The sequence below is a fragment of the Anas platyrhynchos genome, chromosome 3, assembly GCF_047663525.1.
Source record: "Anas platyrhynchos isolate ZD024472 breed Pekin duck chromosome 3, IASCAAS_PekinDuck_T2T, whole genome shotgun sequence".
NCBI classification, from domain to species: domain Eukaryota; kingdom Metazoa; phylum Chordata; class Aves; order Anseriformes; family Anatidae; genus Anas; species Anas platyrhynchos.
Genome location: NC_092589.1, coordinates 71,433,740 through 71,505,828, shown reverse-complemented (window position 1 = coordinate 71,505,828; position 72,089 = coordinate 71,433,740). Strand labels below are relative to the sequence as shown.

General features: G+C 35.6%; 1 long non-coding RNA gene across 1 annotated transcript; it reads right to left on the bottom strand.

The window, feature by feature from the left end:
• Positions 1 to 15,425: 15,425 nt before the first annotated feature.
• Positions 15,426 to 43,454, bottom strand: LOC119716665 (uncharacterized). Its single transcript, XR_005265050.2, has 3 exons — positions 43,267 to 43,454; positions 18,022 to 18,138; positions 15,426 to 16,025 (listed from the first exon to the last, which is right to left on the bottom strand). It is a non-coding gene; the product is annotated as an uncharacterized lncRNA (long non-coding RNA).
• Positions 43,455 to 72,089: the final 28,635 nt, after the last annotated feature.

The following is a 72,089-nucleotide window of genomic DNA, read 5'->3' as shown; positions in this document are numbered from 1 at the left end:
AGATCTACCAGCTGGGAACTCAGCTGTGCTGCCTGCATGGGTCCCCTAATATCATCTCTGGTGCCAAACAGACACCTGACAGCAGATCTGAGGCGGACACCAGACTTGGGCGCAATGTTGGCACAGTGTCAGAGGCACTTCTTCCCATTTTGAGTTTCACCATTTCCTTGTACTGACCTATCTGAAACCTGTGAGTGCTAAGTTGTACTCTCTAAGTGATAGGGTTGTGAATGCTGAAGGGTGGGGGTGTCTTTTGTGTGGAACAGTTCAGCAGGGTCTAGATGGTCTAGGAACAAAGTCATAACTAGTTAGTTTGAGTGAAAGATTGACATATAGATAATGTTATGGGGAGGGCATGTAATTCTGTAAGCATGGGTGTAGTTGTGTATGGGTCTTGGGATTAATTATAGAAAGGTGTTTATAATTTTGTAGCTGTTAATTAGTATTTCCTATGTTTCTTATACTACGCTTTCCTTATTGAATCATTGTCATTGAATTTTAAATGTATAATTTCCTGATTGACAGTAATTGTGTCATTAATAAACTTTGTACAACTCAAAAATAAAATCCAAATATAATCATATGTGATCACATTTTGCTTTCTTTTCCCTTTTCTGTATCATCCTGTGTCTGTATTCCATCATTGAAACTCCTAAAAACTTGTTGCTTGAAACAAACAAACAAATAATGGGTGTTAACTATGCCTCTTAATGTGATTATTGAGAGCTGTTTGGCTGTCTAAATGCAGGTGTCCACTTTATATGGAACTTAGGAGTTCCCTAGGCTCTGTGGCCTGGGTTTACTAGATGTCCATGACTATGTAAGGAGCTTAGACATCTAGCATGTATGAAGACCTCCTTTATATGACCTGCTCTCATGTAGGTGACTGAACCTGGAGTTGAATCCCAGCTCTTACTGTCATTAAGTATTCCCTAGGACAGAGTTTATTCCTGCAGATGAGTTTTGGGGAGTCCCATCTTAATTTAACCTGTAATATTTCATTAATTACATCAATAGTGAGCATTAGGTATTCAAATGTGGTACATAGAGCTTGCATTGCAAGAATCTATTGTTTCCCATCTGTGTTCTACAAAAGAGCTGAACTGTCGTCTAGGTTTTGATCATTACCTAATTGGGCTTTATTTATTTATTTACTTACTTCCAATGGGGAATGGGTCCCTTTTGGGTGTAAATAGAACAACACTGACAGGATTTTTGTGCTCTTATTTTCTAAAGCTGTTAAAAGGCAAGCCACCACCAGTCAAATACCACTTGGCAGAAGATCAGAAAGCGGTGTGCATGCCTCTCAGTGACATTGCTACTTCACAGCCTCTGCCACGAGAACAGACTGACGAGAACCGGAGCTTGTGCTAACGCATTTTCATCTTCATGAAGCTTATTGTTGTTCAGACGTGTCCCAGAAACTTAAAGACTGCATTTTGGTCTGCCTAATCTTTTGGGGAATGCAGGTCAGCCTAAAGCAGGAGTGAAATCTATGATCTTCAATGCAGACTTGCACACAGTGCAGGAAGTTCAGGATCACAGCAGATAAATAGAGACCAACAATACTGACAGAGACACAAAAGAAAAAAAAAAAAAAAAAGAGAGAGAGAAAAAAAGAGAAAAGAAGAGAGAAAAAGAGAAAAAAAAAAGTCAGACATGCATGACAGAAAAGCTTCTCTGATGACTGACATACAGTGGCTCACATTTTCTTTTCTGCGGATGTCTGAGATGTGATGGATAGTTGCTATAAAGGTAAACTGTAAGAGTTGTATAGCAAATTGGCACTTTTGCTTTTAAATTATTGTTGTTTTTCAGACTCTCAGGAGCATTTTGATATGATGAGTGATGTACTTTGTAAAGACAAAGGAGTGGAGGATATCTTCATCTGAACACTGCCTGCATTTGCAAGTTTGCCTGACATGTTGCTTGATGGACTCCTGTTATCTCTGGTACTCTTTGGAGATGCAGCAATAGTTGGAAATGTGTATCAACAAAAACTAGTTTTATTGTAAGTTCAGCCAGAAAGCAGTGGCTGTATAGTTTCATGACAGACGTCCCCAGAAATGCTGCCTAGCAACACCACTCCATCATACCAAACATGGTGCTCGTCGGTAGGGAGAGCAAGGGGGCATGAATGGGAGGAACCTTTATCTCTTCAGATTACTGAGACAAAATGGAATTCTATGAAGTGGAAACAGTGTAAAAAGTATCTGGCCTTTCAGAGTATTTCCCTCGCTAATTAGTGAATTAAAATGTTAGCAATAACAAGCATTAGCTAAGAGGATGTGCAAATAATATGAGATGTTAATATAAGGAGGGCTGCTCTTGGGAAGAAGGCTTATGATTTCCATACTGTCTCTTGCTTCCTCCATTTTTTCCAGTCCTCTGGGGTGACTCTGGAGGCTGTGGAGAATCAGCCTCTTTTCTAAGGCATGATTGTATGGCCACTTACACAAATATACTGACATTATTCAAGCTAGGCGTGCAAGTGGCAAAGAGACTTCCATTTGAGGGTGGACTCCTTAAAAACTCTGTGGTGTCATAGCACCTGAGGTGAAGTGGTTTCACTGCCTTAATTGAGCGTGGGTAAATAGAGTACGGGTATAAAGTGTTCTCACTCTCCTGTCTCTTGGAGGAGTGCCAGACATCCATCAGGCTCTACTGTGACTAATGACATGGACTAAACCTACTGAATTGTGGTATCCACTTATAAGTTAATGTCAACAATGTATATGAAAGATGGAAAAATAAGTTTTGTTCTATCTCACATTCTTGACAGTTTTCCCAATTGTCGTTTTGGTGGCTTATAGGAATTTTACTATGTACTTGGCAAAGTCAGTAGTTGAAAGACATTATTAGACTGAATTCTCATCTCACATTGGTCTGCATTTGTTTCCTCTCCTAGATAAGGACTTCCATTAGATGTGAATCCAACAGCTTTACATTAAAGTGTGTGAAGCAGTGATTGTAACTGACTCTACAAACTGATACTGTACTTAGACATTTCAGATAAACATCAAACATTTTAATATATCACCAGAAATTAAATAAATGTGTATATCCATGCAGAATTAAATGTGCAATTGTGGAAAACATTATGCTATTGACATAAATACAAATATTATTCAAAAAGTCTTAATGTACTGTTCAACTTTGTAAGACAGTGCTTCTTAAGGGATCTTGAAAAAGCCATCTGTAAGATGAAATGCATCATGTCTGGGAGAAGATCAGAAGCTGAACAAACTGAAACTGTTTATAGTCATAAAATCACAGAAGTTAAAAAAAAAAAAAAGTGAATGTTGTTGGGATTTACATATCTCTTTCATGCTCAATTTAACAGATAAACTTTTCTAATACCATTATTAAAGAAAAAAAAAAGAAAAAAAAACCTTTTCTAATACCATTATTAATGAAAAATGAATTTAAGTGATGATTCTGTGAATACCGCCAGATTCTAAACATACACTTCCCTGCCCATGAAAAGCTTTTAAACTGTAGCAGAGTTAATTACAATTAATTACCTCATAGTGCTCAGGAGTACCAATACATTCTTTTATTTGTGCCGTATTTATGCAGGACAGACTTTTATTTCAGATCTATAATAAACCAAAGCTTTCTGCAACTCCACCTAAATGTTCGTGTGATAATATAGGTGATTTTGTAAGGCTCTTGGTTCTGCCCATTTTGTGTAGGAGGGACATATTTCTCTATTAAATACAATCTTTACTGACTACCAGTACGGTTTGAGACGCTAATTTTCTCTGAAAACACTATATAGTCTGAAGCCTGCAAATATTTCCTCAAAGCCTGAACCAGAAGATATGCTTATTTTTCTTAGTGACACTTCATGTCATGAAAAGAAAAGAGATTTCACTGAAGAGTTCCAAGTTTTGAGCTTTGTCTCTTACCTGAAACATTACCTTAATGTGTGACTCCTGAATCTGTTGAAAGTATCAGCTAGAAGGTATGACACATAACCTGTAGGATACCCACTGCCTTCTGAAGTGGCAGCTAGAACAAGGTTTCCTAAAATGTCTAAAATCCTGCTGATCAGTTATATTAACCCACCCAGCTTGCTCCCTGTCATTGTGGACTATCTCTTCAAGCTGAAGTGTTCCTTCTGTGAAGCCTGTGTTTGGCTTTACCTGAATTTGGTGATAGTGCAGGTGAGGGAACAGGGACTATAACTCAAGAAGTTGCAAGGGTTACTAGATCCTGTGACTTGGTTTTACTGCTTTAATTCATGCTCCCTACTTGTAGGACACACATTTTTAACTGCAAAGCAAAAACACAGTGAAGAAATAATAGAATATACAACTGAATCAAAGGATTATAATTTTTCCTTATCACTGGCTTCAGCAAGTTTGCACAGTTTTAGGATTGGATCTGTACCATTAATCAGACAGATTCAAACAGCTTATGCAGAGAGTTCATGCCCAAGGCCCTGTGGCAAGGCACCAGCCCGTGACAAACATTTGGCTTCTTCTGCTTGGATCCTAAGGAGATTTCTGCTCAGTTGTGTTACTGTCCTCTTGGCTAGAATTGGGAAACTCCATCTTCTTCCTTGAGATCAAAAAGTATACTCCTTAAAATTCAAACTGTGTTTAAAGTTGTTGCTGTCAGACTAAAACCAAAAAAGGCTGTTTCCTTACCTACCCACATGTCTCTTTTCACGTGGATTTATTTTTTGCTTGACTTACTGTAAACCTCATTTTTCCTGAGTAAGCACTTTCCATAAAAATGTTTCCAGATGATTTGTTATTTCTTTCCTATTCATTCCCAGATGTGCATATACCAGTGATTACTATTATGTGCCTGACTTTCTAGAATACTTATGAATTGTGGTTTTGTAGTTTTGTCATCTATTATTCCTGGACCAATTTTTCAGTCAGCATAGCTTCATTGATTTCACTGGTGCTGTTTGACAATTTGAACCATTAGAATATATTTCATTTGAGGAGCTGATTCTCTATAGAAATCGTCAACAACAGGCTGCTGTAAAGTGTAGTTATATGTATTTGAAACTGAATTAAGGTGCTGATACAACAAAACAAGTTACAGAAACACTTAAGTTTTATAAGGCTTCAAATGTGGCCATATAGGCAATGCTACTTAACATTAAGTAGGTGTTTTAGTGTTCTGCAGGGCATGATCCAGATATCTTTGATAAAAAGTCCATAAACCTTACTAGGATCTTCCAACCGAACAGTAAATACAACATGCAAAGCACAAGTACTAACATAAACAGAGAAGGTGTCATTAAAAAGATCTGCTTAAAAGAGGATAATACAAAAGTGCTTTGCCATTCTGACTCTCCCTTCCTGCAAATGAGGATCTTGAATTTTGAGTGAATGGAGAAATGTCTTAAAACAAGGCAAATTTTATTTTTTTTATTTTTATTTATGTGTCCTCTGGAAATGAAAACATCCTAAAAGTGACATTGTAAAGGTCAATAGAGCTCCAAACCTTTACACCAAACTTAAAAGTGAAGCTGACAGACTTGCTGGATACTTGTGCTGGTCTAATAGGTCTAGAAGATGTAAATTGTGGGAGAAGCAGTCCCAAGTCTAACTAAAGTGAGAACAGGATATGAGCCAGAGTCTGGATGGAAAGTGCAAGACTCTGTGGTAACACTAAGAATAAAATATCAGCTGGACATTAAGTTCTTCAAGATGCCCATTTTTTTCCCTCCATTTTATTTGTTTGTTTGTTTGTTTGTTTGTCTTGCATAACCTGGACTCCAGTTAATTACATAATTTACATAGGGAAGAAAAAAGTGCAGTTATCTAAAAATGTCCCATGAAAATAAGTAAACAGTATTTCTGATCAACTCTTCAGATTGTTTTGTACTTTGGGTCAATGTAAGCGTTTTGATCACTGATTACTCCAGCAGTAGTTTAATGAGGCCAAATAATGGGTTGATTTTAGATATAATAATGAATTCTTTTCGAAGCTGTGAAGTCTGAACCAGTGAGATAAGGATTAAACTAGGTTTCATCTAACACTTCTAGTTCTTAATTATAAGACTTACAGGGAAATGGAGTGTTATTAATTCAAGTTTTACTCCATGCACTGGCAAATATTGCTTTGTTTTAGCAGATGCTATTTAATTTTATCATTGCTCAGTAAAGTTTTATACAATTTTAATTATATTTTAATATACAATTTTAATTGTCAAAAGAGAGCTCTTGTAGAAAGTCTTGTTCAGAAAACTGTTCAGGAATAGTAATATGGGTTTAAAAGAAGGACCAGTGAGGACCAGTGATATGGAAGGTGTCACATTTTCTGTACAATTTATACATGAACTATACATCCCAAGCATTTCCCTCTATCTACCTTCCAGCATTTCATGCTTGTGAAGATATTTACAGGTTAGTTACTGTTACGTTTATTAAAATTTAAATTGTTTAGTTCCTGATTCTGAGGATTAATTTTATCATACAAACATATTTTTTCAAATATGACTAAAATAATTACACTTATTATCTATATCAACTTATTTGTTAAGATGCATTTCTAGAGCACGGACAGAAAGACACTAGTGAGCAAGCTGTAACCAAGTTTTATCTTAACTTGTAGATGGCAGTGTAAGAAAAAAGTAAATTGTTTACATTATAGAAGTGTTTTTCCAAACACTCATCTTGGATGAGTTTTTATTTTCTCCACGATTCTTTTCTCCCACTACAAGCAGCATGAAATAAACTTTTTTCTTTTTTTCTTTTTTCTTTTTTCTTTTTTTTTCCTTTTTTTTTTTTTTTTTTTTTTTTTTTTTTTTTTTTAATAACCAAAGGCTCAATCATTTTAATAATGGGAAAATGTCTTGCCAACCAATTTCCAGAGATAAAGTATGGAGGAGACTAAGAAAAATAATTAACTTTATTATAGCATGCTATTTTTCTTCAGGGCTTTAAAAAATAGCTCCCAGTGTGCTGGTAGTTTGATGTGCACAAGATTACCTGTAAAAGAGCTTCAGTCTATGATCAAGGCAGTTAAAGAAGCAGAATGCACTCTGAATTCAGGTACCTAAAAACTGTATAAATCAGGGAGAACCAGATGAACTATGCAACACGGCAGACGAATGTTGATGGTATAAAAACGGAGAAAACTGCCTGTGACTTTTAAAATGTTAAAAGGTAGCTGGCTGATCCACAGTTGAGGTCATAAAAATCATTCTTCATAAAAAATTTAAATTCATAACCTTCCAAGCATGCATTCTAGAACTGGAAAGAAGACTGAAACGTGAAAATGATTATATAGTGTGATGTCTTTTATGGGTTGGACCCAGGATTCTTGCAGGCTGATGTAAATAAACGCAAGCCTTTGAACTATTTTGCTCTAGAAAATTGACTGATAATTATGTGAATGGAATACCTGACTGCTAAGTCGTGATGTGCCAGGGAAATACTACAACAATAGCTAAAAAAATATATATATTTTTGTGAACACATCTTAATAAATATTTCATAGGAACCCTTCTAACTTACTGATATTCCATGAAAACTTGTAGGAGGAAGTTGGAAGAAGGAGGAAAGAAAACTGCACTGACAACTTGGTATATTGAGCTATATTGCAGTGAAAAGTGAAAGTAGCAAGAGTGGAGATACTGAAAACAGGTTGAAAGCTGTGATAAGCATCTGTCCTATGCAAATATTCTCTCACCATATCAATATATCACAGTACTGCCACTTGTGACATAACACAGTACAGTCTGTATCCGAAAAAATTATTTGAAAGCTTCTTTCTGTCTTGGACATCTTATTAGCATCCAGATCACAGTAAAATAAAACAAATAATATATACGTATGGAAATATAAAACTCAATGTAAAATTTTCCAAGTGCTTCTGTTAGGTCCTATACAATTTACAGGAACTCACCAACAAAAAATTTAAAACTCCTTTCATCTCATGCAGGTATTTATCATGTATATGTATGTTAGGACAAGACTAACAGTCTTTAAAATTAATTGTAATAGGCCCCTTATCAATCAATTACCTTTTCATTACAGTGAGTTAATAATATATTTTTACTTCAGCCAGTAGGGAACTATTTTGGTACATAGGTATGGCAATGACATTTCATTGACTCTAAAACTTTGTGGTTTTTTGATGGAAAAACTCCTCCTTAACATTTCTTCACATAAATGTTGAAATGTTTAGCAATATCCTAGGCCATTTAAAATTAATTAAAATTAATTAATAATTTAAAAACAACAGCAACAACAACACTTCTTAAAATATTTATTACTTTTAAATGGTCTAGGATAAATATATATATATATATTTAAATCAGAAAGCAATTTTCAAAATATTTTACTAAGAAATTGTGTAAAAGAAATCGTGTGTGTCATGTACATATTTGGTTATGACAACTTAACGATTTATTACAGAATTGTAGTTTATAGTGAGGTTTCACTAATGGAGATGTATTTTCTTCCCACTTACCCCATAAAAATTGAAGGTTGTTTTTGTTTTTTGTTTTTTTTTTTCCAAAATGTCATATAATGAAGAGCAAGTTATATATGAGAGGAAGATAAGTGTAGCATAGAAAAGCTTAAACTACGGAAAATAAATAGAAATTATCACATCAAAAGTGTTCAAGAGCTCATCTTTTCTGATATCTCTCAGAAAAGGTTCTGTAACAACTGAAATGTAATTTCCAGGTTTATTATGCAAACAACACAGAATTAAAAGGAGATTTTAGCTACTTTGTCAGGTCGATATTCACTCCATTTGTGTTTTCTGTATAAAAATATTTTTTGTCCAAAGTATCCACTGCATTCAAGGGCTGAACATACCTAGAGCATTTGACCAATCTACCCCAAGAAAACTTGTTTTCTATGTCAGGTTTGACATGAATGAGTTTCAAATACGTTACAATAGCAGCATATCATATTAAATTAAGCACTTTTACTGCTATATATATATATCATTATTTTTTTCCATATTGTGATTTTTAACGGTACCATATTTGATCCTTTTATCACTTTAGACAAGAGGGAAAAGCCTCTACATTGATACATGCACTGTATTCTGCAAGGCTGGTCTAAAAGGACCATGATAAAAAGACGTGTGAATATCTACAGATGCAAGACTAAGTCTGTCATGTTTTCGTTTGAAAAGAAAACTCAATTTAGTTTTGTTTGTTTTTGTTTGTTTGTTTGTTTTCTAGTTACAATGCCAAAATCAGGGCTGATTTTGTTTTTAAACCCTTGACTTATAGGATTGAACCTCTTTTTATTGATACAACTGACCACAGAGAAGTTAAAACAACATTACTTTAAAAGACAGACATCCTAACACTCTTTTTGATATCTCAGTTGACACTTCAGTTACTTTTTCACTAAAGTGTGTGCTTTTTTTGTTAAGTCCATGGAATAGTTTATCGAGATAACTTTGAATTACACAAATGATGAAAATGTTTTTGATTCTAGTGTAAACATATCAACTATTTTCCTCATCTTGACAGAAAGCTGGTAAAATCACTGTATTCTAGTTATTTTTTTCCAAATGTTCATAAGAATTTAAACTACTTTCAATTTATTTACTTCCTTTGCATAGGTAAGATGAAATCTTCCATTGTTAGTCTCTGTTAACAGTAATTCTAGAATAGATAGATCTTTAAACTTATTTTCTAATACTGCACATGCAACAAACTATTGAAATTAAAATTCCTTCTTACAGGGTGTGCCTATGTGTCCTCCTCAGCAATTTCCAGGATTAAGAAAGGAAAAGCAAATCTGGTGTCTTTGCGGTGAAGAGTGTCATAGTATCAGAGAAGAGAGATATAAAGTGAGGAGAGATCTAAAGTGACTTAGTGTCATGGTTTTGGCTGGGACAGAGTTAATTTTATTTGTAGAGGCTCACACAATGCTGTGTTTTGGATTTGTGATGAAAACAGGGGTGATATCAAAGGGATGTTTCAGTTGTTGAAGAGCAGTTCTCACAGAACCAAAGCCTCTCCTGCTCCTGGTGCTGCCCAGCCAGTGAGGAGGCTGAGGGTGCCCAAGGAGCTGGGAGGGAACATGACCAGGACAGCTGGTCCAGGCTGCCCAAAGGGATGTCCCGCACCGTGTGGCACCGTGCTCAGCAATAGCATCTGGGAGAAAGGAGGAGGCAGGGGAGATGCTGGGGTGATGGCATTTGTCTTCTCAAGGAGCTGTGCTGCAGGATAAGCCCTGCTCTCCTGGAGGTGTCTGAACCCCTGTCTGCCGATGGGAAGCAGCAAATGGATTCCTTGTTCTGCTGTGCTTGTGTGAATCTCTTGCTTTGCCTAGTGAACTGTCTTGGTCTCAACCCATGAGACCAAGCACTTTTATCTTTCTGATTCTCTCCCACATCTCACCTAGGGGCAATGAGCAAGAAGCTGTGTGGAGCTGAGCTGCCTGCCAGGGTTAACCCACAACACTTGTGTATAGGATGACCTCATCTGATTGAAAGTAAGAACCCACAACTTGAAGCGTAGTGCAGATTTACTGCTTATCAGATATCAGTCACCAGCAGAGCAGCAAATCCTTGGCTAAATCAAAATTCCTTTAACAGTCTATTACTTCTCTCTCTGGTGATCTTCAAAGAAAGTGGTTCAGAGATGATTCAGTGTAGGCCATCATTTAACAGCAAAGGTTGGTGCTTTGTAAATTAGTCTGTTTTGATTTAGTTTTCTTACATCCTAATTATTTCTTATATCTAGCATCCTCTCTTGAAATAGAATTTTCTCTGACAGTCTTAGTCTAAACCTCTCCAGTGATCTTATATGAACACATAGACACAAAAAGATAAAATAATAATAATGTGACAAGAGGCCAAAGCAAACTATGCATATTTTGTATTTCCATGTGTACAACTCCCATCACCAGTTATTAACACTCCCTTAAAAAATACCAGTCACTGAAGGAAACTAGTGGATAGCTTGCACTATCATATAACTTGTAGAGCCGGGGTGGAAGGGCTGTTAGGTTGGAGGGGGTTTTCTGTGAGGACCAAAAGATGGCAAAATACTGGGAGCAAAGACTCCAGAGTAAGGTAAGTTTTTTTCTCTTGTAATACATGCATCTGTTCTGCTCAGTTACATTTCTTTCTAAATATGCATTCATGTTCCTTATGTAAATTATATATTTGTGAGTTCTCTGTTCCCTATGTTGTAAACAGTTTTATCATTTATTTAGATAGAAATTAAAGTTTAAATAAACTCAGAAATCTGTAAGAAGGTGTCTCAACAAATTGCATAGAATGAGTGACCATGCAGCTTTATAATCGGTAAAGGCCGAGAGACCCTCTCACTTGTAAGATGCAGGATCTGCAACCCATAAGACTCAGACTCTAATTTCAGCGAGGCACCAAAGATTGCTGACTCTGGTTTTAAATTATTCCATCATGCTTATGAGAGTGAGAAAGTGTAACTTAGCCGACCTGCATCATTAATTATGAATTGTTACATGCAACAGTTTGCAAACAAGTTTTATTCTTAATATTGTCAATAAAGATATTGAATAAGACCATCAGAACTGGCTCAGGATTAGTCTGAAAGCTAAAATAGAGGTTTAATAATAGAGACCAAAAATGTATTTCAGTCTACCTTTGATAACACTTCAGTGTCTATTAGATGCATAGTCTGATCTTCCACCATAAAACAAGAAACCGACACCTCCAACAACAAAAATAATACCTCCTCGATTTTCTCTTTTCTTCTCTCCACTCCTCCCCCTCCCTTTTTAGTTATCTTATTCTGTCTTTTGATTTTTTTTTCTCCCACTGTTATTGTCCCCCATCTGAAGATCTATGAAACACTTCCATTCTGTAAAATAGAAACTCTTGTGAAGTAACCAAAAATATTTTAATATTTAATATTTTTTATAAGTCACTAGGTCATGAAGCAATATACAACTCTCCCTCTCCCTCTCCCTCTCCCTGAAAATGCCAGAAGAAGAAAACCATCCAAACAAATAAAACAAAAATCATGTCAATAATGGTAATGTTACATGAAAACTGTTGTACTTAGTTGTATTTGATATCACTCAAAAATATAGACTTTCCATGAGTTCCCTTCTCTCTTCTCTAAAATTTATTTCGGTAAAACTTGTAAGAAAAGTTTAAGTTCTTAAAATTGTATTATTTCCACTGTGGAATAATGCATTGGTAAGGAATCAGCTGAGAAGTGATTTTATTCCTACTTCTGCATAAACAAATGTATATACCTGTGTTTTTGTTTGTTTGCTTGTTTGTTTTACTTTACTGTGTATTACCAACCTAGTCTATAATCCAAGCATTGCTTAGTCATGTTCCCTTTCTAGGCTGTTACAAAGTCCCTTTCTTGCATCAGTGAAAGCAGCCCAGACTACTGATGAACAGTGAAACTGACAGGGTGGAAGAGCAAATACCCAGCAGTTTCAGTAGTTTTTTCACATAGACACTGCTACATTTTTTTATATATTTATATATATATATATATATGAAACTGATAATCTCCCTTCAGCCTCTATTTTTTGCAAAATTAATGATTTTATGTCTTAAAATATTAAAATGTCCCACCATCCTTGTGCATTTTAAATGCCCATGCCATAATTTGTTGTCATGTAAGGACAAAGGGTAAACTAAGAATATGACATTCCTAAGTGATAGTTGCCTTCATATCACAAATCAGCATGCACAGATTGCATTGTTCTAATTTCTTTTCTCAGAGCTGGAAGGAAAAAATGCATTTCCTATGCTTCAGAAAAGTGGGACAGGTCTGTCCTTGTGTATGAAAAGACATTTAGGCCAAGAGGTTTTCTGATCAGTTGTAGTTTGGTCTTCTGTATGGAACTTTGCAGTTGTCTTACATAGAAAATGTCATTCTGACCTTAATTAGTTCCGGCATGGTGATTACATCAACAGACAACATGGCTCTGTACGAGCTGTGCAAGGTGCTGCTTTATAGTGTAAGCTCCCACAGAGTTCAGAAACTGCTCCTTAATATTATTGGGCAAAGGGAAAGACAAAACCACTTCTAGCTGCTGATGTCCTTTTTTTTTTTTTTTTTTTTTTTTTTTTTTTTTTTTAACTTAGTCTCATTAACTTAGCAGGAACTTTCAGTGTGAGTTGATGTCTTTATTGCTACACCATCAGACAGCTGATCTAGATGTAAACATGAAGAATCTATGGAACAAGCACAGCATGATTATATCAGACTCGGAGTTTACTGAATCTATTCCATTAGCCACAAAACAACCCTGAGAGTGAGAGGCAGAAGGAAAATGTTTAAGAAGCAAGAAACAGAAAATGAGACACGGAACATGGAGTTTGACTGAGGCACGCTCTCAGATTTCATACTTACTATACAACATTGACTAAAAATATACCCACTTCTCACCAATGACACCCAAAAGGTGGTGAACCACACTTTCCTCATGAGACTTATTCTCATTTTCTTTATAAATCACTTACTTTTTGTATAAATCTACACATATTGCTCATATCAACCTTGACTAGAGATACAATAGTAGGCCTGAACATTTTTTATTTTCTTTTTATCATAGAAGAAAAAATGAAGAATATTCCCATTAAGGATTATATTTATTTTAGTGTTAGGACTTCTGCCATCCCAGAATCTCAAGATATTTAAATAACTATCTGTCTGACATTTATAACAAAAACAAATAGGGAACGTAAAGAAGAGGAAAAGAAGGAAGAAAGTATGGAACATTCAGTTTTGTCCTTATGAGAAATCAGTGTTAATGTCTTTCATTTCAATATCGTTATTGCATTCTGTTGTATATTTAACCTGCTTATTTATTCTTTTCCACAGTGCAGAACAGGATTCATTTTGTGTTCATTGTAGCAAGGTAAGTTATTTACTGCTACAGCCACTACCACTACATTCACACACCACTAATATGAGAGCTGCAGAAATCTTATCTTTTTTCCTTTCTTCTTAGCTCCTCTTGGAGAAAGGTCAATGAGAAATCAACACTATCTTCTTGCAATTTAGGTCAATCATCTTTGGTGGTGTTCATTGTGTTTGTTTGTTTGTTTGTTTGTTGTTTTGTTTGTTTGTTTGTTTTCCCTTCTATATTTTAGAGAGGATAAAATATTTTATATTTTATCTAGGTTTTCTGTATGCTACTCTTGGAGGTTTTACATAGTTCTGAATATGCCTGAGGAAGTTATTCTGTTTGCTATTTACATAAGGCTACATCTTAATTTTTCTACATGCTATTTACTCAGATTTTTGAATTATATAATTTATTTTATTTCTTTATCTCTATTGAGTTCAAATCCTATGAGCAGTATAAGAAGGAATATTATAGGGCAAGTTGTCCACCTATCATGTCTTCAATGGAATGCTAAAGTTTAAAGCTGCCCTGTTTAACCTGGATCTTCTTTCCCCTTGAGTAATAGCTGACTCTTTGTAGCAAAGAAGAATTTTACTTATATTCTCAGAAAGGAAGAGCAAAAATGCTACTAAACACTCTTAAATAGTTGGGTAATAATGGTTTTCTTGTCCTAGATCATATCATCGCACATTATTTGTAGAGCATGTGTGGAAACCTATCAGTGAAAGGAGCTATACAGTAACTCTCAGGCAGGTAATGAAAGGTTTTCCAGAGAATGAAATGAGGAAAATTATGATGACCTGTTTCTAATGTGGGCTAAATTAGGGTGGGCTAGATTCCATTACCACAGTGGAAATAAGTAAAAGAATGAATTTTGGCTTGTTGTCTGTAAAAAGATGGATTAATAGCACAGTAAAATATAAAATTACTTCATGCAATACAATTACTATTGTTTACCTTACATATGTGTGCCTTACATATGTATACATGGTGCCCTTTTTTCTCCTGGACAGCAAGCTGTATAGCAAGTCTTGAAAAGGTTATGCATCTTATTCCCAAGATTAAAACACAAATGTATGTGTTAAAAGCTTGTAGAATAAAAGCACTTGGATAACAGTATATTAATATATCTTTAATTAGTATATTAAACATACTAATATTAACAACAGTATATTAATAACTAAATCCACAAAATAATAATTAAAATCAATTTAAAATTTATCTAGAAGATGAAATATGGTCTTTTTTTTTTTTCAAAAATGTATTGCAAGAAAATAGTTTTCATTTATAGATTAGCTCTAAGAGAAAAACTAGCAGTTCTGAATCAAAAGATCTTTCCTTTCATATATAAACAACTAAATAATTCAGCTTCTATTATTTCACAGAAACTTAACAAAAATATGGCAACACTGATGTCAACTCTTGTTCACTGCATTCAAAACTATGTTCCATAGTGCTTTTAACCCCATGTCTGATTCCATACAGAATTACAACAACTGTAGCCCTTATATGCATATAAGTAATGGCTCTCAGAAATCTGTTTTCTGGCCTTTAGTAACACCATCCTCTTCACACTCCTTTCACTGGCAAATGACAGGAGCCATATATGATCTCAGCTCTTTAAAGGTAAAAGACTCATAAGTGAAATCAAAACCCATCAGCAGATGTTTATTAAATAATAGAAATAAATTCAACACAACTGCATCTATAAATTTGTCATCAGCTAAATTCCCTGTAAGAAAGCAGATGAAACAATCATTATAGGAATATTTTATGATATTTCAATATTGTAATATTAAATAGTTAAATACTCAATACAAGGATTTTTCTGCTTGACTAAAATGATAGCTGTAAAGTTGAAACAGTGCATGAAGTGCAATCAAACTGGAAACTCCTGGAGGGCTAAGTCTGTACATACAATAACAGTATGCGCAGAAACACTTATGAAGGTATTCTCCCATATTTCCAACATAACGTTCCTACAAAAACTGGCTATCATTCTAAATTTTATCATGAATAAGAAATTCTTTCTGTGAATTGATTCTTTTCTCCTTTCTTCCAGTGTTAGTGTCTTGCAGACAGAGACGAGTTGTAATAGCCTTGCACCCACACAGTTTCCATGGCAGGATTGGGCTCTATATTTTTTCTCATCCTTCAGCTACTATTTTAAGAATTCATATGACTGTCATCCAGTTTTCCAAAAATCTGTCAATGCTCAAAGACATAAGAAGAAGAGTTTAATGGCAGATAGTTACAAATTGTTATTGCAGTAAACTATAAATTTCAGGCTGATAAAATGGTTTTCTTCTCTTTTTAGAGCAGTAGTGAGAGAACTACCTTCTATACCTGATGACCATAAAGACAATTATTCTCCTCTGTGTTGACTGGGAATAAAGGTTTGTATCTTGAAGAGCCATAAATAGCATGTTTTTGAATTCCTGAAATTGTAACACTTTAAATACATTATTTATATGCAGCTTCATAAACGGTTACTGGAATAACAAATCTAAAGGTTTTAGGCAATCAGGTGACAAAACGTGAAAACATCAAGCATCTAGCATAGTTTCTCTATTCATTTTTTGAATAAAATGTTTATTAAGTGACTTTCAGTACTAGGTGAATTAGTAAAAATATATTCCTTTAATTGAAATTTTATGAAAGTATAAAGGAATATATTGCTTGCTAAAAATAATTAAGCAGATTCTTTTTTATCTTGTCTTCTGACTGGATAGGAGATGTTGTTAGAAAAAGGCAGTGAACTTTCTCAGTTGTATATTCCCATTTCTCTATTGATAATAATGGAATGATAGCATTAAGCATATACTTCACCTTAGCTTCTGCTGCAAGTTTTTCTGAATATTTACAAAGTAGAAGAGAAAGCCTTCCCTGAAGTCTTCCCTGACTGAGACTAAGATTCATAATCTGAATTTCATAGAATCATATAATATCCTGAGTTGGAAGGTACCCACAAGGATCATCAAGTCCAACTCACAGCTCCACAGAGCACTACCCAAAAATCAGACCATATGTCTGAGAGCATTGTCCAAATGCTTTTTGAACTCCAGCAGGCTCTCTGCCATGACCAGTGACCTGGGGAGCCTGTTTCAGTGACATACCACCCTCTCACTGAAGAATCTTTTCCTAATATCCAGCCTGACTCTTCCCTGTCACAGCTCAATGTCAGTCCCTTGAGACCTGTCACTGTCACCAGAGAGCAGAGCTCAGTGCCTGCCCCTCCACTCACCTTGTGAGGGAGCTGCAGGCCGCCATGAGGCCTCCCCTCAGTCTGCTCTTCTCAGGGCTGAACGAAGTGACTTCAGCCAATCCTCATATGTCTTGTCTTCTAGATCTTTCTAGATCTAGATCTAGATCTTCATAACCCTTTTTTGGATGTGCTCTAGTAGCTTTTTGTCCTTATATTGTGATGCCCAATACTGTACCCAGTACGAGCTGAGGCTACAACAGTGTGGGGTAGAGCAGGACAATCCCTTCCCTTGACCACCTAGCAATACCATGCTCGATGCACCCCAGGGTACAGTTTGCCCTTTTAGTTGCCAGGGCACACTGTTGACACATATTCAACTTGCAGTCAACCAGAACTCCCCAAGTCATTTCCACAGGGCTGCTCTCCAACCTCTCATCCCCCCATCTATATGTTGCATAGATGGGGTTGCCCTATCCCAGGTGCAGAATACAACACTTGTTAAATGTCATGAAGTTGCTGATTGTCCATCCTGCTAATTTGTCAAGAACTCTTTGACAAGCCTAACCTCTTGGAGAGCCAACAGCTCTTCCCAATTTAGTCTGCAAACTTATTTAGTATGCATTTGAATCCTGCACCTAAGTAATTTATGAAAACATAAATGGAGCTCTGGGGAACCCCGCTAGAGACTGGCTGCCAACCCATTTACTATAACTCTTTGAGCCCAATAAACCATCTAATTGTTTATCCATTGTAATATTTATTTGTCTATCTGTATACTAGACATTTTGTCCAGAAGGCTATTGTAAGAAACAGTATTGAAAGCTTTTCTGAAATCCAAAAAGATTACATCAACTGGGTCAACTAGGTGGGTGACCTTGTCATAAAAGGAAATTAAGTTTGTTAAACAGGACTTTCTCCTTGTGAACCTGTCTTGGCTGTGACCAATGACCTTATTGTTCTTCAAATGTTTTTCAATAACTCCCAGAATAATCCCCATAATTTTACCAGGCACTGAAGTGCAGGCTTGTAATTACCAGAGTCTTCTTTCTTGACCTTCTTGAAAATTAGAACAATGTTTGCCAGCTTCCAGTCAACTGGGACCTCTCCAGATTCCCAAGACCACTGAAAAATAATTGAAAAGTCTTGCATCAGACAGTTCTCTGAGTACCTTGGGCTGAATACTGTTGGGCAACATAGACTTGCATGCATTCAGGTGGAGCAGCAAATCCCACACAAGTTTGGGGTTGGCTGGGAGTTTATTGTTACCACAGTCGTGGTCCTCTAACTCAGGGCTCCAGGGGTTCTAGAACCCATCATTGATGTTGAAGACAGACGTGAAGAAGGCATTCAAAATCTCTGTTTTGTCTGTGTTTTATTTGTTTGTTTGTTTGTTTTGTTTTGTTTTGTTTTTCCGGCATCTGCATTTGAGAAGGTTAATTTCATTTTTCTTTTAAAACAGAGAAAGAGGTGTTGGTAGACAAGTCATCCAAGAAATCAGGGGCCTACCTGGAAAGCACCCCAACCAAGGTCTGGTCTAGACTGAGACTGTTTTTCAGTCTGTCATGCAGAACATAATTTGGTGCAAATCAGGCTAAAATTATAAAAGTATGGGATAAGCCTTGATCTGTAATGTTTGTGTTATTAAATGGAAAGGAAGCACATATAGTTGCCTTTAAAGTAAATGCTGCAATAATTTTGTAAATGTTCTTTTCACTATTTGATTTCTTGGGATTAAAATCTCTTTTCAATGGATTTACCTGAATTTATGGAACTAAGAATTTTCCCTTTTTAGTTCCCTATGCAAGAACATGAAGTGGTAGAGAAGAGAAGGAAAGTGTGAAGAGAGGAAAGGTAGCTGAAAATCTCTGGAGATTTCCCGTGCCTTCAAAGCACAGGAAAGTATGTTTCTGAGTGGGAGAGGATTTTAAAATAATAATTATTCGACTATTATTAAGCAGACTGAGCACCAGAAAGCGGCATCCTATTTTCTAGACCAAAATGTACAAAATTAGCACAGCTGAAGAAAGCAGCTGCTAAATGCTGTTCTAGGGATTGCAGATCAGCAGTACGACCTGAGCTCATCCTCAGAAATAATTTACAAAAGGCACTACATTTTTCACATTATCATGTAATAAAACTTAAGAGAAGAGACCTGAATTTTCAGCAGCTTGATAGAAGGCTCAGTTAAGGTCCAGCATAAACAAGGTCATTTCTAACAAAGTCACATGAGCATGTATGCAGGAATGCATAAGTTATGGAATTCAGTTGTACTGAAAAGTGCAAACCTGAAGGATGATAGGATGATAATTCTTAGGAATTCATTATTCATAGATCAAAATCTACTTTTTTTTTTTTTTTTTTTTTTTTTTTTTACTGTACTGGTATACTGGTAGAAATTGATTTCAAGGAAATTTGTTACCTCTGTTTTAAATAGTATTTTACAGAAAGCCAAATAACTAGCATAAATTAATATAAATGTATATTAATATTTATTTGAAATATTTTTAAATGGAAACTAAAATTACACTGGAAATTTTAATTTAGTAGCAGACTTCCATTTCTGTTTGCTTTGATTTTCATTTGTCTTTATTGTTCACCAGTTTATTCTATTGTTAAATAAATTAGAAACAGAAGTAACACTCTTTAATCCATAACTGAATTTTGAAGTTTACAATGAACAGTTCATAATTATGTGATAGGTTACAAAACATGAAGAAACTGGCAGACTATTTTTGGACAAAAATAACAACAACAACAAAAACAGTGAATAAGTTATTAGTTTTGAATTACTCACTCATCCTTACTCTGGTAAGAGTTTAAATATCACTTCACCATGTTGTACCATGATGTGATGACATCTAGTGTTGCAATATTGAAATCATCTTGTTTTATCATAATGTGAAAAAATTCCAGCAATTTGGTGTGTCAAAAGAAGACTGTCTTCTGACTGAGCTAATATCTAAGCCACAGCCTTATGGGGTGTGTTTTTTTTTTTGATGTCACAAACACAAAGTTATTGTTGAATGCTTTGATGTTACAAATACAAAATTATTGTTGAATTCTTTGTTGAATTCATAGCTGAATGTCATAAAAAAAAAAAAAAAAAAAAAAAAGCCTGATTAAACAAACATGAAATGCTTCCTAGTCTTCTGGATTTAATTATCAGAAATATTTTGTAAAGAAGAAAGGAAAATGCACCAAGTTTTCAGAAATGATAAGAGCAGTGATAGTGGTTAGCAAAAGTTTCATGGTATTATGCTAACAGTTTTGGGCAGCCAATTATCATCAAGACATAGAAAATCTATAACATCTTGTTTTAAAAGAGTTTTTATTTGATTTATTTTATTTTATTATTATTATTTTTAGTATTTCCTAAATTATTATCTACCTGAGTATGGACAATAACCACTCAAATCAAAATGAAATATTTCAGTGGTATGGCTGGACTTTGTGTCGTACTTAAAAAGTATTTTTTTTGAAAATGCTGAGAATTCATGATTGCTTGTGGCAATTGTGCTGAGAACAGACTCATTAACGCTTCCTCAAGTCTTGATTATGACATCTTTATTACATACTACCACGGCATAATTCTAATATCAAAATTCAAAATGCTCTGTACCTTGACATAAGGATGGTCAGTATGAGGCAGATTTTAAATGGGTCCAGGATACTGATATAAGCCTCCATAGACTTGTGATGCTTTAAATTACTTTTAAAAATTGATCAGTGAAAAACGTAGTTTTATAAAGTCGACTAGTTTTGTGTCAGGGAAATTCTGGAACTTATTTTCAGTTATGCACATTGCTCTCTATTTTGTTGAATAACAGTGAATCTGCTGAATTGAAGCTGGATCATGCAAAATTTGGCACCATTCAGCAAATCTGAGCAGAAAATAACCTCAGTTTTAAATATTCATATGATTCCTTTGATATAATCAATGACAATAAACACTTGCTTACTAATTGTACACTTAAGTGCTTTGTTAAATTGAACTTTAGCTACCCATGAAATTAGTATCCACTAACTCAGATAATCAGAAATGAGTAAAAATACACAGACTAATACTTAGATACCTAGACAAAACTGCTGGCAATCCTTTACAGATAGCTACCCTTGTATTCAGAAGGAGCCAAATAATTGAGATTCATGAGATTTCTGTTTTGTCTGTATAGCAAAATAATTGGCAAAATAATCTTGAACTGGTTTGGACTTCTTTTGTGATTTGTGATGTTTCCCCCAGGGTTATTAAGTCAGCTCATACATCAGAACACCTTTATGGTTATTAGGTGTAAAAACTAATGGGGAGAAGGATAAACTTCAAGTTGTGGCTTAGCAGAAGAGTTTTCTGTGCCAAAACATATCAACTTATCTTATTTTTATTTTTTTTCCACCATACTTATTCCATTCCAGTTTCTCATTCTAAGGTCAGAACTTCAAACATGAATCAAACCATATATGCAGACAGACCTTGCTTGAAAAATCAGCACAGAATTTGCCTTTGAGTTCACATAGCTCAATAGTTCACATAGCTGTCACAAAGTCCAGAGCTTCTTTTCTGGAAATATCTTCAGTGAAATTATTAAAATTGTCAGGGACAGAGAAAAATAGTTTTGAGAACTTAAATGCAGTCTAAAAGACCAGATATTTATGAATAGAAAATCTAGTTCCCCAAATACTTGAGATTTTATTTCGCTAAGACATTGCATACATCAGCACCTAAAATTACATGTATCAATATTTTTGAAACAAAAATAAAATACTAACACACTTACTTAAATACACCACATAGTGTAGTGAGCTTATATTTATATGACTGCAGTAATTTGAGATAATGTCACAGAACATCATGATTACTATCATAAAAAATAAAGTTAAATAAGCCATTAATACTTATGCATTTATGGCATTCATTTATTTTCATTATATTAGTTCACTCAAAAATTGATATAAAAACTGCAGTACCTAGAGAACTCAGTAGCACTTGATAGGATAGGCATGTGTACATGCAAGGAGCCATGTGAATACTAATGTTTCTACAGCTGGAGTTGTCTTTTGGACAGCTTGTGTGTTTTAAATGCCAGCTACAATTCTTCAGTAAAGCATGGATTCACTTTGTTTTGTTATTTAATTATTATTTTATTGTACTTTATCTCTTGAAAATCTACTGCTGACAGCTGAGGCCACACAGTCTGGCAATCACTTGGCAAATGCAGTTTTCCAAAAAGATTACTACTTATTCTCCAGTACCTGCCACCTGCCAGATATTGTTTGCTTTGCAAGTGGTGAAATTTTATCTTAATGGTTGGTTTAAGCCCAGGTCATTTGTGCTCTGATTTTTGTCTTGATAGTAGTGCAGAGAAAATGTAAGTTAAACCCTTCAGGGGGTTAACTAGCTTGATAGTCCAGACATTTTACATGCTGAATATTATTTTCTCATTCTGTTACTTCTATTATTTTAATATATATATATATATATATATATATTTTATGCCAAGCAGACCTCTTAATCTTGAAAAACAGGAATGTAGGAAAACCAGTCATCCATGATGAACCTCAGTATGTTTGAACTTGCCCAAATAGCAACATATTTTTTTTTCATTTAAAGTTGGACAAGAGTGCATATATTTGGAAATATCTACTTTATTATTTCTATGACATTATCATTTAGGTGGTGAAGATGAGAAAAGAACATGGGTGTTTACAACATTTATTTACTTATTACTATCTGTTTCTACCACCAAAACTACCAAAAGAAATTTTTCAACAAGTGAAGGAAAAAAAGAAAAAAAGAAAAAAAAAAAAAGAATGAAGCAGGACTATGCTTCTTAGCATGCCAGTATGTTCCAAATAGGTCACTGGTTCACTCCGAGCTTCTGGAATAGCACAGAGTGAAATGTGAAGCTCCAAGACTTTGAAACTAAAAGTGAGAAAAGTTTTTAATGGATTGGGTTTTCAATACTCAAGCTTACAGTACAAGCTTGTTTAAATTATGTCAGTTTTTCCTGGAGCTGCAATTACACACTTGCTATCAAACAGCTGAAAGTTGCATGATTCTTAATGGTGTCATATCAAGAGGACACTCAAAAAAAAGTCTAACTCTTTTGTCCACCTGTGATAAGTTAACCCTGCCCAGCACCAGTAAGCACACAACAGTTGCTTACTCATTTTCTCCCACAGTGGCATGTGAGGGGAGGAAGTGGAAGAGCAAAAGCAAGAAAAACTTGTAGGTCAAGATAAAGACCTTTTAGTATGTGAAAGAAAAAAAAAAAAAAAAAGTGATGCAAAGGTAAACAATCAACACCTCCCATCAGCAGACTGATGCTCAGCCAGTCTCTGAGAAACAGACACACTTTAGAAGGAGTAGATAGAGACAGATTCTTAAATAAAAAGTAATAGGGATTCTGTGTAGGTGTTGGTACAAGATTTTGTAGTGAAGACAAGGAGCTTCTGTTTGTTTTCTGGCTGATAAGCCAGAAGGCTGTGCTGCCATTCAGCGAGACCTGGACTGGCTGGAGAAAGGGCAGGAAGAAACCAAATGAGATTTAATAAGAGCAAGTGTAGAGTCCTGCACCTTGGAAGGAACAACCCAAAGTATCAGTACAGGCTGGGGGATGACCTGCTGGAGAGGAGCTCTGACGAAATGGACCTGGGGGTCCTGGTGGATAACAGGTTGACCATGAGCCAGCACTGTGCCCTCGTGGCCAAGAGGGCTAATGGGATCCTGGCATGCATTAAAAGGAGCGTGGCCAGCAGGTCAAGGGAGGTGATCCTCCCCCTCTACTCTGCCCTGGTCAGGCCTCACCTGGAGTACTGTGTCCAGTTCTGGGCTCCCCGGTACAAGAAAGACAGGGATCTCCTGGGAAGGGTCCAGTGGAGGGCCACAAAGATGATACGGGGCCTGGAGCATCTTTCCTATGAAGAAAGGCTGAGAGACCTGGGTCTGTTCAGCCTGAAGAAGAGAAGACTGAGAGAGGATCTCCTCAATGCATATAAATATCTGAGGGGTGGGGGACAGAAGGATGTAGCCAATCTGACATGTGAAAGAACTTCACGGTGAGGGTGACGGAGCACTGGAACAAGCTGCCTAGGGAGGTTGTGGAGTCTCCTTCTCTGGAGATATTCAAGGCCTGTCTGGATGCCTACCTGGGCAGCCCGCTCTGAGGAACCTGCTTTGGAAGGGGGGTTGGACCTGATGATCTTTCAAGGTCCCTTCCAGCCCCTACAGTTCTGTGATTCTGTGATAAGAGAGAAGAGCAAGCATGTGGAAGAATGTATAGGGCTATGTGGCATTACTTTAGTGGAAAGTATTTTCTATGGCAGCTTTCAGTATGGATATGATGATATTTATCAAAGGAGAAGACATTGTGCAAGACTATTTGAGTCTGGAGGAGTTACATGCTTTAGTTGAAAGTTTAGACAGCAAAGCTCTCAGACAAATTTTTCTGATAGACACTGTAATATTTGGACAAACCTAAGCAATAAGACCTACAATGGGGTCTGAGTTGCAGATAAGAGGACCTACAGTCTAGGGATCTGAAAAAAATAAGCAATGAATCCTATCAAAGGAAGGTGTGGGGATGGAGGTGATTAAATTACTTTACCTATCTTGAGCAGCTTTTGGTCTAGAGAGAAGCAGATAGGTCTAAAGCACACATCTGGGAGTCATCCATATTAAGAAAGTCATTGTGTTTGGTTTTGCAATGAGGTTACAGAGAAATGAGTCACAGGGGAGGATGAACACAGAAACAGGTCAAAGAAGATGAGGGAGAAGTATTGGTTTTGAGATCTGGCTAACAGCCATTAGAGGCTGTAATGAGAGCAGTTTTATTTTGTGTAAAAGATAAAAGCAGATTTGGGAGGGATATAGTGTACATCTGACAGAGAGACTGTCAGCAATTATAAACAACATGTTGAATTGACTTGGAGAGACAAACAATAAAAGAAGAAAGACAAATAGCTGAAGTATTAGCAGATGATGAAATCTGGAAGTGTTTTTCAAGTACAAAAGTATTTCACAGTATTTTCACTGGTAAACAGTTCACCAGATAAATAATTATTTCTGGTTTACTCAAGCTTGGGATGATTTAAGTCTTACAAAACTCTGATAAATTCTTCAGGTTGTGTATCCTTTTTGACCAGTACTCACCTGCTTCTCTCAATATGTGTTTATGTCTGTCAGTGCATTCAGACCTGGACAATACCTTTTCTAGTGCACTTACAAAATAGGAAGATTTAGATGCCCATTGAACACATTTATGTACTGAGATTACTATTTTTTAATAATTTCACTGTGTCCCATGACTCCCTTAACTGTGGAAACTTTAGCTTTATAGCTAGAAAATTCAGTTAGCCAGGGAACTGATTTCTGCTTTCATTTTGTAATCTAAACTTTTTGGAAAATAGTTATTATTAAAAACCGAATAAACAGTGTTGATTTTATGAGAAATTGAGAAAAAGAAAAAAAAAAGAGAGAAAAAAAAAAAAAAGAACAAGAAATCTAATTATATTAGTATTCCACTGCAGTGACTTAGTGACTTCTCCAGCCAATGACACGTTGTCCTAGTATTGTCTTCCAGGATGTTATAGAACATGGTGAGTTGTAACTAAAAAAAAAAAAATAATCTGAAATTACTTTAAAGATTTTTATATTTAAATATATATACATATATTTCTACTGTTCCTCATAAAACACATTTGGACACTTTTTTTTTTTTTTTAACATTTAAACTTTACTGTGCTATGAAGCTATATGTATAGTTTTAGTCATATAAAACATCACAAGATTGTAGCTTGTAAGATACATTGTTGTTGGCTAGATGTAAGAAATGCTTAAACATTAACTCTTCTTTCCCCTCTCCTGTTATTATTATTTTTGAAAGTGATTAGGTTGCAAGAAAATATTGTTGATTTCTTTATCTATGGTGTCAGTATTTGTGCCTCTGACTGTTGCAGTCAAGAGGAATAACTTTGCAGAACATCTTCTATTTTCATTTCCCACAAAGTCAACGATGTTAAATCATGCTAATGATGCTAGGACACTTATTTGTCAGTCACTTTGCTATACTTCTATTCTACAATAAATAGAAATAAAAAATAAAATAAAATAATAAAATGCAAATAAGTGTGGTGACAAACAAGCGAGAGAAACCTCCAAACCTTTCACAAAAAATGTAGTTTTTTTTTGTGGAGGGAGGGGAAGGGGAGGGGGATAAGGCAAGGAGGTCTGAAAGACAATTATATGAACCTATGAGTCAATCTGGCCCTGAAGGAAAAGCTAGAAGATGACTGAACAAAACCATCATTCTGTAGGAAGTATACACCTGTTTATCCTAGCCAAAAAACTTTTCACACACAGAGGTTATCTTTCCTTCCTCAGTCTTGGTAAGCACATAGTTCTTTCATTAGTATGAAACTTTCTGAACATAGTAAATCACAGTAATACGAGGCCCTGACAGTTTATTTACATTAATTATGAGGAAGTTGGTAGTGGAGAGGAGAAATAAACCCAAGTTTCCTAGGCCTCATTCAGCACTAAATTACAGAAATTTTATCTTTCTAAAGTAATACGATTCAATTGCAATTTATTTTGAAATCTTTCTAATACATTGAATGATAGAATCATTTAGTTTTTTTTTTTTTTCAGAATTGAAATGTACAATTACTAAGAAAGATTTAAAAATGATGACAATAGAAGAGAAATTAAGAAGTAGTGTTCAAATTTTCAATAAGAAAAAATCGTAACTGAAATTCATTTAATTAAATTATACATTTAATCAGAGTGTTTGCCAGAAAGCTGATTAAAACCTAATGATACTAGACATCAATAACCGTTGCTATTGTGAGATTATGCTCTTGTAGGATTATGATCTTGTGGGATTCTTCAGATTGATTTAGAAGCAATCCAAATTTACTATATATGTTTATTTTTTTACAAGTTTCTGCTTCTTGACCAAAGTTTTATTTTCCTGCAGTTGTAACCCATTGATAAAATATTTCATTACCACATGCCTCAGTTTTAGAGTGAGTTGGATGCCATGGCAGATATTTTTTGATGAAGTGTCTGAAGGTGCTTGTCAAGTTGCAGCCTCTCCTCCCAGTTCTTTTTGGATTATTAGCAAAACATCTCCCTGACTTGGGGTCACATCTAGTGCAACAGCTTTTAGCATCACAAAAAAGAGTTGTCCATCAGCCAACTCAGATTTGTCAAGAACAGATTTTGCCAAATTAATCTAATTTATTTCTAATGACAGGGTAAGAGGATAGAGGCAGCAGAGGAGAAGCAGCAATGTCATACATCTGAACATTAATTGGATTTCTGATATTCTCTCAGGTGTCGTTCCCATAGCCAAGCCAGGGAGCTATGGTCTTGATGAAATGACTTCTGTGTACCCAGAGAGTATCTGGGAATGATTTACTGCCAGGATGGCCGGACGTAACAAGTGGAGTTCACTAAGGTTTCACTTGGGCCTCAGTCCAGGCCTGCTCAATGTATTTAGCAATAGGTGATATAACATAGGCTAAGTCTATTAAATTTACAGAACATGAAGCTGAGAGTGCATTGGAAAACATTAAATATAAAAAAACTGGCAACAGCTCTCTGGAGAGAAATATGAATAATTTCAGTTAACCACTGCAGTCTTTCTGTGTTTACTTAAATTTCATTAATTGTATCCAGAATGATCTGTCCTCTCCTTGAAGTTTCTCACAAAGAAACGAAGCAAAATGAAGAAGGAATTATCTATGTTAGTGCCAATAGTAGTTGGAATAAGGAACAGTCATTTTCATTGGGGAAAGCCTCTAGTACTAGAGACACTGAAGGCTTGAAGCAGAATGACTAGAGGGTACATTTTTGTCATCAGTCAAAGACGGCTGGGCCCTGTGGGATTCAGGCCCCAGCAGATCTTGTCTGTCCTGGCCCCACGGGGGTCAGGCTGCTGCAGGTCCTTCAACCAGACCTCACTAGCACCTCACTGGTGTTTCCAGTAGGTGTGTGCACACACCTACACATACCTGGCTATGCAGACCTATCACAGTCAGAGCACTGTACCTGTACAGACACTAGTGGCCCTCACACAGTCATGAGGAGTGCAGATGGAACCATCCTGTTCCTCCTCTCCTGCTAATCAGGAACGAAGCTCTTAAAAATGGAACGCATCTACCAAAACATGGACATTCTCAGCAGCTGGCCTATTTTGGCCTATGGCCTATTATGGCTTAAGTTTCTGGCCCTCAAACCCTGGTCTCCTCCTGTTGCCTGCCCATGGATCTCTGAGACCTTGAGGGCTCACTCCAGTTTCTGGCATTCAAATCTCTTGACGGTTGGACCAGACGATCTTGGAGGTCTTTTCCAACCTTAATGGTGCTATGAATCTTGTCCTATACACTAGCTAGTGCCACTTAAAATTTGTCTAGGTTCACACATATACAGAATGGAGAGTGCATCCACGTGGAAAACACCTACAAATAAGATTTAATAAGAGTACAGGACAGACTGCAGTGATTACAGTCTGTCAGAGAAGTCTGCTGACCGGCAGCCTGCTTACATTTCAGTGGTCTCTCTGTTGTTCCATGTCTTGTCTCCCCTGATCCAAACTCATCTCTCACTTTCCCCACATTTTTCACTAAACATCCCATAATTCTCACATTTCCAAAGTCTCCTTAAAACATTCTATAGTAAGTTTAATACAAATGTAAAATTTCACTCTCTTGACAAAAAAGCCCCACAAAAAGCCCCGTTCCCCTAAACGGGATCATAATCCCCTGTAGTCTGCACAGTGTTCCCTTGACCCCTCTTAGTGGCTTTCCCACCAGGGCAATAATACTATCATTCTCCTTTGATGATTGTAGGTGTAGACAAGTCAGGGTGCTCTGTTTGTCCTGTAGAGGTTACTGGACTCCCTTTGCCTCCCCTGATCCTGTCTGAGTCTGTGTTCACTGTGTTTAACATTTAATAACATCACCTAACATATGTGTTTAAGGGAAGGTTTGATAAACTTCAAAAACATCATAATCATTAGTCTCTGTTCAGAAGAGTGATAGAGAGTCCACACGAGGCCTGTTTTTGAATAACTTCAGCAGACAGTTTTATAAAGGAAGAAAAATACAATTGTATCTTACCTCCAGATGGTGTTTCTCATTTCAAACTTTAGAGGATATATAATACTATATTAAAAGGCCAATGTTCTCCTCCCCCTCCCAAAATATGGAGAGAAGTCATATATCTCTGCCACTAATTTCCTTATTCACACATATTGTGTGGATAAACGATAGACTTAGGGTAAAATGTTGAATGTCTCTCTTCTGGAGAGTGTTTCATGCTCCACATTTCAGGATTAAAAAAAGAAAAGAAAAAAGAAAAGAAAAGAAAAGAAAAGAAAAGAAAAGAAAAGAAAAGAAAAGAAAAGAAAAGAAAAGAAAAGAAAAGAAAAGAAAAGAAAAGAAAAGAAAAGAAAAGAAAAGAAAAGAAAAGAAAAGAAAAGAAAAGAAAAGAAAAGAATGAATATAATACCACAACATTTGTGCTTACTACTTAAAATGTCAATGAAATAAAATGTTAGTAATGAATTAAAAACTCAAAATTACTTTAAAAATGAAAGGCATGTTGTTGCAATTACATAATTATTAGAAATTTCAGTTAGACTGTGATCCTTGTCATCACAATAGTTACAAGATAGCTTGAAGAGAACAGAAAGAGTTAGCTAGAACACATACATCCCTAGTCTTCTCTTATTTTTTAACTGAAATATCTGAAAAAGATAGCTGGTTTAGATTGCTGTATGACAGTGAAAATAATGAATGTTGTCTTAAAAGAGCAGGTGAAAAACTCAGACGCACATTTCATTGGCAAACAAAGTCTAATACATGTATATAAGGGTTTAGTAAATTAGCAGGAAAAATAATGTTACTTTTAGGAGAAAATTTGCATTTTTTGCCTTTAATTACATGTATATATCTTGCATGTTTAAGTATTACAATAATTAATAGAGATAAAGGTGGGATTTGCCTGAAGGGAAAAATGTTCCACTCTCATGCATAATTACTTACACCGAGTCTTCAATAACTCTTGTATAACCATCACTAGCTGTCTTCCCTCTGACTTAAAATACTGGATTAGATGGACCTGGCTACATTCATAACTTTCTGGTTTTGCAGAACTAGAATGCAAATGGAATACTATCATTTTTGAACAGGTAGTTACATAAACATGAACTATTAATCTCTACATATAAAATTTGATATACTTAAATTGGCCTAAGTCTCAGTTTGCAGAGCTGGAAGATGTATGTTGACTTAGAAGACAACTTCCCTCACAGACTTGAAGCTATCCTCATTGAAAGATGTCTTCTAAGGACAAAAGAAAAGGATATATAGATAAATTTATCTAAGCAGTATGTAAAAATTAGTTTACATATGCATATACTGTCACATGTACTGGAGGGTCCATGTGGCAGGAGCATAGGGATTTAAGAATATTTGCTTCTAAGCCCATATTCGAAGGCACATGTACCACTGGCTTTTTGGCATGCAAAGGAAACATAAAGACATAGAGAAAAGAAAAAAAGAAAAAAGAAAAAAGAAAAAAAAAATAAAGTCTTTTCATATGACAGTTATTCCAGATATATTGAGAAATTTGGTCAAACTAATGGGAAAAAATTAAGCTGGAATCATGGCAGAAAAAAAAAAAAAAAAAAAAAAAAAAAGAAAAAGTGAATAGGATATTCCATTAGGAACAGGATAGGAAAATTTCCAAAAAGTGTTATGTGTGCCCACTTCTTAGAAAGCTGATATGAATTGCTGTATTACACTTTATTTATTTTGTTTTAATTCTCTTATCATTTCATAAAATAAATTGTTTAATAAATTGGTTTTGTATATATTAAGTGGATAAACTGGATGCATTGTTATTGCTTGAATTTATGTATTTATTGTACTGTAAGTTTAAAAGGTAAGGAACTAAACAGAGAACATTCTAATGAGTTTCTCATAAATTAGATTGGTTACCCATTCTATCTGCATTGCACCAGCTCCTATCTGTTTCCTATAGGTAAATTCTTTTACATCCTCTTTCTGTCAAAGATAAGGGATGAGGGGAGCTGATACCAAAATATTTTCACCAAACTTACATCAGCGGAACTAATCTCTTTTAAAAGAATAGAGGCAGTCCATTAATATATATTATTATCATTTTCTTCAAATTGACAATTGTTATGATGTAATAGATGGTAAATTGTACGTTAAGCCTGGAAAATGAGGAATACTGAGGAATAGCTTCACCAGCAAAGCTTCAACTTCAGAAGAGTTTATTTTATTTTATTTTATTTTATTTTATTTTTTCTTCTCCAGAATATTAACAGGGTCTACTGAGAGAGGATGAATTAAAAATTGTTCAATACTTCATCGATTTTGGATTCTTCTTAAATTTGAATGCAAACCTGTACGCATTTTACCGTTTCAAAATTTATAAATTCTGTATTTTTTCTTTTCAAAATGATGCACGTCTGCTCAGTCATGCAAAACATTTTGCAGGATCAGCAGTTATTAAACTAATCATGATGACCTTGACAAAGTTAAATAGTTCATAAACTCCATGTAGGTGAATGTGGCTTTCACAGCTGTCATATGTATGCTCTCTGTCCACAGTTTTAAATTCTTCACATTTATTATAGCTTGCAAAAGATAATGTCTCTTAAAATCTGGTTTTCAAGCTACAAATCCATATATCGACATTTACACACATACCAGACATCATACATATGCACTGTTTCTTAAAGGATGCCTTGCTGGCATCCTACTGCAGATAAACCAGTAGTTTATTTCTTTGTTTCATCATATTATCTAATATCTGTTTACATATTCCAAGTCCTACATCCAGAATTTACTTGCTCATTACAGAGACGGAGAATTTCAAGACAGACATATTTTCACAGAATCACAGAATCTCTAGGTTGGAAGAGACCTCAAGATCATCGAGTCCAACCTCTAACCTAACAGTAACAGTACCCACTAAACCATATCCCTAAGCTCTACATCTAAATGTCTTTTGAAGACTTCCAGGGATGGTGACTCCACCACCTCCCTGGGCAGCCCGTTCCAGTGCCTAACAACCCTTTCAGTAAAGAAATTCTTCCTAACATCTAACCTAAAACTCCCCTGGCGTAACTTTAGCCCATTCCCCCTCGTCCTGTCACCAGGCACATGGGAGAACAGGCCAACCCCCACCTCGCTACAGCCTCCTTTAATGTACTTATACAGAGCAATAAGGTCACCCCTGAGCCTCCTCTTCTCTAGGCTGAACAAGCCCAGCTCCTTCAGCTGCCCCTCATAGGACTTGCTCTCCAGGCCCCTCACCAGCTTCGTCGCCCTTCTTTGGACCCGCTCAAGCACCTCGATGTCCTTCTTGTAGCGAGGGGCCCAAAGATTTTGGTGAAAGAAGAGTAGACAGTGCAGAAGTCAGTGTTTGTGTGGCAATATTTCCCTTGGTAGTATCTGGGGGAGATGGTTAGAATTCAGCCAGCTAGTCTGCTTACTAGTGCAGTAGTGACAGACTCAACAAAACTTGGTGGTATTAGGTCTCAGTGATGTGAGCTCAGATGAAAACTTCAACTGAAAGTTTTTTGCTTAATACTTTAAAGGGGCCTTTAAAAAGGAATGTCAAGCCTGAGTTGTCTAGTGTAAGTAATACCATAATAGGCACTAAATTTAATTTTCCTGAACCTCTGGAAATCCCAACAATCGCTAGTACTTATCTACTCTATTTAAATTCCTACAGAAATATTTTCTATACTTCTAAGTTACCACATGCTGCAGCCATAATGGTTTTCCAGTGAAACCTGGTACGCTTTTGCAGGCCCCTCAGCTTGTGTCACCTTTTGGACATGTCTGCTCCTGCTCCCACTGCTGCTGCCTTTCAGAGCTCTTACAGACCCAGGCAGTGTTGGCTCAGCCCACCCAGCACAGATGTGCTTGGATCACCTCTTAAACTCCCTGATACAATCTCTAACCAGAACAGGTTTTAGCAAAAGCAACCTTAACAAAAGCAATTGCCTGTGGTCAAAAGCCAAGCTGAGGCCCCACTAAGGTAAGTTAGGAACTTGAGCTAATAATGTCATATGTGGGTGAGGGCACAGATTATCTCACACCTGCCTTAGCTCCACTTGGAGCTTTCATGAACCCATTGGTGGTTCAAATTCTGTCTCTTAAAGCAATATAAACACCACCCTGTGCATGAACACATTTTTATTTTTCAAAGAGAAGAGCAGAAAAATAAAGTGTAGTCTCATCTCCCAGTTTTACAGTTCAGGACCTCACTTTTGGTAATACATGTGTCGTGCATGATTTTCACTTCTTCGCATAGTATCTCAGGGACCACCTATCATACAACCAACAACCTGGGTAAATGCAATTCCTTTGTCATTTCCTTTTGCACAGTCAAAGCTCTACGGGGAAAGCAACTGAACAAGCTTCTTGCTCCCACCCCTCCTCCACTTCTATGTAAGAGTCATATGGCTTCTGGTAGAAACCCAAAAGGAAATAAAGTCATATTTTTGATTAGAGCCAAAACATTGTTTTAGAATAACAGCTGTCAAAACCTGGCCAAAAAGCTTCTTTTTAACTGTGTATAAAGTTTCATTCTTCAATGTGTACAAAGATTTTTAAAAGGGTCAGTGGCATTGTCTAAGGCTATAGGGCAGCACTGCTGAAAACATTTAAAAGTTAGGGGAAAAAATCCTTGTCAATCAGCTTTTCAAACATTCAACATTTTTTTCTCCTTTCAGAAAAAAAAAAAAAAATGTGCTCAGCACAAAAGTCTTTGGGTGTACATGCAATTAGGGACTGGGAATGCTAGGGGAACATGCTGCGCATCAGGCCTGAACTGGAAAGAAAAGATTTCAAGCCATGAGTTTTGCTAAGGTACACTTTAGAATTGTTTTTGTTAAAGGACAATAAGTGCATTGTCTCTCCCTCCTCCCCCTCCACAGGCACTCTAAGCTATTCTCTTTTACTTTGTTCAAAAACATTACCAATCCACAGCATATTAAAGGGATCATTGTTAGGTTGTGTACTCCTAATTCTCTTTCCAGACTGATTTTCCCAGCCATCACATATAGCTGGCATTTTTTTTCAAGATGTGGTCTCTATACCCCCCTTCCAAAGCTCCTAGCCAAATGGCTAGCCTTCTCCGGGGAGAAACCACAGCTGCCTGGCCCTCACTGCAGAGACGTGCACTGGAGCATGGCTGGCACAGCTGTGCTGAGTTTATTCACAAGGAGACTAGAGTAAAAGCCATTCTGGCTGGGAAAAAAAAAAGAAAAGAAAAAAAAAAAAAAAAGAGGGAAAGGGCTATTAGTGGACGGGGGTTAACATCAAGAAGAAGACACAACTACCTCCATATTTCATTTATGTCCATGAAGTCGGTGAAGACTGACTGCAAAAAGACTGGAAATATTTGTATCCCAGGTTCAACAAGACCAAGTTTTGCATCATTGTTTTCTATATTTAGTCTATAGCTAGTAGGTCTTAAGACTTACAAGAAATTTTTCTGTTGACCAGCTTTGCTTGGACTTCATATCACATACCCATATTGTTCATTGCCCCAGAAAAGAGATCTCCTTTATAGTGCAACAATACTATAGGAACTGCTTATGAAAGACCTGCCATTGGGAAGTTCTTGTTTATTGGCTCCTATTGCTCATCTATACTGCTGCAACTTTTCTATAAAGTTTTACTGGCAAAGTCATGCAAAGGTATAATTTTTGATAGTAGTGTAAGACATTTTCGTAAATAACCTGTATTATCACAAAATGAAATGCATTTCCAGTGCTGATTTGTTCTTAGCAAGGACTCAAATGGTGCAATGTTTTTTATTTTTTTTTTCACAAATGTAAGCACAAAATTGATACTGGCAATATTTTACAGTGCAGACCTGCCTGTGGTTATTTTCCTTCAAATAGCACAAGCTACAAGTTAATATAATAACTGCTAGTGCTGCAAACTCAGATCTGAGAATCTGAAAGTCAAGCTGAACTCATGTTTTTTAATATTTAATCATCCATATCCACTTAAAAATACTAATAATAATTAAAAACAAAACAAAACAACAACACTTAATCTCTCCAACTCTCCAAATCTCTCCAATCTCTCCAAATTGTTATTGTCTTAAGTGGACTTCCTCAGCACGTAATTGCTCAAAATGTTGTAAACAAGCCAGTTGTTGCCATACAAGATGGAAAAGACAACAGCTCTATGTTCTTTCTGCTGTGCTAAAAGTTTTTAACAAGGCTGTAAATTTCTTTCTGTCAACTAATAATTTTAACCAGATATAATCCTAAATAGGCAGTTTTATTAAATAAAGAAATAAATAAGGTAGAGCTCTTAAATTTGAAGATGCCATTTTTACAGCCAATTTTAAGGGCAGTGTGATGTCTTAATTTCTTTGGAAGAGAGTGTTTGGCTGTGGTGACTGATGGAAATAGTTGGTTTCTTGTTGTTGTTGTTTTTCCCTATACATATATATATATATATATATATATATATATATATTTCTTTTTTTTTACAGCTGTTAAGGAAACAAAGTTTCCTTACTGTGCTTCAAAATGAAATACAATTAGGAAGTAATCATGGACACCATAGATATTCAGAAATGCATTTTCCACATAAAACAGATGAAAATATTTTTTATTGTGAAGTTTTCTACTCCAATTTTTCATTAAAAATCATCTGTCATGTTTTCAAGAAAAGAATTAAACTTTTACGACAGAGCAATATTTGGGGAAAAAAAAAAAAAAAAAAAAGGAAAAAAAAAAAAAAAGAAAAAAGAAGTAGTTCCAAAGTTCATTCTAAATTAAAAAATGAAGCAAAACAAACAAACAAACAAACTACAATCATAGGCCACAGTGTTAAATATCTTCTGTATTTGGTGAATTAATTCCGTTTCAACAATGGTAATGAAGATTACAAGGTCTTAGACCCTGCACATTTAAACCAAACCCTGAAAAACAAAACAAAACAAAACAAACAAAAAAACTTGTTGGCATTACAAATAATTTCAACAGTCTGCTTTTAAATTACCTGGGTGAATCCAAGTCAAATTCATGAAACAAAGAAACAAACAAACAACAACAACAACAAAAAGTTTTCCAATAACTTTATTCCCAAAGGCTTACTGTATTGATAAAGCACACAGGCTTGTCTGAAAATTAAGGTGTTCTTTCAACAGCTGTGGCCAAACCCCTACAAAGTAGACTGGACAGATAGGGAATTCAGAATATCATATCAAGACTTAGATTAGATTTCTGTATCTAGTTACTGCACACTGTTTTGTTGGGCGACACCACTGGTGTGAAAGTCTAGGAAATAGGAAGAGTGCTATGAGAGTAATGGAGTACTGTATGCTTTTCCTACCTATTTGGAGTGAAATACTGCCTATATGTCCAATTATCTGTTATTTTTGTCTATTTCTCCTCTAGTCTTCTACCTTCTTTGATGTGTCAATGAAATATTTCAAGAAAAGCATCCAAAAGAAAAAAAAAATGAGAGAGAGAGAAAAGAGCAGAAGAGACTGTCTCAATGTAACTTACAGGATATTAAGTTGTGGCAGAGGGTAGAAGTAGACAACACAGTAACCACACAAGGTGAAGTAGAAAACAGCCTCACTGTTGACAGATGAAATCTACATGGAACTACATTTATTGATCTGTGATTCCACAGTACAAAACATTTCAGTGTCAATGCTGCCTTAAGGACTCTCTGCTCCTCAATTTAATTTCTGCACCGTAGTGCACTAAGTGTTAAAAATAAGTTGGAGGAAAATTTACTTTTAGCCTAGGTCATCTCATTGATCCCATTTATTGCATGGCTTCTCCAGAAGTTATGTCTATACAGCTGAGGGGAAAGTGAAAAAATATGATGGTAGAAATCAATAGGTAAGGCAGAAGAGAAGAAGAATGGATAGGCAGTTCTTACACAGGCCTTGTCCTTTCTGCCATAGACTGAATACCCCTAAGGGTATCAACAGGAATGTAACATCTGTCCGAAGTCAGGTTAAATATGTTTTAAAAATAAATTAGATAAATTGAATTTACACATATCTTTGAAATGTCAGTCTGCATCTAACAGAAGCAAAGCTTAGTACCTTTCAAATACCATTACTTGAATGTATGGCGAACACAAATACCAAAAATTAGGCCCTTTATTTCTCAAGATTATGAGAGCAAGGTGCCTGATTATAAGCGTTTTTAAACACTTGTAATTCATAGAGTGGAAAACCTTAAATAGTTTGCAGTGGTCTTGAATTTATTGTCAGCAGTTTGGATAAAAATTTATAAAGGAGAGTAAGCTGCTGGGACATAATGTTAGTACTCTACCTCTAGGGTAACACAGTTCAGCTGTTCATCCTCTCTGAAGCAAAAGCAAATAAAATTTGTTTCCCCAATGGTGCCTCCTGTGTTTGAGTGTCTTGAAACAATTAAACTCTGATCTCAGTAGGCACACTTACTCATATGATTATTGTCTCAATGCTGTTCCTTGTAAATCTTAAGTATAGTTCAGTTAAATGTACTTAAATTAACTTCCATACGGTCGGCAGAGATAGGGCAGATATAGTAGAAGGTGCTTGTGTATTCTTTCAGTGAATAGCATTTGTTTATTTCTGAACCCACATGTTTATATAAAGGCTAAGAAAAGATTAGCTTGTTACTCACAGACACAAAACAGATGAACTACTCTGCAAAACACATCAGCAAACGTTAATATATATGTGTGTGTGTGTGTGTGTGTATACATACATATATATATATATATATATACACACATACACACCTAAATAAGTAGTCTGTTTTCCAATGGAAGGCAATGAGTGTGTGGAATAGTGTTGTGCATTTATTTATTTATTTATTTTTCCCCCTATGCCATAGTAAACTGTGGAATTGCATAATTCTCTCTTTATTAGTTGTTGTTGGCTGTTGGCTGGCCTGGGAGTCAGAAGTCAGATTTGTAGAGAAGAGCAATCACATAGCTTTATCATTTAAGTTTCTGTTCTGTCAACAACTGTAGTGGAATACTGCACATCGGTAGATTTCAGGTCTTAGTTTTCCAGAAGAAAGTTTCATTTTCCAGAACATCACATTTTCAACATTAAAAACAAACAAACCAACAAACAAGAAACCTCTGTTCTAAACCAACATATTTCCTCTGTCTTTGGGTACAGTTTCAGCTAAGATACTTTTATTTTTCAGAGCAGATGGTCACAAGCAAACATGAAATTTACCTTTTATTGGCAGCTATCAAATGTACACATCTTGTGTGAATTCCAGGCCCTCAGAGAGAAGCAAGACAGGTATCAACACCAATGCATATTAATGAAGTCTGACATAGGTTCAGGTGACATACAAGAATTTTGTTCAACTTCTCTGGGTTATATTCACAGAAATTCAAATGAATTCCGGGGTAACAAAAACAAACAAACAAACAAACAAAAAAGTATGCAGAACATAAAATATTAACATAGTCTGATGAGGGAAAAAAAAATAAAAATCACTCCTCTTCTAAGAAAATGTTAATGCAAATCATGAACTGCATTGGAGCAAAGACACATTTTGATGTTTTGGTTTGTACATGGTAGGATGCAGAGGAACTCTTTCTACTGACAGCAGATAGAGATCAAGATAGAGACCCTAATACAGAAGTTTTCTGATTGCTTCCTTGTCCACTAAAAATGAACTTGTCAAACAAAAACTGTTTGAAAAGGTGATGCCAACATGATCTAAATAGAACATCAAATTCAGGAAACACGGAAAAATTCTCATAGGGCTAGATACTTCAAGCACTTGAGAACTCTTCCTTTTGGACTTTGCAATTGTTAAAGGAAATTTCATAGAAGAATATGAACAAATACAAGCTTCTGAAATGTTTTGCATCTTCTTTCGGTTCATATACTAAACCATTGCCTGTGGGCTCCTGCTTTCCTGTGGAACTGGGGCAAATCTCACTTCAAGGGGAATTTGTTTTCTAATTCCAACAAACAGAATCATTAAAAATGTCACCTGACTAGTTAGGTACTGTAAAAGTAGACCAGACAGACTGATGATTTTACAACTCCAGTTACAGGTCAAATGCCTGGGTCTGAATCTAATCATTAAAAACCCATGCAGACACATTTGCAAGGTCTAGGACAAACTGCTCCCAGAAGCAACACCTCAAGGACTACAGGGGGCAAGGCTGGTACAGTTTGGTTTGGGAGCAGGCTGCATGTATTTCTGTATGTAGGTGCATGTATTTCTGGTTCTTCTTCTATTCTGGCTGCATATTTCAGCATCTATATGCCTAGGCACCCCATTTAGAAAAATGTGCTCATATGCATTGCCAGCAGAATTCAGTATAAAGTACACCAGTTACGGTTTCTTTCATTTGAAACCAAAGCTATGAGAAATGGAGAAATGTCTATTTTTCTTTACAGTCACACAGTGATTAGAGCACAACAAGTGGGCTCAGCTTCCTCGAGAGTCTAAAGAGGTCTACATTCATACTTCTCAGGAGGATACACGATGGCCCTAGTGAAGGTAGAAATGAGAAAGAGGGATGTCCACTCTTGCTATCAAAGGTAGGACAAAGTTGTGGTGGTTTTATCTTTTTAGGCATCTGATCTCCACCACAACTGCTCTCTCACCTCCCCTCCTCAGAAGAAGAGCTCCATCCCAGCTGGACCCAGTACATAAGCACAGAGAGAAATGAAAGTCATGAGAGCCCAGGAATGAATGCATGACGCTGTAGTCCCTGGTTAAGGAGGTGTGTTTGAAAATGGGGATTCTGATATTTAGTCTCTGCTCTGAATATTACCTATGCATTTTATCCAAAGACTGCTTAATGAAAGCATGAGGACAAGGATTCAAGTCCCAGAGAGTACCCTTTACACCAGACAGCAAGAACCAGTCTCTGCTTTCTAGCTCTCTCTGTAATCTCAAGATTCTCTCTCATGAATCTTACATTTCTGACTGCAAAGTGGCCAAAACATTTTATTGATAACATTCCCTGTAGGTTTACAATCTGATCATAAATGAGGTTGGAAGAAAGAAGCATAACTGCATCTTAAATTGTCCTGTGACATTCTTGTCCTCTTATCTGGAGTCCAACTAAATTAATTTATTGCTGCCAAAAGCTAAAAATTGGGGCGTGTTTTTGTTTTGTTTGTTTTGTTTGTTTGTTTGTTTGCTTTTTGTTTTCCTCAGCTGAGATTTTCTTCCAGCTCCAGTATAGTACATACTCAGGAAAATAGATTTAACTGGTGCCCTGCATGTACACAGTATCTTTCTCTGAGATGTTGTTGAAGCTGGGCTTTTATCTGTCAGTTTTCATCTATTATTTGGTAGTAGAGAGACATATGCAGGATTTTTTATATAAATTATTGATTTTGTATTGAGTGAAAGTCTTATAACTTCATATGTAAGTCTGAGACATCAAATAAGATAGAACTAGAACTTATAGCTTCCTCAGCAGATGTGCAATATCATGAAATGTATATTTAATTTTTCACATGTAACTTCAGCCAAATTCATTGCTGTTTTATGAGGTTTTATGATTATTATTTTGTTTGTAAAATGATGAAAAAGTATCATAACTTGTTGAAGCTGGGGTCTTCCCCTGAAAGCAAATAGCCATGAAATCTAAAATCAAACAGATTTGGGGACCTGCAATTAATAATTTTATCAAGCCTACTTATAAAGAAGAAAAGGAAAATAAATCTACTTGCTTTTTTGTTTTTCCTTTCTATCACAAACCTCGGTTACCCACACAGCAGTACCCTCAAGCTTCTGTTCTCAAAGACAGTTCTGATTCCTGTCTGTCTTTGTCAGATTCATCATAGCATACTTTGTGCGTTACTCACTGACAGTTCTTGGAAAAGGCACAAGAACACTTTTCTAAGCCAGGAAGGGTTTTCCTTGCTATCACCTATAGTTATTTTTTTCATTCCCCTGAAGTATTTTGAGTAAGGGTAGTATAACAATCTTGGAGCAAGAGCAATTTATATTGAATTAAACTGACTACAGGAAAATTCTTATTTCTTTGTAATGTCCCAGTGAACAGATAGATGACTTTTTTTTTTTTTTTTGACTAAATAGGATTGGTGAGATTTTTTTTAAGAGACTTGATTTTGTTAAAGTGCAGATACTCTACCAGCAAAACTTCTTGAAGGATCATATTATGCATAACTTTTATCTGGAAGCTTTCTGAAATCTAAGAACTTTTGGTGCTAGAGCTGTGCTCTGCCACAGGGCAACAAATAATAGATTATTCCTATGAAGGAAAAGAGTCTCAGTGGAGAAATCAATGAAATAGCTGACAATCCGGTGGTTAAGACAATTGCTTCAGTCATAGCAGAACCAGATGTATGCCTTTATCAACCCTTCTTTGACTCTTCTTGATCTTTCTCAAGGATTTTTCTCTATGTAATTGCTTCATGCTTCATTTTCATCCCACTGAGAAATAAAAATGAATTTTGAAACCTTCACAATTTCCAGGAAATAAATGTCTTGGTTTCAGACCCCTGCCTTTTTCCATCCTCTATGGGAAAACTATATTTATCTTTTCCCATTAATAATTGCACAAATACCAGAGAAGTCTTAGAACTACAGAATTAAAGCTGATACTTTTTGCATATATATATGTATATATATATATATACATTTTTTTTTTTTTCTGCTTCTCCCAAGTCACAGTTGCCTAAGATTTATTCTAGAGAAAAGGCAGTGAAAAAATAATGGTCTTTCCTTGAATAGAGATGTTGGGTGATATAGGACACATTGGTTTAAATGGTTTGCTGGATAGTGATCCAACCATACCTTATTAAAAGGAGAAATTTTTTGACTGTCAGAGGATTTGTTTCAGTTCTAGTCCCAGTATAGTTTAGAAAAGACTGTAAAGTAAGTGTTTTTAACTGATTTCCATATGAAGATAGTAAGATTTCAATCCTTCTTCCTTTTGCTCTAATTCATTATAACTTTTGCATGCCAGATTTTGAGGAACAAAGGGACTACTTCTATTCCAAGGGCCTCCTTGGAAAATGCTTTCTTGAGAAATATGGTAAGACTATCGGACAAAACTTTGTGAAATTAAAAAAAAAAAAAAAAAAGAAAAAAAATTTGAGAGAGCCAAGCATTCACCAGAAAGACCTACCCTGTCTGAATGTTTAAGCACTTCATGAGCTTTACTGCTACCAGGCCTAATTCACACACTCATGCGATGAAAACATTTGTCTTGCATGAATATTTTGTGTGTTTTTTTTTTTTTCTCATACCTTACCTCTTTTCTCATACCTTACCCTGAGTCTGCCCCTTGAAAAATGTTCTAGGTCTCCAATTTTTATTTCTAAATAAAACTCATGGTGTGGAATTGTGGGAGCCATAATGGACTGTGTGATATCTCTCTGCTTTCTTCCTTAGCAGGAATACCTCATGGTAATTTCTACAGACAAACTGGAGCTTGTGGTTATTGAGAAGAGAAACCTGCTTTTATGCATCTCAATGATCTTTGATATTCATGACTTTTATGAAATGTATTTTATTTGTATGTATGCTACTATTGCAGCATTTTTACTGACTTTCAAAGTAAAAAGTCTGAGTTTTTTTTTTTTTTCCCCCCAACCTGTAAAATTTTCTAGAGAATTTGGCTTGGAATTAAAGCTTTACAGTAGTTTAAGAACCAAGCTTCTTTGAAACTGAAAAAACATTATGCCTGGGCCTCATCAACTTGAATATGCAGAGAAAAAAAATGTAGTAAATGATCCAGATGTCTAACCAATTTGAGAAAAAAAGTGATAATGAGAACTATTTTGGTGTCAAAGGAAACGTTGCAGTGTTGATGTGTCTTTCTATGAGGGACAAAGATTCAATCTAGTTAACAGGATATTACTCTGAGTCATTTTGACAAACGATTAGCTAAGATATATGAAATAATAGTAATAGCAAATTCATTAATAAACAGCAAAGAGCTATCATATTCCCCAGTTCCTTGCACTGTAGTTCCTAATTCTGAGTGCAGGTACAACAATGATATCTCCACTTTTAACCTGTGGTTATCCTGAATACTTTAACATTACTATGGCTCAGTCCCCTGTTTTCTTATATATGCACCATAATCACATATAAGGGTATTGGTTATTCTTATAAGCTTTAAGACTTACAAAAGAGACAGCCCTAACACCAAGGCAAAGTTAATAGCAAATCCGAGTTTGCACATATGTTGCCAGGGAAGACTTACCACTTAGGGCTCTTCAAAGAAGAAAGCAGGTATTTTCAAGGAAAGGACAAATGAAGCAGCAGTTCTAAGATTACAGTTTTTACATTAACTTTAAAAACAAATAAGAAAAAAAGAAAAGGAGCAACAAAATAAGCAGTCTTCTGAAACACTAGGGCACTTGAAAGTGAGCATTATTCAAAGGATCCTTTCTTCTGCCTGTGTTTGGCAGAGACACTGTGGAAACATATGACCTTTTACATACTCATAGGGAGAAAGATGAGTTCCTGCAAACAAAACAAAGGCATTCTCAATGAAATTAACAGGGGAGAGAGTCAACGCTGAGAAATTCCAGTCTAGTATTTGCTCATCTGGAAAAAATCTAAGCATTAGATTTTTTTTGATTAATAATATTTTTAATATACATTAGACAAATTAATATTTCTCATATTATAGGAAAGGACAGTTGTTTCTTAAAACAAGGTTGAATTCTACTTTACTGAAGTACGTGAAACAGGCCAAGTGGGACTGTGGGAATACTACACAACAATTTCCATGGACGTTCATCTGAATTTTTTAATGAAATCACATTACTGATATATGCTAGACCCTTTTGCTTTAGCTGTCAGTTGTGTGGCCAAATAAAAACCTGGTATAATTCAGATAATTCAGAGGTATTCCACTGGGATGGGATGGTTTACTTTGGGGTAATTTGGGGTTTATGAAAGAGGGACAAGCCAGAAAATTGGCTATTGAATGTTAAACTTCCTAAATGAGAACTTACATTCCGTATTTGTTTTTGATGACAAATTAGTCATACATATTATGTCTCCTTTCAGATTCAGTCGTTTTACTGGTTTGGCATATCTTGAACTTCATTTTCCTTATTATTATTAAAGAGATGATTTGCAACAGAATGAGTAGTTTATGTGATTCCCTTCTGTTAGTCACAAAGAATATACCTAGCCCTGGGCTCCAAGAAGATCTAGTCCTGTTCTCACTGCTCTGAGTCACTTGTAGTAGTACCTATACTTATCTGTGTGCTTTGATCCCTGAGAATGTGTCCTGTATGTGAGCTTTCTTTGATTCTGCTTGAATAAATATGTTTTAAAATCACTTTTCTCTTCCACTCTGACACACTAACCTGTGACCTAACACTGTTATACCAGTCAAAGCAAATCTCTGGAAAAATGGCATATCTCACTTTATCACTGTACTCTGAGTTGTGGCCCTGCTATTTCATCTATGAGTTCTGGAAAGCAATAGTGTTTTGTGTTGTTTTTATTTGTTTTTTCTTAGATTTATTTTAAGTTCCTGAGGACAGTTCATCAGTCTCAATGACACCGAACAGCTTTATAGTTAATATTTCATATGTGCAGAAACACTAAAGGACTGTGTGTACATTTGCTACAATTTCATCAGTATATAACTGATACATGCTGATACATAACGCATATATATAACAATATATGCATTTAACAAACCTAAGTTTGTATGTATAAACATGTAAAGAAAAAAAAATAAAAATACCCCCAAACACAGGCATTGTGAGTGATCATGCTAATATATTTCTCTCCTAGCTTTACACTTAGATTTGATGTTTAGAGAATTCATTTAAATGAATTCCATTCTAGCTGGGCTTTCAAAAGGGTCTGAATGTGTTAGGTAAAAATATTCACTAAAGTTCAGTGTCAAGAAACTTAACTTCCTCTGAAAAATGTGAACACATCTCTGTTACAGTGTTATATTACTAGTCCATTCTTGTTTAGTTGTCAGATGGAATTAAGTCTAGGGATAAGTGACAGTCTGCCTGTTCATTGAAGTTTTAATTTCCCAAGAATCCTATGTTTTATTTAACTTACCATAAAAATGTAAGAGCTATTAGACTACATAGTACACAAAGAAGGCAGCCCGCCTCTTACTGGTATGCAAGACACAGTGTTTCAAAGAAAACCACTGTAGAACATTTATCCAAATATATACTATCAAGAAATAAATCTGTCACCTTCTCTTCCTTTCAGGCAAAAAGTTTAGGCCCTGGGCTATACACAATGCCTTCACCTGTGGAAAGTCCTTAAAATAAGTGTCTACCAGGATCTAAAATTTTGATTCATGCGCAGAAAGATTTTCCAGACCTTGTTTTAAAATTCCATTTCTTCCTCTGCTCCATGTCTCTGCAAAAGGAAATCACATGTTCTGATTTCACTTTCCCCACACAAAGGAATGGAGAAGGGCCAGAACTGAGGTTCCTTCACTGACATTCTTATTTGAAACAACTTTTTTTTTTTTTTTTTTTTTTTTTTTTTTTTTTTTTGTGTTATCTGATCACTGGAATTTTGTGGCTAATTTTGACTTACTTTGGTTTACAGATTTCAGTTATCTCCCTTCTTTCTCATATCAGAAAGTTTAATTCCCTGAGCTGTTATCTCCTCGAGAGCTTGCTGGCAATCTAAAACCATAACTGTAATAAAACATCTCTGTCTCTTGCACTTAAACACATGCACACACACACACATGAGCATGTGTCCTAGAAACCTAGTGCTTTATTTGTAGATCTGCAGTGTGCCAAAAGATTTGGGATTCGTTGAGTTCCAACATTTTTTTTTTTATTATTATTTTTTTCTTACCTGATTTTGGCACGCTTAAAACCCTGGAAAGTCACAATTTACTTTCCAAATAGTCATCCTGGACTGCTCAGAAGCAGAGCTGTACAACAGGATATCCAGCTATTGAGGGCTGCTGTCACAGGTGGCCAGCAGTGCAGCTGCAAAGAGCTTCCTGCCAGGAGGGCAGAGTGGGTCCACAGGAAGAAATGTTCCTTTCCTCTTCCAATCTGTTTTCAACTATAAAGGAAGGCCCAGCTCACACTCCAGCGGATCTGCCTACACAGCGGTTTTCTGTTGGAGCAAAATCTTGGTTAACATTTCTAACAATAACTGTCCAAAGGGGATCAGGCCCTTTACAGGGCTACAAACAGCAGAGAGCACTACCTTCAGCATAGAGCCATTCTTGAGAAACACCTCAGCTTGACTGTATCACTCTTGTACATAATTGTATCGCCATTTTAGAGTTCGCTTAAGAGCAGTCAGGGATGTGAAGAAAAAAAAATATAAGGGGGGGGGGGGAGGGAGAGAACAGCTACCTTTTTCTTGAGATACCACAAGTAGGCAATTCACATTTCCTCTTTTGTCCTGCAATCAACCATAAAAACACTTACAGGAGCAAAATTGCTTTCAATCAATTGTGCATTTTTATTAAAGAAGGAAGGAGTCAGATGTTTCCATCGATGAATTTTACAGACTGACGCTTCAAATCATGAACACAGAAAGCTAGGTTAAGGAAAACCAATAGGGAAAAAATAATAATAATAATAAAAAAAGAAATAAACAAGCAAAAGTTCACTGTGTCATGGAGTACCAAAGCTTATTTCCAATGACATCTTATGCTAAAAAAAAAACACCAGGAATGGAGTCTAGGGATGGGGCTGGTGAGTATTTGGAAAACTGTTTTAGTCATTTAAAATTTGTACCGAGACTAAAGGCAGTTGAAAAAAAGAGGTTTTCTCTGAGCAGACAAGAAGCTAAACATTTTCCTGGAATGTGCACAGGGATCATCTATCTAATGTGAAGTGTGAGTGTAAATGTATTCAGCACTGGGGCCTTAATCACAGAACTGCAGGATCTTTGCTATTGAAAGGGATCTCAGCAGGTCATCTGGTTTGATCTCCCTGCTCAAGCAGGGACACCCAGAGCTGCTTCCACAGAACCATGTCCAGATAGGATTTGACTATCTCCAAGGAGATAGTCACTACTTCTCTGGGCAACCTGTGACAGTGCTTGCTCACTCTCACAGTAAAGAAGTGCTCCCTGATGTTCAGAGAGAACCAACCTTGTTTCAGTCTGTGCCCATTGGCTCTTGTCCCGTCACTGGGCACCGCTGGAAACGTAATGCCTAAACCTAATCAGCAAGATCACAAGAAAAATTTAGACTGATGTCAGTAGGTTTTCTAGACTTGATCCTACAAACTCAAGTGGCTGAAACCAGCACCATGGACTTTCATCCATAAGTGGTTCTGTAGTCTTCTGTACTAATAAGACACTACTCCATTTCTGAGGCTCTGAAATTTATAGTGCAAAAAATTTTATTCTCTCAGATTAAATAGGTGAATTATCTATACCCCAAAATAGCTAATCTCAATCTGCTGGGGTTGTTAGAAAAGTAACACATAGTCATTATTTCTAAAAAGGTTGCAATGAAGACCAGTCATTCCTAGAGACAATCTGGGAAGGTGAAAAATATCTTAATGGATTTACTGAGCACAATAAATTTCTTTTATGATTAAAGAGTTCCCTCTGTCTGCATTTGCCACACTCATCATTGAAAATTACAAAATATGACTCCTGGTGAGGTTATGTGCCTAAAGCACTCAAGCAATTAAAAATTACACAAACATGGATGGCCTTACCTTATTATCCTGGAAACCTGTCTGATAAAAATACTAAAGAAATAAATTGTGAAACATTTACATCAGGTTGCTCTGATTTTTATTTATTTTGTTGTGTGTGTGTGTGTTGCATTTTTTTGTTTGTTTTTTTTTGTTTTGTTTTTATTTATTTCTTTTAACAGAAGGCATAAACATAAGCTGAATTACTTCACAAAAGCTGCATGAACACTATTAATTATTTGTCATTTGATAATAAAGTACATAAGAGAAATATTTAAGCATCAGTGAGGTAAAAATGCCCATTTAGCCAACAAATAGGAACCGCTACTATATTCTTTGATTCTACTGTAATTTTGGAAAACAGTGTTACATAATGATGATTATTTGCTAACTTATAAAACATTATCCCCCACTTTCTCTGAGAAATAAAGCAAAATTACTGTTTTTTCTTCTCACTCTGTAAATATTAGGTGCCTATCAGCTAGTCTTATCTTGTCATAAACAAATTAACACTGCAAATCTGAAGATTATCTGTTCACTTTCTCATCCTCACACCTTAGTTTTCAGACATTTTGATCCCAGGAAAATATACAGTATTGTGAAATCCCATGTTTTAGAGTAATGAGGCTCTAGATGATGCCTTGTAACTGAAAAAGTTTTGAAGACTCATTCAAAATATGCTGAAACTCAGTTTTGCAAATTCATGTGGAATATATGAGACAGAGCCTACCATGAAGACTGATGAAAGGATCTGAGGTTACCATGGGATCACCTTAATTTTCAGCATAGTACTTAAAAATGTTCTTCAATTCCATTGAAATCAGAGGGTTTAAAATTTGTTTTTAAAACACCTTTCCCAAATAGAAAAAGTTTCCTTTAAAAAATCTCAATCATCAGATTAAATGCTGAGAATACATTTTGAATTAACTCTGAAGTTCTTGAAATGCTGATCATTGTACCCACTTGTTTTGAGATTTGTAACCTTGCTGCTCTCTCTGTGATGGGACACAACAATAACTACCCAATCAGCTTGGTGCACCTGACTGACTGGTGCAGCCAGTTTTGTCCTCATCATTTCAGTATGATCATTAACAGATTTTAATGGATCATAGCTAGGCTAGTAATGATGCTTTATGAGTCACATAATTATGTTGTTATGTTGGAAAAATAATACATTTACCACACAGAGGTTGATGCTCTTTTACTTATTTTGCATTAAATATATATATATAATAATAAAATATTTTTCCACTATATATATATAATAAAATAAAATAAAATTAGCATTATAGAAGGAGGTTATATCCATTTTGCTCAATAAGGAAAATAGCAAAGCAAAAAAAAAACACAGTATTTTGTTTGGGGGAAAATGTTAGAGGTCATTAGTTTAGTCAAGCTGCACCAAGAGCATGACAAATGCAAACATACATGTATTCAACCCAGTTCACCAGTCTGTGACTCACAGTCATCCTGTAAATTATCTAGAGCAACAAATTTATTATAAAATATATTTCACACTAAGGCATTTGGTCAACAGACACATGAGAGAACATTCTAACTCTAGCATCTCAAAATTTCCCAAATCTTATAAACTCAATCCACTAAATGAAAATTATTAGAGAGTACTACTATATCACTAAAAAAAAAAAATCTTCCTTATCATTTTTTGTAAAAGATCATTTAATTCACTTGGTGCAAATCAAGAAAAACAGACTAGTATGGCAATTATTCATGTTCTGCGAGATATAATCATGAACCTCTTTTGCAGAATTAATTAACCTTCAGTTTCACTTTGGATAGATAGTAGAATTTAATGACTCTCCCAGATCATCTCTTCGGTGAAGCCTACTGGGAATTAAGAAAGTCTGCTCATCTGAAAATATTATAGTTGGCAGGCTATTGCAACTGCCTAATCTTGAGGTTACATGACACTTTGCATTATAAAGCCTTTTTTTCATTTCAGGCACTAAAAGAATATATAGCAGTTTGGCAGAAGACATCTACATCTTCATACAGATTATACAGTTCAGCCTATGGACTGAAAATTGTCAGCCCTTCCATAAAGTTGAGACTTAGGCCTGCTGACCACTGAAACAAATACTGAACAAACTATTTAAAATAATAATAATAAAACACTAACGATGTCCAGCAATGGTGTGACAGTTGTTAGATTTTTCATTTTTTGCTGCTCCTCAAACAGCACATAAATCAAACAAGCTTATCAAGGGTTCTTTCTCTCCCTCTCCTCCCTGTCTCATCCTTTCTCTCTTCTCTCTCCCTCTGTTACTCATTTAAATTTATAAATCTGGAGCAATTCACTGAAATGAAGTCACATCAGAATTGCAGTAGTATCACTAAGAACATGTTCTGGGCCAGTGGGAGTTCAGTTTTGCCAGCTGGACCTAATTTTAAGATGAATTCCTAGCCTGAGTGACATGGTGGATTTTGCATGTATTTAGAAATGTCTTGGTAAAAAGCCTATTTAAATTGGTTATCTAAGTAGTCTAGACAATTGCTTGTGATGTTTGAGGAAACGACTCACATAGAGACTTTATGATTTATTTTCTCTCGGTGTGGAAAGTGTCATTAAAAGCAATATCCAATGAAATGTGTCTTGCAGAAATAAGGATTCTTCAAAAAATGCTGTGCCCATACTTCTGAGAAGTTTTTTTACAGGAGCCTTACATTGCTCCTTTGAAATGTAAGATTGAGATAATTTTTTCTTTGAAATGCAAGAGTAAGATAATTTTCATATAATGAAAAAAGAGATATTATCCTTTACCTTATTAACAGTTTTCAATTATTTTCACTCTTGAGCATTGCTTTGCCCTGATCACATTATCCTAAAGTGCCCAGGTTTGGCCCTGTCAAATGCATACTTAACTACTCTTTCCAGCTTGTCTGATGAATGAGATACTTTTCATCGGGTATTGAAGAAATCTGCAGTTAGTATCCTTACATTATTTTTCATTAGTTTTATTCATTAAATCTTAGCAGGGAATAAGAACAGAGACTGTGTATCACTTCCAGAAACCGAATGACAATCAAATGAAAGATCAGCTTAGTGTTAGAACACAACACATCCACATCAAATTGAGTTTTTAAATTCCTGAGAACAGTATAAGGCAATTCTCCCCCTGAGGGTCAAAGAAAATAAAATGTGTGTGAGGAAATGCTATAATAAACTGGTAATATATTTCCATAGGGGATATGTAGGAATGTTCCATACATCCTCCTAAGATGGCAGTAAACGAGATTTAATAGCAGAAAGTAAGCCATTTTCATAGTGTGGGGAAAAAAAGAAAAAACAAAAAAAGGAAAAAAAAAAAAGAACTAGCTGTATGACAGCTAGGATGGAGGCCCAAGCCTCAAACTTGGTTTTCTGTTGAGAGACACTGTCAGTGGTGCATGGGTTACTGCCCAGGCTGAATGACTGCTGTTGGCGTAGGAGGAAAATCAGAGCTGTATTGGTCAGTTGGCTGAGTGACAGGCATTTACTCATCATGCTGTCAGAGAACGTAATGCAAGCTACATCTGCATTAAATATGTTAAATATCTGTTCCGACAGTAAGTGACTCTGCTGATGCAGAAATTTCTGGTGGTCTGCAAAAGCCAGATAGCCACATAGGAATGGCTCTTTTTATTTTCATTTTTTTTTCCTTGTCTCTAATTTACATCAAAATAATAACTGAAAAGGTATGTGACTTTTTAACACAGGCCTACCACTGTTGTAGAACTGCACCCTAAAGGAAGAAAGAAGCAGCATATTTTACCTCTATTCTGGTTTAAAAGCAGGTTTTCCATTTTTTAGGATTTTTTTCTACTTTTTATTTTATTTTATTTTATTTTATTTTATTTTATTTTATTTTATTTTATTTTATTTTATTTTATTTTATTTTATTTTTAACTGGATAGGGTCACAACAAATTGTCTCTGATATTTCTAAACACCAATCACACATTGGATAGCTACTCAGTGGAACTAACTCTTACCCTTCACTGCTAATATAATAAGATAATGGCACCCAAGGGACTCCTTACCATGCTGTGTTAGGGCTTGAGACCTCAAGCTTAAAAAGTTCCCAGAATAGTGCCTGACCTGCCTGATGATTAAAAGGTTTTGCTCCTAAACCAGCCTGAGATAGCGGAAGGTTTTCTGAACCTTTAAAAGTCCAGTACAGCCATTCTGGCTTTTCACAATGTTTTCATCCAACTCTAATTTGCTCTATAATGAACTCACAGAGGCATAGATTGTGAGGTTTCTTGCCTACCCTGCTTTCTGTGCCTTGCAATTGGTAACTTTAAGGCATACTTAACCCCAAGGCAGCCTTTTACCTGTACCCTCATGACTGGGGCATCTGGGATGCAGGAAACATCTGCTCAAATTCTCTCTTTCCCAGAGGTTATTCTTCTCCCCTACCACAGTCTCCAGCATGAGACCACCTGAAGAGGTGAAGGAAAGGAAAAAAGTGCCTTAATTTTGTACTCCTGCACACTTGTTGCTCTTAAACATTGCATTCCTGTTTTACATTATGTTTTGAGGAAAGTCGTTCTCATTCTATACTGTTTACAATTGCTGCTATGCTGAACATGCAATCCTCAGCTGGATTTAATTGCAAATACCAGCACAGGACACACAGAGAAAAATAAAACAAAGAAATTCCATTTATTTCAGCATATGCTCATTCAGAATCAAATGGATTCCTTCAGGTTTCCGGTCCCTGAGGTATAAGGGTTTACTTATAAATATTTAAGAGTCTCTTTTTAGGAATATTGCTAGCCTGGTTTGTCATGATGGCACACACTGAAAAAGAAGGCTAACTATAAAGCGGACGATTTTGGCTGATCATTGCAAGAGTAAGTGGATGCTAGTAGTAATGAAAGTTTAGTACTTGTTCAGACATGCTTTAAGGACTTATGAGTAAAGTTGCTACATTCTGAAAGTGAATATTTAACATGGGCTTCCTTTCTTCCTTCTCCTCCCCACTCATTTTCTCATATTTATCTTTGCAATTGATCGTGTTACTGACCGTTTTGGAAATAGAATAGAAGCAAACACCAATTTTTCTGCAGGAGGCCAGAGAACCAAGTTCTGCTTATCAATTCAGTGATCGTTAGTAAGGTTATTCATACTGGAAGGCTGTAGTGGGGAAAATGTTTTACAGCATGTAAATATGAAAAGGTTTGGAGAACTTGTTATCTAAGGGGAAAGAACAGAGGAAAAAAAAAAAAAAAGAGGGAGAGAGAAAAGACAGAGAGAAAGAACAGAAAATGGTTTTAAGCTGTTGAAGAAAAAAAAAAAAACAAACAGGATTTTTTATATTTTTTTGACAAAGTACTGATTATGGCCAACATAAGTAGAAATAAATGTCACACCAATTGACTCTAGTTGTGACCCTTTGAATTTATGATTAACTGATTGGTAGATCTAATAGTTATAATATCTATCAGGGCCTGTAACTGCAGAAGCAACTGCAAATGAAAAGTTTTCTGACTGGTGAAATGAAAGACCACTGATATTTTCTGATTAGAATTGCATCCTGAATTGTTACATTCTTGTGGTTTTTGGTTCTTTTATTCCCTTTAATTATGCCATGATATTGCCTCATATATTAAATAAGGAATTTATTTTCATGATTACATCGTTTTAAAAAGGAGAGAAAAATGCCAAATCAGCAATGCTTTAAAAAGTTACACTGGGTATTTATTATAGCACACTGAGTCAGAAACCATTAGTATTAACTTTCCTGAGCTTAAAAATTAGATGAAAGAATAAAAACAACTAAACACTTGGGAATAATACACTTAACTACCAGCTGCTAGAAGTATACAGTATACGCATACACAACTCAGAGTTTCCAAAGAGAACCTAATCCCCTTACCTACTCCAAAAGATGGAGGTCAAATGAATTAAATGATGTGAACAAGCAGACAACGTGATGATCACCTGTTAAAAGATACAGCTTTTACAGACACCATCTGGTACCCCTGCAGAAGCATTTCTATGCACATTGTCTTGCAAATTAACTTCCTAGAGCTTTCTAAAAAAAGGGAAATGCCTCAGATTGAATCCCTTAAATTGGTCAGGTACTGCTACACCATGTGAATTAAATACACCTAGTGATATCTGAATTTATTGGCATCACTCTCTATCTTGTAAATCATCCTTTACACATGATCTAAAAAGAGACAAAAAACTTGATTTTACCATTTTTTAAATTATAATTTTATATTAAAATGTCTAAAATGAATTCTCTGTATATTTACATTAAAAACAAAACAGAAAGTCCTTAGGTGGATTTAATTAAAGTGGTTGCTTTCAAGGAAGTATACAGATTTTACACTAACAATGACCACCACGCTTCCAATACTTTATCTGTGCTTGACTGGGCACTGGGACACGGAATGTTTGTGATATCAGAATGGACAGAAAATTACATATAGAATATGTAACATATATAAAATGTAACAATACATAACATAAGGAAGAGATTTGCTAATAAAACTATTTTTGAAAAAAAAAAAATCACTTTTAAATACTCCACTATTTAATCAATTTCATAGTCTTTCTTGGTTTATATCAGAATATAGAGAGATTCAGTCGACAGCATTTAAAACTCTTTGTTTGCTTGTCTTTTTCTCAAACTCTTATTGAATGAAAAATATTTCAGCCTTAGTGAAAAATTTAACATTCTTCTACCATTGCAGGTAAAGTTACTTTTTTGTTTATTTAAAGATAAACAAGGAAAAAAAAATAAAGAGAATGATCTTGACTTAAAGTGTTGATTCTGTGGGAATTTCTTGTGCTACCCCTAGTGGGCTAGTGCTCCCTTTTTATTTTTATTTTTATTTTTATTTTTATTTTTATTTTTATTTTTATTTTTATTTTTATTTTTATTTTTATTTTTATTTTTATTTTTATTTTTATTTTTATTTTTATTTTTATTTTTATTTTTATTATTTTTATTTTTATTTTTATTTTTGTTTTTATTTTTATTTTTGTTTTTATTTTTGTTTTTATTTTTATTTTTGTTTTTATTTTTATTTTTATTTTTATTTTTAATCCAAAAGCAGAAAAAATAAACAAACACATAAACAAACAAAAGAAAATGAAACAAACAAACAAACAAAATTAAACACCATTTAGAAACTTTTCTTCCCATCATCAAAATATTACATCACTAACAGCAAGAAAGGGATTTGCAGTGTGTAAGATAATAATTGATTTATTTTTTTTAGTTTAAAGAATATATCATGATTTACCTAGATATTTTCATATAAAATTTTAATTTGTCATTCCTTTCCCACAACAAAAATCTAAAGAACAATTTTACACAGATGTAGAAATAGTTGGAAAATGGGATTTCTGATTCATGGGAAAATCTGAAGGTTAAAATCTCATTTTATATTCAGAACTGGGCCAAAATGGAACCACTGGGCAGCAATTTATATAAAGTATTTTGTCTAAAAACTTGATTGAATTAGCATCTCATTTTGCATTTATTTTTTTTTAGGTTCAGCTATTACATTGGTATTGTGTTTGATTATATTACGAAAAGTAAAATAGCATTTGAACCTAAAAAAAAAAAAAAAGTTTAACTTTATGAAATGCATAAATAAATAGAATTTATCCTATATCCATTAATGATGGAAATTTTGAGGTTGTGGAACTACTTGAAGTTGTTGACACAAAAGTAAAGCATGTTCTGCTGAAATGTTTTCTGTATTTGAAATTCAGGTTGTGAGAATACTTTTAAAGTCACTTCTTGCTTTATGGTCTTTCATGTTTTATGATCTTCCCAGAAGACCACAGCTGAAGTTAGAACACACCTGCAAAATCATTAAGAATGTGAATTAATATTTGAAGTAAAAGTAAAGAAATCTCCCAGAATGTTTCTATTTCTCCATTGCTGGTCTAAAGTGAAGTGTACTGAATTTCACTGAGTACAGAGACATATCTTTAAGTTGTCAAATCCCTTTGCACACATGAGTAGCTTTATTCAGAATTTCCTCAAAACAGTAGAAAGCTTCAGTCTCCAAATCATCAAGCAAACTCTCATTTGTGCTCCAGCAATAGATCAAGGAAACACTAAAACAAGTGGGCCTGGATCCAGCAGGCTATGAGTAGGCTGTGAAAATACTACAATTCCTTGGGATTCACTTCTTATTAGTCACCAATATATACCAGCTCCTAAAATGGCATGCTTGAAAGACCACAGCACTTTTTATTTTTTTTCATTACTTTGTTAGTTATACCTGAAGTGAGTGACCACAGATCCTCAAATCTTGCCCAGACTTATAGTATCCTTCTCTTATTAGAGAGAAATAACTCACTTTATCTTCAAGGCTTTGGGAAATTTTCAGTGTCTTCTATAAAATTAATTTAACATCTTCTGTGAGTAAAGACCAGGAGGAAGGGAGGTATGCAGAAGTACACATTGCTCAGCACAGTTCCTTGCCCTCCATTTGCTCATTGCTATGAATCTCCTATATCTATTTAGTTCTATGCATGCCCTCCAAGGTATGGAAAGCTGTTCTTAAAAATACAATAGATAAAGATGGTTGACAAGAAGTCTCTGGCTTCATTGGTATTTATATTTGATTATGACAGGTCATTCAAAAAGAAAGGATGATTTCTATGATGATTTCTTACCTCTGTTTGCTTTTAACCAACCACTGATATTTTTAGGCAGAGTACACACAAACTTAAGGAAACACTATCATTTAATATATTGTCTTAACAAAAATGAAAGAAAAAAAGAAAAAAAAAAAAAACAACAGCAAAACAAAAAACACATTTAATTAGCCAGTGAATACAAATCAACAATAAGAAACACTAATTTATTTACATGACATCATACAGAAAGATTCTGTCTGGAATACAACCAATCCCCCCAGGGGATCTTATCTACAGTCTTTAGTGGAGGAAATTATATATATATGTTATGTATATATATTTATTACATATAAGTAAAATAAACAGTTGTTTTCACAACTCTGACCTAAGATCTCTGTTGCTGTATCTTACTGTGTTTTGAATTCATGTTACTAGACCCAACAGCAGGTGTGAGGCAATTGAAAACAATGTACAACTGCATCATTTCACTTCTATGTAAACTTCTGCCGTTTGCATTCTTGGAGAGGAATTAGTTTGAGGTCAACAACATTGTCATGTTAACAGGCTGTTTCCCATAGCTGAGCATTAGCCAAGGTCACTCAAAGCCTTAATTTGCTAAAGTGTGTGTCCAATCTTTTTAAAGAAAAACAAAGACCAGCAGATCTGAAATAAGTGTTATCCAAAGCAGGCAATTTTGAAGTTAGATTTTTACTTTTTCATTGCTGGGAGGGAGGAAAGTGAAGTTACTAAAACATTCAGAACTATCTTGCTTCTTTAGAAGACGCAATAAATTTTTTGTACACTCACAATGCTCTAGGTGTACAGGCAACAGAAGCATGAAGATTCCAGGCTGTGCAACGAAGAATCCAGCTACACATTATGCTGCTTTTCAAAAAGCTCTGAACCCTTCAAAAACACAGAGGCTCTCTGGTGAGGAAATGCAGGTATGTAATACTTTTGACCACAGGCTCCCCAGCCAGTTGAGATGTTTGGCTTTTTGTGCTGTGCATTTCTACAGACCATGCACAGAATGGGTGAGATGTATACAATTAGAGGTCTTACATACATGACCAACGAAAGCGTTCTGGGCTACTCAATACTGAAGTGCATGACCTCGATCTCCGCTCATTTATAGGTCCAAGGAGAAGTGTGTATAAGCTAGAACTGTGTTGAACCATGTGGAGAACCACAGTTGAAATCATTCTGTCTAGGGAGGTTCCAGCTTGGAATGAATGGCAAGAACAAGTGCTGACATTTTTGCAGATTGCCACACAGATCTGACAGGCTTGGTGACTAAAAGATTTAATTGATGCTATATGATGGGTTCCATGCACTACAAATTTATTACTGCCTGAGTTCCAGTCCAAGTCACCATCCTCTTCTGCACTCTGTGTGACATTCTCATCTTGTTTCTTCTGGTGCTATGCAGTCACAGGCTGGGTAACTGTTTTGAGGTTTTACTTGACCTCATGAAAAACATATGAAAAATTTTACAGGGCTAGAAGAATTTGTCAGAATGGGAGTAGAGCAAGTGCATGCTCACTGACCTTGCACATGATGTTGTCAGAACACTGATGTCTCTTGTTACCTGGCATAAAATTGAAATATTGGATAACAAAGAGGGACCGAAGTGCCTATATATGGGGGACAAGAAATAGGTTTTAAGATTGTATTGGTCTTCAATCTCTTACAAATGTATAAAACAGCTGGTTGGTCAGTTGGTGCTGAGTATGCTAAATACTCAGTGCTCTGCTTTGTCATATTCATATTTTTGTCAGTAGCTTTTCATTAAGCTAAGTTCCATTCAGCTGTATTCAAATGTAGTCCAGATGACTGTCCATTGCAGGCTGTTAACTAAAGAGCCCATAAAGTACAATTTTTAGACTGGTTGGGTCTTTTCCATTAATCAGACTGCATAATCTTCCAGTAACAAAGTCATGCTGATTTTATAGACTAATACATGAAACCTAATAATTCTCCATTCTGTTTAAACTAACATATACTTTAGTATGGATTATGATCCTATCATTAGCAAGAGAAAATGGTAGTATTTTCAACATAACTGATACTGACAAGAATTAACAGTTCCTTTACATTTGCTTTTATTAACGATAGCCATATAAATTAATTACTTTCACGTTATATAGTTGAGTTGGCTCAAACATTCTGACCTAAGAAAGCCATTTGTGCTAGACTTGAATCTGTTTTTCATAGACAGAAAGACCCTGAAGTTTCTCTCTGCCTGGGTGTAGTAATTCAGTATTGTTCATCCGTCATGTTTTTCAAAAAGTTTTGGCAAATTCTTTGTTATTATCTGTTCTTTCTTGGGTCTTTCTTTCATTATTTTTCAATAAGCCATTTGAGGTATAAAGATACTATACTTTCCATCTCTCCAGCAGTTTTCCATTAGAGGATATGTTTACAAACTGAAAAAGACTTTCTAGCTAGTATCCATATATGTTACACTACAGGCAGTAGCAAAATAATCAAAAGGTTCAGAATGATCCAGTAGATGCAAGTTACAGATCTTGGTAGTAAAAACAAGACAAGAAAGATTGTATTTGACATGAGCCAGCAGTGCATGCTTGCAGCCCACCAGAAGGCCAACTGCATCCTGGGCTGCATCAAAAAAAGTGTGACCAGCAGGTTGAGGGAGGTGATTGTCCCCTCTACTCTGCCTTCGTGAGTCACCACCAAAAGTACTGTATCCAGGTTTGGGGCCCTCAGCACAAAAAAGATGTGGACTTGGTAGAGAGAGTCCAGAGGAGGGCTACCAAGATGATCAGAGGACTTGGAGCACCTCTCCTATGAAGGAAGGCTGAGCGAGCTGGGAATGTTCAGCCTGCAGAAGAGAAGGCCCTAAGGAGACTTCATTGCAACCTTTTAATTAAAGGTTTTAATTAATTAATTTTAATTAATTTTATTTTATTAATTATTTTATTTTATTTTATTTAAATAAATAAATAAAAATAAATAAATAAAGTTGTTTTTGATTTTAATTAATTAATTTTAATTAAAGGGGTCTTGTAAAAAAGACGGAGAAGGACTCTTTACTCAGGTGTATAATGATAGGAGAAGGGGGAATGGTCTTAAACTCAAAGAGCATAGATTTACACTAGACATTAGGAGGAAATTCTTCACTGTAAGGGTAATGAGACACTGGAACTGGTTGCCATGAGAAGGGGTGGATGACCCATCCCTGGAAGTCCCAGGCTGGATGGGGCCTTGACCAATCTGATCTGGTGGGTGGCATCCCTGTCTATCGCAGGGGAGCAGGGACTAGATTATCTTTAAGGTCCCTTCCAAACTGAGACTTTCTATGATTCTATGATTTACAAAATTAAGAATTGTCAGTCGTAGAATCTCTTATGTTTGTGTTTATGTCTGCATACACATAAACACTGGGTTTGAGATTCTGTAGTCAAGTGAAATCTTTCCATTTAACTGTCTCATCATTGCCTTTATCAATACAGTTATACTGCAAACAAATAATACATAAATATAGTTTTCTTTTTACATTTTTATTGCAGTAGTACTTGAAGCTAGTCATGGATCAATAACTATCTTTCCCGATGTTGTAGGAAATCAGTGTAAAAGTATGTGGGTTATTTATTTATTTATTTATTAATAATAATTTCAATTGTTCATGCCGGTCTTCAGGCATATCAATTTATTATAACATTTCTTTGGACAGCTTTCTGGGGTTAGTAGATTACTTCTCAGGAGTCAATAAAATGCTGTGTATGTGTATGTGTATGTGTATGTGTATGTGTATGTGTATGTGTATGTGTATGTGTATAGGTATATGTATATGTATATGTATATGTATATGTATATGTATATGTATATGTATATGTATATGTATACGTATACGTATAATCTCAGCAGACTTTGACTCAAGTGACCCATAAGAAGGCCAATGTCACCCTGACTTGTATCAGGAATACTGTAGTCAGCAGCACCAAATACTGTAGTCAGCAGCACCAGGAGGTGATCATCCCCTGGTACTCAGCTCTGGTGAGGTCTGTGAACTGCGTTCAGTTTTGAGCCCCTCACTACAAGAATAACACCACGGCATCTGAGTGTGGCCACAGAAGGGTTATGTACCTGGTGAAGGGTCTGGAACACAAGTTTTATGGGGAGCAGCTGAGCAAACTGGCGTTTAGTCTGGAGAAGAGGTGGCTCAGAGGACACCTTATTGCTGTCTACAACTACCTGAAAGAAAGCCGTGGGGAACTGTGGGTTCGCCTCTTCTCACAGATAACTAGTGATAGGACTAGAGGGAATAACCTCAAGTTGTACCAGGGGAGGTTCAGGTTGGAAATTAGGAGAAATTTCTTCTCAGAAAGAATAGTCAGAAATTGGAACAGGTTTCCCAGAGAGGTGGTGGTGTTACCATCCCTGAGAGTGTTTAAGGAAAGGTTGGACCTAGTTCTTAGGGACGTGGTTTAGTGGGTGCTGTTGGTGGTAGGGGGATGGTTGTACCAGAGGATCTTGGAGGTCTTTTCCAACCCTAATGATCCTATAATTCTATAACTCCAATGGGAAATGAGAAATACTGACATCAATGACACTTCTACAGTGGTTAACAAAATGGTATTTTCAACATTCATTGAACAAAATCTCTCATTATCCTCCTCAGACTTCTTATGGCATTTATATATCAATAAACTATTTTCTTGTGCAGTTTCTCAACATGGGACTGGATAACGTGACGTTAGCCTGGGAAAGAGATAGAAGTTGTTTTTTTCTTACTGTACACTGCTAATATGATCTGCTTTTAAATGTAACTTATTTTTTGTGTACATAATTAAAACATGTGAAGGCAATCCTCTCATGAAACTATTTTCTAAACCATTTCTAAATGGAAAACAAGTAGAAACACTACTTCCAGCAAATACATTTCAGCTGCCAAGGAATCTCAGGGATGAAGGGGTGTGATGAAATGTATATTTTTTAGTAGTGACAGAAATTTGTCAATATTTAATGTTGTCCCACAGAGTAATAAGAAATAAGCCATATCAAGTAATTTTCTGATTATGCAAATAACATCACTGATTGAAAAAGGTTATAAAAGGGGACAGTTCTGTCCTCAGAAATGCATGGAGAAAGATTATGCAATGACATTGGTTGATTACTGTCTCCTAAGCAAGGGCTTCATTTGAATGTAAACACACCTTTTGGAAATTTAAATTTTCTTAAGGCATTTGTTAGTATAACACGAGGGAAGAAAATAGTCTGCCTTCTAGAATTTGGTCAGGTTTAGGTCAAATGTGATTGACTCTGTCAAGAAACAGGTCAGTTTTTGAATTAGTAATCCAAAGATGTTGTGGAGCTGAGACTATCCAATGGCAAGTTTTACAGGACAACTGGCACCAACAAAGTCTAAGCTGTCACTGGCTGAGAGACAGATTCCATTGCTGTCCTACAAATTAATAGTCAAATTTTCCAAAGTAGTGGAAGTTGTGCTATGATTGAATTATCCTGAACCTTTCTGAAATCCAAGTCAGAAACATGATTGCATTAAACTGTTGGAGGTTTGTTGTAATCTGTTGGAGGAATTTAAGCTTTTACTTGAGCACATATAAATGTGTACATTTGACACAAAAATCATTATCTGAATAAAATGTACACAAAAATACTGGTTACTAAATTATGTTTTTATCTTAAAAAAATGAAGAATTTGTTAGAAGTAATAACTTAAAACTCAATGCAAGAAAACAAAATGATAAATACAGCCTAGCTTTAAGCATTATTATCCATTGAAACAAACTGTTTAGGGACCAGGTAGATTCTCCATCTCTCTGCTTTTAAATTGAAACAATTCACCTTCACTACTTGAATCAGAAATTTGAGCTCAATAGAAAGACAGAAAGGTCTGGGTTATGTGTAAGGTCAGAGTCAAATATCTGCTTGTCCCACTTTTCCTCAGAATATTAAGTCTTGAAATTTGAAATTGAAGAAAAAGAAAGTTATTTTAGCACCCAGACTTGTGCTGGGGCTCGACACAGAAGGTTGTGATGGATTTTGGGTACAACTAGCTTCTAAGAGGAGGCATAACAGAATTACAGAAAGATGATGTGGAAGGGACCTTTGGATGTCATAGTCTTACATCCCAGTAGGAGTAGGATTACCACAAATGCTACATCAGTACATTATTTATATTTTTATTTATTTATATTTTTATTTTATTTTTATTATTTTTATTTTTAAATCTTGAAAACCTCAAAAAATAAAAATAAAAATAAAAATAAATAAAAATAAAAATAAAAATAAAAATAAAAATAAAAATAAAAATAAAAATAAAAATAAAAATAAAAATAAAAATAAAAAATAAAAGACTCATGGCTAATTCTTGAAAACCTTCAAGGATGCAGATCCCTTAGTCACTCTAGGTAACCTGATTGCAGGGTTGCATGATTGTCCCGGATACATAATTTCTTTATAATGTCCAACATGAGGCACCCAAGCTGCAAGCCCTGTTAGATTGTTTTGGAACTACTAGTACTCTGTACTAGTACAACACTTAGTTGTACTTAGTTGTACTAGTACAACAATTATAGGCAGTACAACAATATAGACAAATAAATTGCCCTTTAGCTTCTTCACTGGATACTTCTACCTATAGAACCCTTGAACTCAAGGACCCAAAACTGGGTACGGAATTCTATACATGGCCTCACCAGCATCAAGAAGAGGGGAATAATAACTTCCCTTGATCTGATGTATATGTACCACATTTTATAACCTGATCTGGTTTATGTTTGTAGTGAGAGTGCATTGTCGGCTTATTTCCAGTCTGGCTTCCATTGTAATTCACAAGTCCTTCTCCTTGGGACAGCTACTCATACAGTTGCTTGCCAAACTGTACCAATGCATGCATACCTTCCTCCTTAGTGTAGAACTTCACATTGTATTCTATTGTATTGTATTGCCAGCCACTTTTCCCCATTTAAAGTAATATGTAGATTTTCTGGGATTGCTCTCTGTCACTTATAGGTCTCACTATATATTGACCTGAAGAAGAAATACTAATACTCCTTTGTACAATGTTTCTAACTGCTCTGCTCTTTTTGTCTGTTAATTTAAGTTTCCCATATTTGCTTTCTTTTCCTAAAGGTAGTTGCATGTGTCATAAACCTGGGCTAAAAAGAAGTACGATAAGGTTACAGGAAGTTTTCAAGTTGCTTCTTCATAAATTGAGAGAGGATGAAGAGACGTGTAGGTGTCAATGCACTTCAAGATCTGAGCAAACTGTATCTGGTAAAAGAGGAATCTTGTATCAAACAAAAGGTTCTCTGCTGAGCACATGCAGACAGCTTTAGATTACTTGACTAACTTCTGTGATAAATCACTTGTATAACCATACCATTGCAAAGATACAGATGAAAGCAGGTACAAGGATGCAAGTATCCAAAAGGAATAAACGTCCCTTAAAATCAAAGTTAAGTATAGTGATGAAAAGTCAGTTTCCACTACAGAATGTGCCCTCCACTGTAACAGGAAAATAATAACACTGTCAAAATTTTAATTAAAACCTACTGAACAAGTTAGGAAAACCAGTATGACGAGTAAGGGGGAAAATAATTTCTAACCATGTCTCTTATACTTGAGAAATATTGAAGATTAGAAGAATAGTTGAGTATTTATCTTATAAAAGATTTAAAAAGAGATTGACATACAGTTCCTTCATCTTGACCTTGCAATAAACTCCCATAATCCAGATAATTAAGTGTACAGAGACTTCACAAGCAACACCAGTGCTACTATAGATACAGCATGAGATACATGAAGCACGAGTTCAGAGTGATAAAGATTCATTTTCATGTTCTCCGCACAATGTTCCAACCTCAGGAATCAACTATGTGGTGTTTGAACATACCACTAGAACAAACTGGAAGTTTAGTCAGATTAGTTTTGCTCTGCACAGGACAAAAACTTTGCTTGGTCCATAAGACAATCTTTTCTCTGAGAATTAAGGCAAGTTTAAAAGGTCCAAAACCTACTCTGTAATGTGAGTACTGCTATAGCATAGAACTTTATGCAGTGAGTGTTGCCTTTGCTATCTTGCATAGAATCTCAGAATCACAGAATAGTTAAAGCCGGAAGGGACCTCTGGAGATCCTCTTGTCCAATACCTTGCTCAAGCAGGGCCATCTAGAGCAGGTTGTCTGGGACCATGTCCACACAGCTTTTGAAGATCTCTAAGGAGGGAGACTCCACGGACTTTCTGGGCAACCTGTTCCAATGCTCAGTCACCAACACAGTAAACAAGTGCTTCCTGATGTTCAAATGGAGCCTTCTCTTTTCTAGTATCTGCTCATTGACTCTTGTCTGGGAACTGAACACTACTGAAAAGTGGTTTGTCCTCTTTGCACTCTCCCTTCAAGTATTTATATGCATAATAACACCTATAATATCAATAGTAGCCTCCTCTTCTCCAGGCTGAACAGTCACAGTTCTCTCAGCCTCTCCTCAACCTCTCACAGGAGAGGTGCTCCACTCCCTTGATCACCTTGGTGGCCTTACATTGGACTCTTTCCAGTATGTCCATGTTTCTCTTGTACTGGGCAAAGTACTCCAGGTACAGGCTCACCAATGCTGCCAGCAGTATTTTGCCTAATGCAGCCAAGAATACTGTTAGCCTTCTTAGCGGTAATGGCAAATTGCTGACTTTCATGTATGTTCAACTTGGTGTCCACAAGAACTCCTAGGTCCTTTCCCACAGATCTGCTTTCCCAGCATGTACTGGTGCCTGGGATTGTTCCTCCCCAAATGCAGGGGTTTGTATTTCCCCTTATAGAACTTCATGAAATTCTTGTCAACCCACCTTTCCAGGCTGCCAAGGCTCCTCTGGATGGCTGTGTGGCTCTTTAGTGAATCACATAATCATATAATCATAGAATGGCTTGGGTTGGAAGGGATATTAAAAATCATCTAGTTCCAAGCCTCATGGATGCACCAGCCACTTCCCCTAATTTCATGTCATCTGCAATTTACCGAGGGTGCACTCTATCACATTATCTAGATCATTAATGACATTTTTAAACAGGCTTGGACCCAGTATTGACCCCCAGGGTACCCTGTTTTTACTGGCCTTCAGCAAGACTTTGCACCACTGCCCACTACCCTCTGGGTCTGGCCTTTCAGCCAGTTTTCAAAGTACCTCACTGGCTGCTCATCCATCCCATACTTCAACAGCTTCTCTATGAGGATCTTATGGGTGGCAGTGTCAAAGGCCTTACTGAAGTCCACAAAGACAAGTTCCATTGTTCTCCCCTCATCTGTCAGGCTGGTCATTTCATTACAGAAGCTTAGCAGGTTGGTCAGGAATGCCTTCTGCTTTATGAATCCTGATGACTACGCCTGATGATTTTCTTCTTCTTCATATGCCTTGAAATGGTTTCCAGGATGAGCTCTCATCACCTTCCCAGGACAGATGTGAGGGTGATTGGCCTGTAGTTCCCTACACCCTCCTTGACCTCCTTAAAGATAGGAGTGAATTTTGGGGTTGTGCTCACTTGCTGTGCTTTTCTGAAGCTTCTTTCAGTATCACCCCAATATGTCTAGAATTTGTCATCTTTTGTGGTGCCAGGTTAGTTTTTAACCCATTATGAAGCATTTTTGACATAGGATTAAATACAGTGGTGTTTTTTTGTTTTGTTTTGTTTTGTTTTGTTTTTTGGCTTAGCTTTTACGTAGTGGTAACTTTCAGAAGAATGACTTAATCTCTTACCTTAGATTGATTGCTGTGCTTGGCAACATGCTGTTTAAGTACAGTGTGTTCAAACTTAATACTCAGATGTAAACTGTTTTAATGAAAGCTTTGAGGTTCTTTGAATAAAGAAGCTACAGTATTGTATACAAAATAAATTTGTTCTTTACCTATATCAGAATTAAGTATATGAATGTTTGATTTCAGGAAAGTGAAAAAGAACACTTGTAAATTACTAAGACATTCAAATAATTATGCAGCTTTTAAAACAGCTGTGTATGGGAAGCTTATCACAAAGTCCTAGTGATAACTTGGATTATTGAACCAGGTTTGTCACTGACATTCTAGTGCCTTTAGATATAATTCATCACTCCTGTTCATGCTCTTCTTAGACTTTGTGATTCAGATTTATTTTTACTTTCTTATTTTGTCTGTTTTCATTACTGACATCTAGATACTAGACTGATTTATGAATTTTCTTACTATTATGATACATTAGCTTAATTATATATATATTTTTTTTTGAGGAGAAAGGAAATAAAAAGAGTAGAAGCCTCCCTTCACTACCTCCTCACCCCCCCACAAAACAAAACAAAACAAAACAAAACAAAAAAAAAAACAACAAACCAAACCAAAACCAAACCAAAACAAAAAACTTTCCTTAAGGAATAAATCTTCTAGTTCATAGTTCTGAAAATGTTGTATAAACAATATTCTGTTTCCAGACAGTTCTGAAAGAAGAATAAAAGTTACACTGGCTTTCTAGAGTAAAAGAAGGTTGTGAATGCATATAAACCTTAAGCAATGGATTTCTAAGATGTTTATCCTCATCATATTCTTTTGATTTAAATCCTTTTTATACTTATAAGTGACAGTGGCATCCTTCAACTGAAAAGTTGTTCTACAGTTGCTTCTTTTGTTGTTGTTGTTGTTGTACATCATCTGCACATTAATAACTATGATGTATAGTGATATTTGTGGGAGAGACTAAGATGAAATTTGGCTTCAGCTGGTTGTCTGTTCCAAATTTTTTTCCTGTTCCAAATTATTTTCCTGTAATAATAAAAACAAAGTAAATGGGGAAGGGGAGGAGGGGGGGAGGGGGGACAAGTGTGTTGGGGGGGTTGTTTGTGTGTTTCTGTTTTTTGTTTGTTTGTTTTTTATCTTTGGCTTCTGGTGGTTTTAAATTGAGAAGAAATCCAATCCGTCACTTTTTTCCAAACAGTGTGGGTAAGCCCCACACCACCTATCAAAAATGTAGCAATGCTGGAAAGTGAAAAAACTGTAAAGAGAATACAGAAGAAAAAAAAAAATCATTCAAGATCAATAGTCTTTTCAAAGTCCAATTCAGCATGAGAAAAACATTAAATTAGTTTGGAAGAGGCTCTATAAAATCCCAATATGAACTGTAAGTGCTCTTTATTGAACGATGAATTGGTACAATAATGCTCAGAACTGAGAGAAAACAAGTGACTGTAACAATCTACTGCATCCATTTGTAAACTAATCTACCAATATTGCTCCTGGCAATCTGTTGATATGAGAAAATGTGACAACTGAATGCAGAAAGCAAACTTAGAAATAGGTAGGTAAACATGCCAAATTTCAGTTATTATGGCTTGCAGCAAGAAAGTACTACAGATATGCTCTGGATTGCACAGGACACAAAAGGGAAACTTAAGAATGTGTCTGTCACTGTTTTGTTATTATTAATATTAATATTATTATTAATAACAGAAAAATGAATTTTGTAACAAGGCTTTTTTTTTTTTTTTTCCCTATTATTGACACTTTGTTTCTTCGCTGGCCTTTTGATTTGCTGCTGACAATAACAAAATCATAGGAACTGTGGGAGCTTCTGACTGTGTCTCTACAGACAGTTTCTGGTCCTTTGCCATGGCCAAAATGTACAAAATATCAGTTTATCCATCAAAGCTGTGGAAAAAATAAAGCAATATAATCCAGCTCTGACTAAATATTTAATTTCACCGTTTCCGAGCTTCTGCAAGGAGCTGTCATTCTTCTTTCAGAAGGCATATTCAGAACTCATGGAATCCAAATCAGATCACCTTCCAAATTCCACATTTCCCTTTGGAAATAACTAGGCGATGCTTAAGCTAGAAATCATTACTTAGGCACAATGTTTTTCAAATGATCATTCCTAAGATATACAGGGAACACCCTCACACAAGAAATCTAATCTTCCTCTTATCAATTCTACCTAACCAGGAATTGTCTTCTTCCCTGCAGCCAACTCAAACAGTCATCGTAGAGCTGGTGGTTATATTTTCAGCCAAGGCTAAATTGGCTGAAGTGTTTAAAGAAAGCTGAGTCCATATACAAAAGCATTTGTGTAGAATGTCAGCAAAGTCAAATGCTGACATAAGCAGACAGCTGGCTACCCACAGGCTGGGTTTAGTTGTGTCTTATTTTAAAATGGATCCTATTTTGTATTTGAAACATACACAGGACAGTACAGTACTTTTTTTTTTTTTTTTTTTTTTCCTAATTCATTTACACCAAGAGGGAAATTCTTAGTCTATAAAGGAAAAAGAAATGTGTCCCGTATTCTGACCTCATACCTACAGTGTACACTGGAATTTTCACTGGTTAAAGTGACCAAGCTAACAGTAACTGCAACCACATTTTGCATCACTTTTTAGCCCTAAAATTATGCTATAAATCAAGGAACCATAATAATATTTGTTACATTCCCTGCTCAGCTGCTTTTGAATTTTATTCACAGGTTATTTTTAACACTGTTTTTTGGTGGTGGTCACTTTGTTTGTTTGTTTCTTTGTTTGTGGTAGTTTTTTTTATTATTATTATTTTTATTGGGGAGAAATAAATTCTACAGTGATTAAATTCCACCATTCAAATAAAATATAATTAATAATAACTCTTTGCAAGCAATGATTCAGTTGCTGTATGTTTCAGTGAAATGTGAAAGGAAGGAAGGCCAGCATGTATTGAAACCAAAGGCATACAATCATCTGTGTAATTTTAGCTAGTATATATATATATAGAACAGTCCTAGACCTAGCCTCACACCTTAAAACCTCTTCATAGTAACTGAGGTAGACTGTATTAGCAGAGTGGCTATGATTTTGTATGCAAGTATTCAGGTAAGGCTAGGATGAGGTCAGTACAAGAAGAGAGAGAAAGAATGAAATATTCCCAAGAAGCAGACAGTGACAGGGTGGACAAGGGGTGAACAAGGTCATCTCACACGGACATTTGATGAGGAAACTCAACAGCTTTAAAAGCATCTTGAAATTATATAGACAAAAGAGCTAAAACCACTCCAGAACTTAAAATCCCTGCAATCTCAGAAAAATGAGCAACACACATAGAGTTTGTACTCAAGGCATTCATATTCAGCTATGATGCTGTAGCTTTAAGTTCATCTGAGAAAAGCAAATTCCCCCATATCCTTACTTTCCCTGTTATAGCAGAAACGAGGTAGTAAAGATTTAAAATGTTCCATAATTAACTCAGAGTCCAGTAGTCGTCTGAAACGAGTGAAGTGAGGTGGACATTAAATGATGGGGTTTTATAGCTATTACCAACTTGATTTGTAAGAAACTACTAGACACAATTCAGGGCTGTGAAAGTGATCTATAGCTTTGTAAAGTATTGCATTGACACAAAGGAACAATAAATGTCTTTCCACATGAAAAATAACACCAAATAAATATTATGACTGGCATTCCTTCCGTAAGGCCCACAACTTCAGTATTTACTTTCTGCTTATAACACAGGTAAATAAAGATATATTTTGGTAAAATTGGAAATAAAGATGTAAATTGTAAAATGTTGCAGTGATTCACGTACAGACATATTATTCTAAACAGCTCCTGCATGGTGTCATGGACTGTAGAAAAAACAAAACTCATCTGGTGTCAGGGTGAGTTCTTTGTATTGTTGATTTAAATATTTTTATGCCTCTTCAAGGACCTTCTTTTCTAAATATCTATTATACTAAATTTCAGCTGATCACTTAGGAGCTTATTGAGATAACAGTTTGAATGTTCTTAGGGAACAGCTGACCATATCTGGTGGAAATGAAGAAATGGCCACTTCCTCCAACAGTGACTGTGGCTCTGATCACTGACTTTGAATCTGGAGGATGGGCAACCTGTACAGAGACCATTAATGACTTTTGTGATAGTTTTATATAGTTTTATTGCTCAACCCTAGGAAATAAATGGGTACATTTTATGTAAGAGGCTGGAAAGAGAACACAAAATAGCCAAAGTAATTTATCAGAGCAAAAAAGTCTGCTATGCATTCAAAGGGACAAAGTGCATTTGCAAACATATGAACATAAAGCTTCTACATATGAAACAACATTCTAGAATTTCACCTGCAAAAGAGCCTCCCTGGGAATGATGGGAGAGATAAGTAGGAAGAGGAAGAACATATTAAATAGATGCATATTGTGTGGAATTCTTTCAACACTTAACCAAGATATTAAGGTCTTTCATTATTAAGGAAAAAGAAAAATAAAATAGTTATTTAAAAAAGATCTAGAATCTCAAAAATTAAAATAAATTGCTTGTTTTTATTAATACCTACTCTAACTGTAAGTTTTACCTTCAGCCCTAATAGTTTGTTGGTGGGTGACAATTTGTGTACTCTAAAATTCGTACTAGTTTGAAATAGATAACAGAAGATGGCCGTAAGTTTAGATCACATAATTTGGTCCCTAATTGTTTGAATATAGCAATATATGAAAAACTATGCAAAATACTGAATGTGCCTGTGGTGTGCTTAAACTCACAAATCAGAAAAGGAATAACATTATGATCCATATGTCTCTAAATCGCTCTCTCTCCCAGGACCACAAATCTAACACAGTCTATATTTCAGCTTGCCTTCTATATTTTTCTTTTGCCTGCTTTTTGTAATATTTGATATTATCTCTGTAACATACTGTGTAAAATTTTGTATGGAAGTGCCACATTTTAAAATTCCGTAATTCTGCACACGTAGGCATCTGGAATTATTTTCTCTCTTGTTTCCTGGGTACCTGTGTACACTTTCCTGTTTGACTGCAGAAATACATTTTGCTGACAATTTTGTGGCTCTGTTTACTGTTTACACTCCCAGGTTCTTTCCCTGCTTTCTGCCAAATATCACCATTTCATATACATTGTCTTTGTTTTTAACCCTAACACTCTTCATCCTAAAACATGCTGCTGGTCTGATCAAATCAGTCTTCTACCTAACATCACAGACAGCAAGGGCTTGTTTTGGGGTACAGAATCAAGGTATTTCAACATTTCTATAGAATAAATAGAGTATTTAATGGTGCACATATAGCTGTTAAGTTGGTAAGATAACATTAAGCATACATAGGTCAGGAAAGTGATGCTGCATCCTGAATCAGTTAACAGCAGGCTGAGGCTGCACCTATCTGAAACTGCAAATGTCTTTGAAACAGCTCTCTAGGCTTTTATATTATCTGTTGGCCTGTCCAGAGTGTATTTTTAATCTCCAGAATGAAGGACCCCATTTCTCACTTGCACCTTCTTTCTCCTTGTTTGTAAGTGTGATGTCTGTGTTGTGGGTTCTCTCACGCAAAACAGAGGATGAAAGAATGCAATCCCAGTGCTTGCATCTGTGGTGTGGAGATGAAGAAGCAGCATATTTGAGGATATATTTTTGAAAAATTTAAAACAAATGAGGTATTTCAACACAGAACTGATGCATAAGGAGAAAAGAGGCATGAGGCTGTTTCTCTGATTTTAAGGTGATGTCTTGTCTCCATATCATCTTTTGCACTGAGTTACAAAGACTTGTATTTCTTGTTCAAAAACATTAGTCCTTCTCTAGATAAATAATTCTTAAATCTTGCAAATGCTTTTGTTTAGCTATCTACAAGGATAACTGTAATTAAGCCAATTTGTGATAAAAATATGAAGTATTCTAACACTTGGGCCACACCCCCGACAGTCACCCATATCTCAACTCACAAGTATGTAACAGACCCCTCTGTATTTCACATAAACTGTTCTTAATATTTCATTTTCTGATCTGAAAATACAAATAGAGTGGAAATGTTATTAA